Raw genomic sequence first — 72,089 nt, forward strand, 5'->3', positions numbered from 1 at the left:
CATGTATTGGTTGCACTTGCAACATGCAATATTATTTTAGCAAATAAAATGTAAAATGCAGCAAACAAGAGATTAGTATTCTTCTACAGAAGGTGCTTGGTCTTGTAGAATAGCTGAATAATGTATAGTTTCATATCTCAAAATAATGGATTTAAATTCTTAGTCATCTCTATCACATGATGTTGTAATCGTTATTAAACATGATTGAATTATAATTAGAGAGTACAATAAAAATATAAAATCTAATTCATATATCTTAAAATTATATAGTCCAAAGGATGAATTTTATGAAGAAAAAAAATAAAGTCATGTAATATTATAAGACTATTTTGTGAGAATATTTGTAGCTTTCGTAGACAAATAACACAATCAAGTAGTTTCAATAATATTTCCTCTTGTAAACAAAAAAATTATAAAGATTTTTTTAATTTTTATTAGTATTTAAAAATTTAAATATAATAGTTTGTAATTAAAAATAATATTTCGTAAATATCTTTTAAGATGTAATTAACTTGTCAGAGTGAGTGAGGTGGAGTGTAGATTTTGATTAAGAATGGGGCTGAGTGTCATTTTAACAAACCTCAAAGGAGGGGACTGTAGATTACTCCAATTAATATTTTCTCATATCTCATTAATTATATTCTTTGAACATATGAGTATTATTTTTGTATGTACAACAAAAATAATGCAATTTTATTAAAATGTGACGCTACTAACAAATTTAATATCACCCATGCAGGTCAATCATATATATGAGATAGGGGAAAAGAAGTGATTTGTAGGGTGAAGGGTCACGGTTTACTAATAATTAAACACTAATATTTACTTATAAAAAAACATAAACTCTTTTTTGAATTCAAATTATAACCAAAGCCAATCAAGGTGAGGTTTTTATTTCGTATTGATTATAAAAAAACATAAACTCTTTTTTTGTATTGATTATTCATATGTAAATACAATTCATGATTTCGTACAGCAACAAACCAAATCAGAACCACCAATGTTAGTACAGAAGCTCTTTTCACTCCCCCGACTCTTACAGGTTTGGCTACAAGCTGATTCACTCAGGCAGGGCCCAGCGCAGAACTCTTGAGGTTGAAAGCCTGTTGTTAGATCTGCAGAGAAAAAATGTTACAATTCTATGCACATGAATCCTAATTTTCCAATGTGACCTTTCAGCTTAAATATACAGTTGTGAAATTCCATATCCCAATATTTGACAAAAAAAAATGTTTCGTGAACAAATTTTTTCATTAAATATGTGTAATATATCATTTCGAAAAATCTGTAATAAGAACATTGATACAAGTCTTACTTTCATAAATGGATTGAGTAAGAAGTGATAACACAAAAACAATTTTCCAATATACATTAGTATATCATGTATTGAAAACAAAATTTAAGAGATGAAACTCACTTCGTTCTTCTTACCTGGTGATAAAACCAAAGCAATGAAAAAAATTCCGAAGAGAAATGATTGACATGTGCTAAAAGCCATCTTGAGAGAATTACTCTTTCGAAATCTTGTTTATCAAAAAAAAAAACTCTTTTGAAATCTTGATTTTCTGGGTAGAAATTAAATGGCTACATTGTCTCATTATATACTAATTTTTTTTTTGTTACAGGAATATAGAAAGTTTCATTATATAGTATATGTACTATGTACTATTTAATATTTGAATAAAAGTTTGAAAATTAGAGTTTTTAAAAAACGGAACAAATAAGTGAATACGTAAATAGAGAAATAAATTCATTAATTAGTTTCCAATTTCAATATCTATGTATCTTCTTACTTGGTATTGGTCAAAAACTAAATATATATGATATAACAGTCAATGCCATATCTTTGAATGAGTTAAAACGCTTTAACTTTTATTTTCCGATTTACCAAAAAAAAAACGCTTTAACTTTCAATAAAGGCATTGCTTTTGGTGAATGTAACATTCCTTAGCTCAAACTGATATTTTAGTACCTTTGAAAAAAAAAATGGGCTTATTAGCATTTTTGGTCCTATAGATTTTAAGGTTGTGCAAATGAGGTCCCTAACTTTAAAAATAGCATTTCGCTACCCGCATTTTAAACTCTGTGAACACTTTTGGTCCTCCACCAGTTTTCAATCTAAAAACTAACAAGTTTGAGGGTAAATATGTAATTAAGAAAAAAAAAATTAATTAAAATATTAAAAACCCAGAAAAATATCGCACTCTTTATCTAACTCATCATCTTCATCACCTTGCCCAGAAAACCTAGAAAAAAATTCTCTCAAACATCATCATCTTAAAAAATACTTAGAAAAAGGAAACATATATAAATAAACACTCCAAGAGGCAAAAAGCTCTAGGGAGATAAGAGGTGTTTTTTTTTTATTAGCCAAAAAATATATTGAAATGAAGTACATGGGGTACTTTAACCCAATACCAAAAGAAAGAAGTATAAGTAGCAATGAAAGCTATAAAAATTACAACTCAAATATACACTTAAAATCCCCATTGGAAGCTAGACTAATTAAAAAATGCCTCATTAAAACCTTACTAGAAAAAGCCATTTGGGAAAAACCTAGTGAAGGAAAAAGAGGTGTTATGTTCAAACGCCAATCGTATCATCTATCATATTTTGAATGATAACAATTTTCAAGAGTGTAAATGAACTAATTGATTATATCATGTGAATTGCATTTTCAGAAAATTACTCTTACACCCTTGAAGACATATTTACTAGAACGTCTACCAGGAGAAAGCAATCAAGATGAAGAAGGAGATCAATAGGCAAGAAGAGTCAAACCATGAAGATCATCTTCACAAGGAAGAGCTCAAGCATTCAAGATGAAGGAAATCCAAATCTACTAGAGTGTAAAAGTAACAACGGTCGCAAAGGAAAGCCATATCTACTAGAACGTCTACCAGGAGAAAGCAATCAAGATGAAGAAGAAGAGATCAAGAGGCAAGAAGAGTCAAACCATCAAGATCATCTACACAAGGAAGAGCTCAAGCATTCAAGCACATTATCTTGAAGATATAATCAAAAGTTTTAGAGCTACACAAGAAAGGTCAAGCAAAGCTTCAAGGACAAACAACACAAGAACTCTCCAAGCTATCGGATCGTCTGAAAAGACTGTGCTAAATGTCTACTATATATATCGTCTATCTCAAGATGACCAAAGGAAAGGAATGTTCAGAGAAAAGAGCGTCATTCTTGAGGAGAAAGTCAAGTGCTAGGAAATCACGTGATACTCTACAGAGCACTTTGACCAAGAAACCTAGTACAAACATCAAAGTTTCCTCTTTCTCCCTCATCAAAGGAACGATGAAATGCAGCAAAGCTTATTGTCTACGTCTACTTAAATACAGACAAACTAGACAATCCATTTGTATAGAAGAATTAAGAAGAAGTTGGTCAAAGCTGAAATCCTCAACAACTGAATGACCATCAGACGAAGGGAATGAAGCATGTGCCAAACCGATAAATCTTCTAGAGGAAGATTGGGTGAAGAAAAAGCTTCGTCTTAGACAAACAAAGTAAGTGTAACACCCCGATTTCCGGGTGCCACTTTAGTAACAAAAAATAAACTTTACGCGGAAACAGGTAATTTTTTTTCGTTTGAATCCTTTTAAATCAAGCAATAGAAAATAAAGACATAGCCCAACCACTAAACTAACCAATATACATCAAATATAAACATGTACAGCCTCAGCTGCACTTCCACGTCACGCGCACTCGTAGTGACTCCAAAGTAGTGTGCCCGTAGGCAAATATATACAGACCCAGAAGTGTGAGTGAGAAAGTTATAAGTACAATCCACTAAGAGAGAGTCGGCCTCAAAATGGCCTAAGCAAAGACCCCTATAGTCCGACTGACTCACTGTGATTCCTCGGTAAGAGAACCACACAAAAAGTCATGCGTCGGGAACCTACCCTGTCCCAAAAGCAAAACGAATCAGAGCTCTACACAAAATATGACGCCTGCCTAAACCTACCCTTCCAGTACCGAGTCCACAGCGAACTGAAGTCGACAAGTTGAAGCTCAGCTCCATGCGTCGTAGGACTCCCTTCGTCAGACCTCCACGCTCGTCAGTCCGGTCCTCCATGACCCTTCCCCGGTACGTCGCCCGATGACCCACAAGATAGATCACCCAAGCGGTGGGGGCAGCACGATCCACAAGCTCATACCTGATCCCCCCCCGAGGGAGAGACCATCGAAAACCAGTCGGCCTTCAACATCTGGCAGCAGGCCGACCGCCCAAACACAAACATGCAACCAAAGCCAAGGCGCTAGGGTCAACTCACGGAAATAAGTAGATATACACTCAACATGTGATATGGGGTATAGATATATGTTGATATATATATATATAAACAATCCTAGCATGTTATGGCTCTAACAATGCTTCAATAAATCAAACAGCACACAATTCCAGACAGAATGAATGTATGCGTGAAATGCACAATATGATCCGGATTGTGACGCGTTCCCGTTCGCCACAAGTGAAGCATTCCCGTTCTTCACTATGGATGAACCATTCCCGTTATTCATCCTTGGTGAACCATTCCCGTTATTCACCGTATGATGAACCATTCCCGTTATTCATCATTAATGCAGTGGTGAACCATTCCCGTTATTCACCATGAGATGCACAGGTGAACCATTCCCGTTATTCACCCGATTGATGCAATATGGTTAGCCAAACATCAAATCGTCCTCACCACATAAGTGTTTAGCCCAAAACCTAATATCAAAACCCAAGAGTTAGTGTCGGTCAATACAACACAACTCGGAGTTAGTGTCGGTCAATACAACCCAACTCCAATAACAAAAACCCAAAATCAAAGCCAGAGTCAGTGTCGGTCAATACAACACGACTCGGAGTTAGTGTCGGTCAATACAACACAACCCCAACACCCAAAACCCAAGAGTTAGTGTCGGTCAATACAACACAACTCGAACAACAAAACCCGAGAGTTAGTGTCGGTCAATACAACACAACTCGAATAACAAGAGTACTAGAGTACTCGGTGACTTTCAATCATCACCGTAGCTCACCTCAGTGGCTTTCCCCAATTCCAAAACCCACAACAAAAGTCGACTTTTCCCCGTCTTTCGCAATCATTTTCTCCTTTAGGTTCCCTATGGTTATTCGTTTAGTAAAAACGTTTCGAATTGAATTAGTCAAGTTATGATTTTATTTCTCAAAGTCTAAGTCTCCCAAGTCTCTAGTTTTCGAAATTCTAATCATTCTAAGTTTTCCAAAGACCCTCCAAAAGAAGTTTCCCGGGGAAAGTCTAAGTATTCAAACGAATCCCAACGTATGGCTAAGTCTCAAACCCCACATTTGAACTTGCCTAGGGTTGTTCATCCAACCCGAAATATCAAAGATCACCAGATCAATGAATCTCCACTCCGAAGTCGCGTCAAAACGCACAATCCAACAATATCACAACATCACAAGTTATGGAAAAACATCATAACATCATAAACAACATCAGATAAAGCATAAGTCGAATTTATCGACGCCTATCATGCAATCATAGATAAATAGTAAGTTGCCCTAACCTCGAGCTGCTCCAGCCTCGCAATCAAAGGTTCCTTCACTCAAATGCTTTGAAGCTCCTAAAGTTCCTTCAACTGAACCTCGGAGAAAACAAAGCAGAATCCAAACAAAATCGATTAGTTCGATCGCAATACAACACATAAACGATAGACAAAGCATTAAAGCTTCAGAATACGACAATCGGGTACGAAAAGACAAGTTTTCGAAAACGAAAACTCCCCCCCAACACTACAAGCTCACGGCCATAAGAGAAAAAGGGCTTCGGCTCTTTTTCTTCGATCAAATCTGTTTACAAGGTAGTTTTAAGGTAAAACTAAGGCAAAGAAACTGTCGGAAAATTTTTCGGACAATCATATCAAAATACGGCCGTTCAGGGGCGTTTTGGTCCAAAATAAAAGCTCAAAACCTCAAAGTTATCAGTTCGGAAAACAAATTTGACAGCGATAATCCTAACGACATCCGTGACAACAAATCCTAACGGCACGAAGTCAGATTACGACTTTTCGACAATAAAGTTTCGAAATGTGCGACAAAAGAGTTTTGATTTAGTTTTTCAGATCCTGGACAACTCGATCACAATCGGCGAATACTGACGGAGGTTTTAGGCTCTTGGGAACGTAGGGAAGATAACCCAACCAAGAAATCAGAGAAAACGGACAGTTTTACAAAAAGCTCAAAACTGTGAGCATAGAAACGACTTCCGAAACGCAGTAGAAACAGTAATCAGAGGTAAGAATCATGCTAGTTACCTCAGTACCTCGAAGTAGGGACGAACTGCACGAAGATCGGTCGAGTTTTCGCGAAAATCTTTTCTCCTCCTCTCCCCCTTGAACTCGCGGCTTTGGATGGATGAAAATGGAGAGATTTTTTATTTTCGAGCTATATATAGGCAGGCGAAATCGCGGGAAAATGAAAATTTCGCGATTCCGATTTTTGCAGCACGATCACCGATGAATTCTAAGAGAGATTCTGGCGTCAGAATTCCAGAACTCAAAACAAATCCCTGACATTTGGGAAAAACGATATCTAAAATCCCAAAAGCGGTGTAAGTTAATCTGTCCCGAAAAACTACTTTTTGCTGTGATGGTCAGACGACAAAACTTCCTTCTGAAGAAAGATTGGAAACGTCGAAACAAATCTGGCAACGCGAACGGAAACTTCGTTAGAAGTCCCGAATAGAAAAAGTCTTCATCCATCGCTCGAATCTAGGGTTTTGAAGCAAAGAAATTAGCGTCGTCGGACTTCCGAAAAGTGAATACTATCGTGCGTACTGTAAGACCTGGATTTTCAGAACAAGCTAGTTTCCGACTCACGCGTAGAATCAGTGTAAGCGTGACAGGAGTTTGACATTTGAGAAAGATTAATGAAGAAGAAAGTTCAGGTATTGCTTGGGGAATGTTGCGTAGTTGTTTTCGGAGTTAGTGCGAGTCGTCTGCACACTTGCCTTAGGGCGAGCGTGTCCAGAATAGGCTATTTCGCTCTTAAAGCAACGTTTTAAGTGAGATTTCGAACTCTCGGAAAATTTAAAGATTCTCTTTATTTTTCCATCGACCAGCGTTTCATTTCGGAACTCTGGACTGTACGCACGATAGGTTTCACTTTTCGGATGTCCGCCGACGCTAATTTCTTTGCTTCGAAACCCTATTTTCGAGCAATGGATGAATACTTTTTCTATTCGGGACTTCTAACGAAGATTCCGTCCGCGTTGCCAGACTTGTTTCGACGTTTCCAATCTTTCTTCAGTTGGAAGTTTTGTCGTTTGAGCATCACAGCAAAAAGTAGTTTTTCGGGGCAGATTAACCGACACCGCTTTTGAGTTTTTCGATATCGTTTTTCCCAAATCCTAGATATTTGTTTTGAGTTCTGGAATTCCGACGCCAGAATCTCTCTTAGAATTTCTCGGTGATCGTGCTGCAAAAATCGGAATCGCGAAATTTTCATTTTCCCGCGATTTCACCCGCCTATAAATAGCGCGAAAAAGCAAAATCCTCTCATTTTCTTTCCATTTGTGGCTGATTTCGTGGGGAGCAAGGGGGGAGGGGATTTCCGCGAAAACTTGACCAATCTTCGTGCAGTTCGTCCCTACTTCTAGGTATCGAGGTAACTATCATGAATCCTGCCTCTGATTTCTGTTTCTGCTGAGTTTCTGAAGTCGTTTCTGTGCTCTAAGTTTTGAGCTTTTTCTAAAATTGTCCGATTTCTCTGATTTCTCGCTTGGGTTATGTTCCTTATGTTCCCCTGAGTCTAAAACCTCTGTCAGTAAACTCTGATTGCGATTCAGTTGCCCAGGATCTGAAAAATTGACTCAAAACTCTTTTTGTCTCACATTTCGAAACTTTATTGTCGTAAAGCTATAATCTGACTTCGTGCCTTTAGGATTTTTTTGTCACGGATATCATGAGGATCGTTGCTGTCAAATTTGTTTTCAGAACTGATAACTTTGAAGTTTTGAGCCTTTATTTTGGACCAAAATGCCCCTGCGTAGTCGTATTTCGGCCCGATTGTCCGAAAATTGTTCTGACAGTTTCTTTGCCTTAGTTTTACCCTAAAACTACCTTGTAAACTGATTTGATCGAAGAAAAAGAGCCGAAGCCCTTTTCTCCTTTTGGCCGTGGGTTTTTCCTAAGGGGAGGGGAGTTTTTCGTTTTCGAAAACTTGTCCTTTCGTACCCGTTTGTCGTATTCTGAAGCTTTGATGCTTTGTCTATCGTTTATGTATTGTTTTGCGATCAAACTAATCGATTTTGTGTGGATTCTGCTTTGTTTTTCCTCCGAGGTTCAGTTGAAGGAACTTTGGAAGTTTCAAGGCATTCCTGTGAAGGAGATTTGATTTGCGAAGCTGGATCAGCTCGAGGTTAGGGCAACTTACTATATATTAGCTATGACTGCATGATAGGCGTCGATAAATTCGACTTATGTTTTATCTGATGTTGTTTTTGATGATGAGTTGATGTTATGATGCTTTTCCATACTTGTGATGTTGTGCTTTTGTTGGATTGAGCGTTTTGACGCAATTTCGGAGTGGAGATTCATTGATCTGGTGATCTTTGATATTTCGGGTTGGATGAACAACCCTAGGCAAGTCCAAATGTGGGGTTTGAGACTTAGCCATATGTTGGAATTCTTAGACTTTCCCCGGGAAATGTATTTTGGGTGGTTGATCTTTGAAAACTTAGAATGATAGAGCTTTGAAAAACTAAAGACTTGGGAAACTTAGACTTTGAGAAATAAACTCATAACTTGACTAATTCGAATTGAAACAATTTTTATTAACGTTTAAGCATAGGAGAACTGAAGGGGAAAATATTTACGAAAGACGGGGAAAAGTCGACTTTGTTGTGGGTTTGGAGAGTTATCGGAATTGGGGGAAGCCACTAAGGTGAGCTATGGTGATGATTGAAAGTCACCGAGTACTCTAGTACTCTTGGGGAGTGTTGTGGAGCCGTGTTGTATTGACCGACACCTAGTGCTCTTGTTGTTTGGGCTGTGTTGTATTGACCGACACTAGACCCTTGTGTATTCTGTGGGTGGAGTTGTGTTGTATTGACCGACACTTACTCCGAGTTGTGTTGTATTGACCGACACTAACTCATGGGTTTGTTGAGATTGGGTTGTGAGCTAAACACTTTCGTGGTAAGGACGATTCGTTGTTTGGCTAACCACGTTGCATTCAATCGGGTGAATAACGGGAATGGTTCACCTGTGCATATCATGGTGAATAACGGGAATGGTTCACCTTGCATTAATGATGAATAACGGGAATGGTTCATCATTCGGTGAATAACGGGAATGGTTCACCAAGGATGAATAACGGGAATGGTTCATCCAGGATGGATTTCATCCAGGATGGATAACGGGAATGGTCCATCCATAGTGAAAATGCTTCACTTGTGGCGAACGGGAACGCGTCACAAATCCGGATACATATTGTGCATTTCACGCATACATTCATGCTGACTGAGATTGTGTGTTGTTTGTTTATTGAAGCAATGTTAGAGCCATAACATGCTAGGATTGTTTATATGTATATATATCAACATATATCTATACCCCATATCACATGTTGAGTGTATATCTACTTATTGCTGTGAGTTGACCCTAGCGCCTTGGCTTTGTTTGTATGTTTGTGTTTGGGCGGTCGGCCTGCTGCCAGATGTCGATGGCCGACTGGTGTTCGATGGTCTCTCCCTCGGGGGGGATCAGATATGAGCTTGTGGATCGGGATGCCCCCACCGCTTGGGTGATCGATGTTGTGGGTCATCGAGCGACGTACCGGGGAAGGGTCATGGAGGACCGGACTGACGAGTGTGAACATCTGACGAAAGAAGTTCTACGACGCATGGAGCTGAGCTTCAACTTGCCGTCTTCAGTTCGCCGAGGACTCGGATGTGTGAGCAGTTATGGGTTGGTAGAGTTAGGCAGGCGTCATATTTGTGTAGAGCTCTGATTCGTTTTGCTTTTGGGACGGGGTAGGTTCCCGACGCATGGCTTTTGTGTGGTTCTCTTATTGAGGGATCACAGTGAGTCAGTCGGACTATAGGAGTCTTTGCTTAGGCCATTTTGAGGCCGACTTTCTCCCAGTGGATTGTAATTATAACCTTTTCACTCACACTTCTGGATCTGTAACTATTTGCCTACGGGCACACTACTTTGGAGTCACTGCGAGTGCGCGTGACATGGGAGTGCAGCTGAGGCTGTACATGTGTATATATTTGTGTGTTGGTTGGGTTTTGTCTTTATTTTCTATTGCTTGATTTAAAAGGTATCAAACAAAAAAATTACCTGTTTTCAGCGTAAAGTCTATTTTTGGTTACTAAAGTGACACCTGGAAATCGGGGTGTTACATTGTGGTATCAGAGCTTAGTCGAGTCTTTTGGGAGTCTTTGGGGATAGGTCTTCTGTGCTAGGTTGTGTGACTCTGCAAAGAGTGAAAATTGATTGTCTGCAGAGCGATTTTCGCTCTAATTGCTTGCGTTACTACTCAATCGGATTGAGTGGTTTGTCTAGTGCTACCGTATGGTTAGTACTAATCGGACGTTCGATGGGATATAGGATGGTGGATCTTAACCGGATGGCGGAGGCTACATGTGAGCATCATCAACGACTGATGGCGACAGCAATGTATCAATAAAGAGGAATGAACCGAATTGGAGCTGGGGGACCAATGAGGTCAGGTTCCCAAGGCTACAACGGAAGGAAGAGTTACCATAAGTGGGGACCATATCAGCGTTCCGAGGGAAGAAATCTTATCTCAAGAGAGTACAAACCGACGACTGCTGATACTGGGGGGGAAGCCAGTTGGTGACAAAGGAGTGACATGTACTCGTTGCAGAAAGTTTGGGCATTTTGCTAACAAATGCTCAGTGATTGGACGGAGATGCTTCAAGTGTAACCGAGAGGGGCATCTAGCTGTGAACTGCAAGACCAAAGAAAGTCTATGCTTCAATTGCAACCAACCGGGACATTTCTCCCAAGATTGCAAGGCACTCAGGGGCGAATCATCAGGGAATGTTGGGAAAGGAAAACAACTTGCTACAGAGGAAAGGATTCATATCAAGGGAGGAGCAAGAGTTGAGGAGTCGAACGAGGAAGAACGTGGGAACGATGGTAATATTTTAACTGTTCTCGTATTCTAGAATAACTTACTCTTTTATATTCAAGCGAGTGTGACGCGCCTAACTTGTATTTACTACTTAGACTATGATCCTATGATTATTATCCCTAGTAGGACCTTATTCGAAGTTGCTCGTGATTTAACTATAGAGGTTACACGAGATCTAGAATAGCACGCGGAGCTAGGGAGTTGTTTTACCGAGGCGTTGATAAGGAAGCTAGGATCTCAGGGAAATTCCTTATGGGTACGAATCGTAGGATTTTAGGGCGTTTAGTTTTGAAGCGGAGTCGTTAGAGGATCTTTCGGCAAAAGGGATTCATTCGACCGAGTGTTTCACCGTGGGGAGCGCCAGTGTTGTTAGTCAAGAAGAAGGACGGAAGGTCGAGATCGTGGGTGGATTATCGACAATTGAACAAGGCGACGATCAAGAACAGATACCCGTTGCCGAGGATAGATGATTTGATGGACCAACTACGAGGGGCTACCGTATTTTCCAAGATAGATTTGAGGTCAGGCTATCGTCGGATCAGAGTGAAGATTGAGGATATACCGAAGACTGCTTTCAGGACACGTTAAGGACACTACGAGTACCTAGTGATGCCGTTTGGAGTGACGAATGTACTTGCTGTTTTCATGGATTACATGAACAGCATCTTTCAGGAGTTCTTAGATCGGCGTGTGGTGGTGTTTATTGAGGACATATTGATCTATTCGAAGGACGCGAATAAACATGAAGGACATTTGCGCCAAGTTTTACAATTGTTGAGAGAGAAAAAGCTGTATGAGAACCCTTCCAAGTGTGAATTCTGGCTGGAGGAAGTCAATTTCTTAGGCCATGCTATCTCGAAGGAGGGCATAGCTGTGGATCCAGCGAAAGTGGAGACTGTTTTGGCTTGGGAGCAACCGAAGATGGTGACAGAGATCAGAAGTTCTGTGGATTTAGCTGGATATTATAGACGCTTCATTGAGGGATTTGCCAAGATTGTTGGACCTTTGACTCAATTGACGAGGAAGGATTAATCTTTTACATGGATTGAGGGTGTGTGGTTCCGTAGCAGAATCGTTAGGAACTTGATATCAGGATATTTGTGGTTACTGGATGTCAGGAACTCATTGTCTGTTCCAGTGGGTTTTTCTAAATTTCCACCTTCGATGTATTAGGCCTGATCAACCTAATATTGAGGGGGTGATATTCGGAATCACAGCTGATAATGGACCTTGATAGAAGGATGTGTAAGATGAATTTGAATTGATTGAGGATTAGTCGGATTTGGGAGGAAAGTTCGTGTTAAGCATTTGATTGTACAAGATTAAGATTTGAACCTTTGGAAGTTGATGATTTTCGTATAGACATTGATTGGTTAGTTCGTGTGATTACTCCAAGTAGAGGTAGACTAAGCCAATAGAATTGATGTTGGAAAATCTTTAAGTATTTTCTCGGAAGTTATGAAGTCATAGGTTATGTGATTTCTGACGTGGGATTATTAGAGATTAGATAGGTTGGATTTAATATCCGGTTATAGATGATTGTTTGATGGTAGCGAGATTGAGAAGAATTAACTCTGAACTAGATTGTTATAGTCGAGTTCGAGGAATAAGTTTTGCTAAGCGTTGGATTAATATGTGGAGACATTATAGTCTTAAGAGATGAATTTTCGCTTGAAAAGTGTTGAATTAATGATTAAGTTGGAGAAAGAAAGTTTTAGCATAAGTTGAATACTTGAGGTTGGTGATATGGATTCCAAGGAAATATGCTGAGATTACTAAGTGAGATTTACTAAGTTGGATTGAAATCTTAGGGTTAAGATTGAATCTTGAGAGCCGAGAATCACGTACGAGTAGGAGATCTTATGGTTGTAGGTGTGACAATAGGAGTTGAATCTTAGAAGATTGAAGACCTGAAGGTGAGTTTCGGGTTAAGACCATTGAGGTGTAGTATAAGAGAGATCTTGAAGTAAATGAATCTTGGGTTGTGTAGGGTCATAAGGTTGGTTATAAGTTGGTGATCGATTGATGTTGATCATGAGGTTGCAGACATAATGAGCCATGTGATAAGATTTGAATGATGTTAGCATAATAAGTTATGATTATGGATAGCAGGATCAAGTGGTGAGTGTGGAAGCATGACGACACTTATCAGGTCGTTTAGGTAAGTGAAGGAGTTATAGTTTTAAGGAACGGATATTCATTTAAGAAGTATTGAAGGATTAAATGTTATTAGAGGACCAAACTTGGTGAAGGTGTAGGTTTTAAATCTATGAATGTCTGTCTAAGGTGTAGGACTCGAAGTTTGTCAGAATTTGATTGAGAGATTAAGAAGTTGATTGACGAGATGGTGATTGAGTCACAGAAAGGAAGGTGTTAGTATTAAGATGAATACCTGAGGTTGTTATATTTTGACGAGTTTCGTAGAGTATAAGAGTCAATGGGACTTTGTTATGGATTTTGATAATGCATATTACGAGTAACAAGTGAATTTTACTAAAGTTGAATGAGAATCCTAGGGCTAAGGTTGACCTAGTGAGCTGAGATTCATGTACACATAAGAGATTTAGTGGTGTTAGCGGTTACGATAAGAGTTAAATCTCAGAATGTTGAAGGATCGGAAGATGTAATGGCTAGTTAAGTCCCTTGAGGTATAGTTATGATGTAATCTACTAGAGGATAAGTCTCGATTTATGCGAAGTGTTAGGGATTTCAGTAAGTGTAAATAGGTTTGAGTGAGGGAAGTTCTAAGGAAGAAGACGATAATAATGGATTGTTAGATATTAAGAAGAGGATTATCTTATAAGTTGTTGGTAACTTGATGTTGAAAGGGATAAGATTAGTGAAGGACAAGAAATAAGGACATAAGTCGATTTTTAATTCGAATGGTGACTAAGTAGGAGATTGATTTCATTGTGCGAGTGATGATAGTTACGAAGTTGGATGTGACGTTAATGGACTATTAGATTCCAACGCAATGTTTCGTCTAAGAGTTATCGAACGAACAAGTGATGGACTGTAGATGAAGATCACGAGGACAAGTTGAGTATCTACTTTATGATGACAGAGAGGCACTGAGTTTAAGAAGAATTCCGGACGACCGAAAGTAAAGAAGTAAGTGGCTAAGGTTGTGCGACTGCACGGAATGCCAACCGGTATCATTTCAAGCAGAGGTCCGACGCAAGTAATCGAGTCAGACGACATGAGGTTGAATGATGTTTTGTCTTTTGAGACGCCGATAGTTAGCAGTGGGGATAGAAGAGTGAAACAGTTAAGGGGAAGGCAGATTGCTTAAGTAAAGATTTTGAGGAACAATGACACAGGCACTACTACATGGGAATTGGAAGATAAGATCAAGGAACTGTATTCCGAACTTTTTGCAGAGCTCTGAGTTTCGAGGACGAAACTTTCTTTTTGGAGGGGAGTATTGTAAGACCTGGATTTTCAGAACAAGCTAGTTTCCGACTCACGCGTAGAATCAGTGTAAGCGTGACAGGAGTTTGACATTTGAGAAAGATTAATGAAGAAGAAAGTTCAGGTATTGCTTGGGGAATGTTGCGTAGTTGTTTTCGGAGTTAGTGCGAGTCGTCTGCACACTTGCCTTAGGGCGAGCGTGTCCAGAATAGGCTATTTCGCTCTTAAAGCAACGTTTTAAGTGAGATTTCGAACTCTCGGAAAATTTAAAGATTCTCTTTATTTTTCCATCGACCAGCGTTTCATTTCGGAACTCTGGACTGTACGCACGATAGGTTTCACTTTTCGGATGTCCGCCGACGCTAATTTCTTTGCTTCGAAACCCTATTTTCGAGCAATGGATGAATACTTTTTCTATTCGGGACTTCTAACGAAGATTCCGTCCGCGTTGCCAGACTTGTTTCGACGTTTCCAATCTTTCTTCAGTTGGAAGTTTTGTCGTTTGAGCATCACAGCAAAAAGTAGTTTTTCGGGGCAGATTAACCGACACCGCTTTTGAGTTTTTCGATATCGTTTTTCCCAAATCCTAGATATTTGTTTTGAGTTCTGGAATTCCGACGCCAGAATCTCTCTTAGAATTTCTCGGTGATCGTGCTGCAAAAATCGGAATCGCGAAATTTTCATTTTCCCGCGATTTCACCCGCCTATAAATAGCGCGAAAAAGCAAAATCCTCTCATTTTCTTTCCATTTGTGGCTGATTTCGTGGGGAGCAAGGGGGGAGGGGATTTCCGCGAAAACTTGACCAATCTTCGTGCAGTTCGTCCCTACTTCTAGGTATCGAGGTAACTATCATGAATCCTGCCTCTGATTTCTGTTTCTGCTGAGTTTCTGAAGTCGTTTCTGTGCTCTAAGTTTTGAGCTTTTTCTAAAATTGTCCGATTTCTCTGATTTCTCGCTTGGGTTATGTTCCTTATGTTCCCCTGAGTCTAAAACCTCTGTCAGTAAACTCTGATTGCGATTCAGTTGCCCAGGATCTGAAAAATTGACTCAAAACTCTTTTTGTCTCACATTTCGAAACTTTATTGTCGTAAAGCTATAATCTGACTTCGTGCCTTTAGGATTTTTTGTCACGGATATCATGAGGATCGTTGCTGTCAAATTTGTTTTCAGAACTGATAACTTTGAAGTTTTGAGCCTTTATTTTGGACCAAAATGCCCCTGCGTAGTCGTATTTCGGCCCGATTGTCCGAAAATTGTTCTGACAGTTTCTTTGCCTTAGTTTTACCCTAAAACTACCTTGTAAACTGATTTGATCGAAGAAAAAGAGCCGAAGCCCTTTTCTCCTTTTGGCCGTGGGTTTTTCCTAAGGGGAGGGGAGTTTTTCGTTTTCGAAAACTTGTCCTTTCGTACCCGTTTGTCGTATTCTGAAGCTTTGATGCTTTGTCTATCGTTTATGTATTGTTTTGCGATCAAACTAATCGATTTTGTGTGGATTCTGCTTTGTTTTTCCTCCGAGGTTCAGTTGAAGGAACTTTGGAAGTTTCAAGGCATTCCTGTGAAGGAGATTTGATTTGCGAAGCTGGATCAGCTCGAGGTTAGGGCAACTTACTATATATTAGCTATGACTGCATGATAGGCGTCGATAAATTCGACTTATGTTTTATCTGATGTTGTTTTTGATGATGAGTTGATGTTATGATGCTTTTCCATACTTGTGATGTTGTGCTTTTGTTGGATTGAGCGTTTTGACGCAATTTCGGAGTGGAGATTCATTGATCTGGTGATCTTTGATATTTCGGGTTGGATGAACAACCCTAGGCAAGTCCAAATGTGGGGTTTGAGACTTAGCCATATGTTGGAATTCTTAGACTTTCCCCGGGAAATGTATTTTGGGTGGTTGATCTTTGAAAACTTAGAATGATAGAGCTTTGAAAAACTAAAGACTTGGGAAACTTAGACTTTGAGAAATAAACTCATAACTTGACTAATTCGAATTGAAACAATTTTTATTAACGTTTAAGCATAGGAGAACTGAAGGGGAAAATATTTACGAAAGACGGGGAAAAGTCGACTTTGTTGTGGGTTTGGAGAGTTATCGGAATTGGGGGAAGCCACTAAGGTGAGCTATGGTGATGATTGAAAGTCACCGAGTACTCTAGTACTCTTGGGGAGTGTTGTGGAGCCGTGTTGTATTGACCGACACCTAGTGCTCTTGTTGTTTGGGCTGTGTTGTATTGACCGACACTAGACCCTTGTGTATTCTGTGGGTGGAGTTGTGTTGTATTGACCGACACTTACTCCGAGTTGTGTTGTATTGACCGACACTAACTCATGGGTTTGTTGAGATTGGGTTGTGAGCTAAACACTTTCGTGGTAAGGACGATTCGTTGTTTGGCTAACCACGTTGCATTCAATCGGGTGAATAACGGGAATGGTTCACCTGTGCATATCATGGTGAATAACGGGAATGGTTCACCTTGCATTAATGATGAATAACGGGAATGGTTCATCATTCGGTGAATAACGGGAATGGTTCACCAAGGATGAATAACGGGAATGGTTCATCCAGGATGGATTTCATCCAGGATGGATAACGGGAATGGTCCATCCATAGTGAAAATGCTTCACTTGTGGCGAACGGGAACGCGTCACAAATCCGGATACATATTGTGCATTTCACGCATACATTCATGCTGACTGAGATTGTGTGTTGTTTGTTTATTGAAGCAATGTTAGAGCCATAACATGCTAGGATTGTTTATATGTATATATATCAACATATATCTATACCCCATATCACATGTTGAGTGTATATCTACTTATTGCTGTGAGTTGACCCTAGCGCCTTGGCTTTGTTTGTATGTTTGTGTTTGGGCGGTCGGCCTGCTGCCAGATGTCGATGGCCGACTGGTGTTCGATGGTCTCTCCCTCGGGGGGGATCAGATATGAGCTTGTGGATCGGGATGCCCCCACCGCTTGGGTGATCGATGTTGTGGGTCATCGAGCGACGTACCGGGGAAGGGTCATGGAGGACCGGACTGACGAGTGTGAACATCTGACGAAAGAAGTTCTACGACGCATGGAGCTGAGCTTCAACTTGCCGTCTTCAGTTCGCCGAGGACTCGGATGTGTGAGCAGTTATGGGTTGGTAGAGTTAGGCAGGCGTCATATTTGTGTAGAGCTCTGATTCGTTTTGCTTTTGGGACGGGGTAGGTTCCCGACGCATGGCTTTTGTGTGGTTCTCTTATTGAGGGATCACAGTGAGTCAGTCGGACTATAGGAGTCTTTGCTTAGGCCATTTTGAGGCCGACTTTCTCCCAGTGGATTGTAATTATAACCTTTTCACTCACACTTCTGGATCTGTAACTATTTGCCTACGGGCACACTACTTTGGAGTCACTGCGAGTGCGCGTGACATGGGAGTGCAGCTGAGGCTGTACATGTGTATATATTTGTGTGTTGGTTGGGTTTTGTCTTTATTTTCTATTGCTTGATTTAAAAGGTATCAAACAAAAAAATTACCTGTTTTCAGCGTAAAGTCTATTTTTGGTTACTAAAGTGACACCTGGAAATCGGGGTGTTACACGTACAGTCCAGGGTTCCGAAATGAAATGATGGTCGAAGGAAAAATAAAGAGAATCTTTAAATTTTCCAAGGATTCGAAATCTCACTTAATACGTTGCTCTAAAAGCGTAATAGCCTATTCTGGACACGCTCGCTATAAGGCAGGTGTGCAGACGACTCGCACTAATTCCTACAGCGACTACGCAACATTCCTCAAGCAATTCCTAAACTTTCTTCTTCATTAATCTTTCTCAAACAGCAAACTCCTGTCACGCTTACATTGATTCTACGCGTGAGTCGGAAATTAACTTGCTCTGTAAATCCAGGTCTTACAGTAAGCAGAGCTTCAAAGGCAACCAATGTATATCATGATATGAAGACTACTATGACAAGAGAGAGGCATGAAGATATGAGCTCAATAGTGAAGGTGTGAAAAACACTAGAAAGGGGGGGTTTGAATAGGGTTTTATAAGTTTAAAGCTTTCCCTCTAAGATTTTGGTAAATCTTGTCGGTAAAACAATCACAAGGTGCTAGAGATAAGGAATAGAAAAAAGCACACAAAGATTTTATTCTGGTTCACTTGATGAATCACTCAAGCTAATCCATTCCACTCGTTAAGGTGATTTCTTCCTTCTTAGAATGAAGACAATCCACTATTCAAAGATTGTTACAACTGCACTAGCACACCTTGCTCAGTGACTAACAAATCTAAGAACTAGCAAAGACAACTTTGTCTTAGTCTTCTCAAGAATACTAACCTCATTGGTCTCTCAAGGAACAACAAACAAAGTTTGTAAAAGGTTTGGTTTACAAAGAGATGCTTCTAAAACAAGCAGAAGTAAACACTATAAGAACAATGAAGAAATATTGCTAATGTAAGACCCAAGTTTTTAAGCTTAGAATAAGTGGAAGAGATTTCCATTCACGATTAGGTTTGACGTATTGAGAAGGGAAACCTGAACAAAAGTTTATTAAAGGAAATATATTTATGAAGGAGAAAGTTCAGGAAAAGTCAAAGGATTTTATCGAAGTCGATTTAAGTTATAGCACGATCGTTATACGCTTAACCTAGGTCAGAAACCCTAGTATATAGCTAATTTTCACTTTTAGGCACGACGGAAGTTAATTCCAAAAATCTTCAGAGAAATGTTAGAACTTCTCTTTTTCCATATATCACAACCGTTTCGAGGGGAAACTCTAGGATCTACGCACGTCCGATTCCAATCATCGGAAGTTTGCCGAAACCGAAACCCTGGTATTTCAAAACCCTAGAATTTCTCGACAATGAAGACTTTTTCTATTCAGAGCTTCAAATGAATATTCCACACGCGTACACCTATTTCTCTTGATGATTTCAATCTTTCTTCCGAAGGAAGTTTTCTATTCCGACATTCGATGCAAAAAGCAACTTATCGGGTAAAATAGTTTTACACCGACTATGCATTTGTTGCCAAAAATATAAGGAGACCTCATTTTAGTTTTGGAATTCTTTCGCCAAAACATATCTTAGAATTCATGAAGAATGACGCCGGAAAAATCAGATTCGCGAAACTTTCATTTCGCCGCGAATTTCCATCTTCTACATATAGCAAGAAAGGTGAGAAAATTTACAAGAACTCCTCCATTTCTCTCCCAAACCCGCGAGCTCCATTGAAGAGGAAGGAAGAAGAGTTTTCTTCATCTCTTGCTTGATCGTTGATTAATCAGTTGCTGCTTCAAGGTTTCGAGGTATAGTCGCTAATCCTTACCTCTGATCGCTTTTTCCATAGCTTTTCTGTAGAGTTTTCTGAGCGGATAGTTTATGGGTTTTTGCAAAACTATCCTGAATCTTTCATTTCTGATTCTAAACCTCTTCTATATGTGCCCAAGATCACTTCTGCCGGATTAGATTTTCCGTTATGTCGCCGGAATTCCGCCGGAATCAATTTTAGCCTTAAATACCCATTTTTGAAGTTTTTGAGGTAAAGCTTCAACCTTTAGGCTAAAAACTATCGCCTTAGCTTAGTGCTAGTAGGATTAGTTGTCATAAACGTCGTTGGTGACGTCCCTGCAAAATTTTATTTTTGGGATTTCAGTTTTTAAATTTCTAAGTTAAAAATCATGACCAAAATACCCCTGCGACAGTTTTTGATGCGATAATTTTTCCGAGTTCAGAATACCCTTAGTTACGGCTTATGAAAGCATAGGAACCAAGTTTGATCGAAGAAAAATCGAGCCCCATAATTACCTAAAGTGGCCGAGCCCTATTAAGGGGGAGGAGGAAAATTTCCTTTTCCGAAAACTTGTCTTTCGCGCTAGATTATCGTACCTTAGAGTATAGATTACTTCGTGTAACCTTAGTAAGTATCGATAGCTTAGTTCTCGATAGATTCTGATAGTATTTCTGTGACTTTGCGTTAAAGGAACTTTTGAGGAATTTCCTGAGGAGCAACGCTTTGCTTGTGAGGAAGAGTTAGAAGATAATCCTGGAGAATCTGCAGGTGAGGGCTTCTCACTGAATCTCTAGTTAATGCTTAGGGTCGATGTTTCGACATTGTTTACTGTTTATGCACTGGAATTGTGTGTGATTGGAAAATGTGTTCTGAGGCTTCGGCTGACAATGTAGATGATTCATCTACTGAATGTTTTTGAGATTGTCTTACATGCTATGTGCTATGTGGGTAATCTAGGATGTGTGGTGCATGCTTTATATGCTAAGTGCTAAGTGTTTATGATGCGATTTATTGATATATGACATGTTGTTGATTGTGATGATTTAAATATGCTCTGTACTGGAATCTGAGATTCTGAATGGTGAGATTAGCGGGCAGGTCATGCCGATTTTATTTTGAGAGTTTTGAGAAAGTTTGATAGGACGAACGAGGTTCGGGCCTTAATCTTGTTTAGTGGATCGAGACATCCTTTGGAAGCGACTTGGGATTGGGAGATCCTGCAAATGTATAAGACTTACGATAAGACAAAATGGAATCTATTTTATAAAGAAAATTCATAAGACCTTAAATAACCTCAAAATCTTTAAGTAATGATAACAACCTCGAAGGAAGGCATTGGAAGTCAAATCATGGTTTTGGAAAAGCGAGGAGTGTCGTCGGATCCAAGTGTTGAGGAGTTTGGTAAGTTCTGAGTATGTTGGTACTTCTTCGCTCGTTGAGCAGTTTGTTAGTCATCCAAGGGATGAGCCGAGAAGCTTCACTGAGGCGTGAGACCTTGTGAAGGCGGGATACTCCACTGAGGCGTGAGACCTTGTGGAAAGCATGGAACTCCACTGAGGCGTGAGACCTTGTGAGAGCATGAAACTTCACTGAAGCGTGAGACTTCGTGAGAGTATTGATGACCCGAAGAGTCATCGTGAGCGGTAGTCACTCAGGCACGCGTGAGTCCGTATGTTCAATCAGAGGGATTGGATCGATTCAGCGATTGCCATTTTACCTCGCGTGAATCCGTATGTTCAATCCGAGGGATTGGATCGATTCAGCGACAACTTTTCGACACGCGCGAATCCGTATATTCAATCCGATGGATTGGATCGATTCGGCGGTAGTCACTCAGGCACGCGTGAATCCGTATGTTCAATCCGAGGGATTGGATCGATTCAGCGATAACCTTTCGACTCGCGCGGATCCGTATGTTCAATCCGATGGATTGGATCGATTCGGCGATAGTCATTGGACACGCGCAATGTCCGTATGTTCGACTCTTTTGAGTGAACCGACTTGGCGTTGCCATTGGTTGCGTGTGCGAGTCCGTATGTTCATCCCGATGGGTTGGATCGACTCGACATGCCTAATTGTGGGAGTCGCGTGAATCCGTATGTTCAATCCGAGGGATTGGATCGATTCAGCGATAACCTTTCGACTCGCGCGGATCCGTATGTTCAATCCGATGGATTGGATCGATTCGGCGATAGTCATTGGACACGCGCAATGTCCGTATGTTCGACTCTTTTGAGTGAACCGACTTGGCGTTGTCATTTGTTGCGTGTGCGAGTCCGTATGTTCAACCCAAGGGGTTGGATCGACTTGACATGCCTAATTGTTGGGCTATCCTGGGGATAAGTCCGGGAAACCGGGAGTTTCCGAGTATGTGATACTCTTTGCTTGTTGAGCAGTTGTGACCATCGGATTGAGATGAGTCGGATGATCCGGAGATCATCAAGAGTTACTATGTGATGTGAAGAAGTGTCTTTTGTCGCAGAATCGACTTTACCTTAGGGTAAGCTTTTAGAGACTTTAATTTACCTACAACACGTGGCGACGTGTCGAGAGAGAGTCGGAGACGTTGTTTGACTAATCATCCTGCATTCATGCATACTGATTTAGTTGTCGAGTGTGATTGTTATTTGTTAATCCTATTTGGAACATGTTAATTGTTATTATTGCTGTTAAGTTCATTATGGAATATGCAACCCTAGGATGTTATCCCTAGCTATAAGCCTAAGTGGCTATTCTCTTATCTATATCTATTGGTGCTATTATTTATGTAATTCTTTGGAGTTGACCCTCGCGTCTTCTGTGTGTGCTTTGGCGGACAAACGCCCTTTGTCAGATGTCTTTGGCGGACTGGTTCACGACGGTTCACCCTTCGGGGGAAACTAGAGTTGGGGGATGCTGGAACAGGAGCGCATCGCGATAGCGAGCGGTGGACGGATGGTGTACATAGACTAGGTCGTTCTGGATTTCGAATTCGGACGACGATCATGCCAGCACGTAGGATTGAGTGTTAGTGTGAGCTCCTCGAGATGGGATTAGTGTAGGAGTAGAGTCTTGGCTCTGAACATTATTTGTTTCATTCGGGACAGGGTAGTTTCCCACCTATAGCTTTTTGTGTGGTTTCTTTACGGGAATCACAGAGAGTTGGTTGGACTTAGGAGGTCTTGCTTCAGGCCGATGGGCCAGCTTATTCTCAGTTTTGAGGGATGGTGTTGCGGACACTTGACCTTTCTTGTGGATTGTACCTTTTGCCTTCGGGCGTTACACTTTTCTTTCCGTCACTGGAGGTTTACTCGTGACGAGGTTGCTACTACAGCGGGGGCTGTTTATATATTGTATATTAGTTCTGATTTTGTTATTGTTGGGTTTTATTTAATTCCGTCTTGTCTTAGTTATTATCAAAAAAAAATATATTCACGTTTTTCCGCATTAAGTTTACTTTCGGTTACTAAAGTGACGCCACCGAAATCGGGGTGTTACAGCTAAGGTATTCGCTTGTAGGTTTTTCACTTGTATAGCACAATAGTTTCTTAGCCAATTTCTTCTATCTTCAGCCTTTAAATACTCCAAGGTTAGGGTTTGTGTCTGTTCCTTCATGAACATTGAGATGAGGTATAGTACCTAAGATGCAAGGAACGTGATGCGAGATTTCTAGAGAGAAGTGAGAGCGTAACTGCTTAGAGAGAGAAAGTAACTGAATTTCAAGCTTGTTATTGCATAAATGAGCTAAGAGTCCTTTACAATTGGTATCCTTCCCCTATTTATAGTTGGGGAAGTTGGGCCTAGCCCCTCTAAATCATCCTAATGGGCCAGTTGGGCCTTTGGGACAAGGGCCCAAGTCCCTAATGTAATTCCCGCCTTAAGCCAGCGCCTTGGGCGAGGGACCTGGGGGTCTCGCCCAGTCCACAAGTCCATAAGACACCGAGCTCGAAGCATGAGAGCTAAGTGTGTCTTTAAACAAAAGAGGTAAGGCGATGGGCGTAAGAAGCTAGCCAAGGCCAAACATAAGGCACAGGAATAAAGAGCAGTTGCCAACATGGCTTAGTAATTTTAAAGCTTTAAAAATTTAAAATTCTGAGCGCCTCGCCACGCTTCCCCGGCGACTTGAGTCCACAAGCGAGCTTGCGGCGATGAGGCTGGATTTGCTCGCCCCACCGTAGTCGCGCACGTGCCTTGAACCGTAACTTTTTGACATGTGTCGAGCCTGTGCCACATGGTGCGCCCTGAGGCGATACAAGAGTCAGTGAATCCAAAGAATCTCAACCACTATCTCTGGGACGTCCCTTCGAATCATAGTAGAGTCTGACGATTTGAATTCAAACCAATAAGCTTTAACTGTTGTAACCCTTCGTTTAATGCATTGTCTTCTTTTCCCAAAACTCATGCCGCATTCCCTTAAGTAATAATTTTACCTTGCCTTGTCAGGGAATGATTCCCCAACCGCTACTCTCCCTGGTCTTTAAATTCTCTCCCTTTCCATTTTTCGTCTTTTCCCATCAACTGTTCCCATATTCATTCCTGACTCTCATACGCTCCGGCTCCCCTTGCTGACCTTGCGAACTTAAGGCTCCAGCCCCTCTTGCTCCTCCTTTCTCAATCCTTTTCTGGTTAGTTTCTTATTCTCTCCTACTTCTTTTGTTTTTATGATGTCTTCCGGCGGGGCCCTTTCCTCCGTAGAGGAGATCAAAGCTCATTGCTTGGCCACCTTTGCCACTCTTCCTTCCCCCATCTCGGATGCTCCCGATCAGCGAGTTCTTGACAACCCATCAAAGCTCTCTACCAGCGAATCCCTTTCGGACCTTGCCCATAGGGTTGGGAGGCTTTGCAGTTCCCCATTATTAGAGGGCCTCCTTCGTACCACCGGCTACCAAAAGCATGATCGCCCCTGGCAACACCGTGTTTTTAACAACCCCAAATATTCCCACTTCTTCTTCGTATATGAATACTTGTTTCTTGATCTTGGTGTAAAACTTCCCTTTTCTCCCTTTCTCACCTAAGTGCTATGTGACATTAACGTTTCTCCTTGTCAACTTCACCCTTGCTCTTGGGCTTATCTGAAGTGTTTCGAAATACTCTGCTGCAGCGTTGATGTGGTTCCTTCCCTTGCCCTCTTTTCTTTTTTCTTCAGAGCGGATCCCCAATCTCTAGGGACCCATGGCAGGGTCATCCTGGTACCCCGGCCGGGCCGCGAACGATTTTCCCCTTACCAAGTTGGCCCCGAATCTTGCATGGCTCGCCGGTACTTCAGGGTCATCGTCCACCCTGCCTACCCCTCATCATTTACACAAAAGGATGGGAAAGCCCTTTTCCCTCTTTATTGGACACAACGTCCCAAAACCATATTCAATTCTCTCGAGACACGTTCTTCTTCTAGAGAGAGTTTCGCCATTGGTGTCTTATCCCAACTTCCTCTTTTTAGTTGCACTGACATACTCGTTGTTTCTCCCGGATCCAAACTGTTTCCTCGATTAGGTTTTCCCTTTACCGCCTTCTTCACACCGTTATCTTAATTTCTTCATTTCTGATGACTTTACCTTTGCTTCTCAGGGAACAAGAAGTTTTCTACTTCCGAACTGCTGGAAGCATTCCTCTCCGGGAACGTCAAGGCACCCTCCCCAGCCCAAGTTGGAGTGAAAAGACAGAGCCCGCCGACAAGCGAGGGCTCTCCCAAGAAAAAGAAGCTGGGCGAGACTGGCTCTTCGACTGCTACGGGCGAGGGAACCATCGCGTCTGCCCCGGCTGCTCCAGAAAGCGCACATGATACCTTGGCGCCCGATCATCATGGTGAGGCGGACACTTCCCCTGCTGTGAACACTTCCCGCCCCTTGGACTCAACGGCGGGTCAGCAACATCCGTCCCCTAGCCGCCCGTCCAAACTGCTCAAGATTCACCTTCCCCTAACTCTCCCAGGGTTGGCGGCGAGGAAGAGAGGCTTCCCTCAGACCACCAAAGGGACCCCACTAACAGCTCTTCCACTGATCCTTTCTCCTTCTTACTCTCTCATCCCTATCTCGAGAAATTGAGGGAAGTACCCAGCCAAAACCCACAAGAGGTTGCTCAAGAAGCTGTGTCAAGTCTTCTTCGCGCCGGCTGTCTGTTCGCCTATGTGGCTTGGCAGGCTCGGCCCCTTACTGGTATTGCGGAGCTCCGTCAAGAGGTTGAAAAGCTGCATTCCATCAACCTTCAAGCCAACGAGACCTGTTCCAAGTTGTCTGCCCAGCTTGCCACTGAGGTAGACAGGACAAAGAAGATGCAGAAAAAGCTGGCGGAAGTGTAACACCCCGATTTCGGTGGCGTCACTTTAGTAACCAAAAATCAAATAAAGCGGAAAAGCAGATATATTTTTTTTTTCGTTTTGTTTAAATAGAAAGACTTGACGAAATAAAGACTCAACCCAATCGCGATTAACAGCGACTAACCTTCAATATAAGTACAGCTCTTGCTGCAACTGAAACATCGTCACGAGTGCCCTCAAGTGACGGTAAGTAACTTCAAGTAACTAAAAGTAGTGCCCGCAGGCAAATAAGTGCGACCCATAGTTAGAGTCATAAGTTTTATAAATACAGTCCTCCAAGAAAGTAAGTCAGCCCAAAACGGCCTCCAAAAGACTTCCTACGTCCGACAAACTCCCTGTGATCCTCATGGAAGGGAATCACACAAAAAGCTAATAGTCAGGGACCTACCCTGCCCCAAAATAAGAAATGACAATCAGAGCTATGTCAACGACACCCGATATACTACACCCCTAACATCGACCCTCATCTGATCCTGCATGAAATCCGGGTCCACGTCGAAGGCTCAGTAGTAGTCATTTCGCTCCGGGTCCTCCGCGAATGACGGTCCATCTCGAATCGGCTGTTGAACGTCTGGCAGCAGGCCGACCGCCCAAACACAAACATGAACATAAAGCCAAGGCGCGAGGGTCAACTCACAGAATATAATAGATAATACAAGCAACATGTGAAGAATAAGGGGGTATATATATATATATATGTTGTATATATACGTATAACTTATGTATTGCCTACCCTAAGGTCAATACATAGCATATTTATCAACATCAAATCATCAAGATATATAACGATGTTTATCGACATCAAATCACAAATAACAATTGGATCTTCAACACATCAACAAATATAGTTAGGTGCATGGCGTGCCAATGCAATGTCATACTCAAAAGATGATCCGGATAAAATGTCACCATCTCGATGGATGGGACGAGCCAAGCATCTCGCTCCGCTAAAGCATCTCGCTTTTATGAAGCATCTCGCTCCTGTGAAGCAGCACGCTCCTGTGATGCATCTCGCTTCAATGAAGCATCTCGCTCCGATGAAGTCCGATCTGAGATCGTCCTTCGGAAAGCAGCACACTTTCCAAGAAATGTATGCATGAATGCAATATGGTTAGCCAAACAACGAAACGTCCTCACCAAGGTACGCGTGCCTAGCTAGAGTACATTGTCTCTACAATACCCTAAGGTAAACAAGGAAGTGCTAGTCGCACTTGGTAACTTTCCTAGTCACTTTGGCTCACCGTCTCGATGGCCAACCAAACTGCTCCACGAGCAAAAGAATGCATCTCCCACTCAGTGACCTTTCAAGTTACCCTGGCTCACCATCTCGATGGCCAAACAACTCATCAACAATTAGAGAGAATGCTGCTCGCATTCTGTGACTTCTCGTCACAACAGCTGATCCTCTTGAAGACTGAACCAAATGCTCAAGGAGCAAGGAGTGTCATCCACACTCAGTGACTGTCCCAGTCACAACGCTAGGATCGCCGACACTTCCCGTTTTCAAACTTATTTCAGATCCTAAGTCTTTTCCAAGAAATTGTTATTACTATTTGAAGATGTTCTATCTTTGGTTAATGCATTATGAATTTCATTTATGAAGTCAAGTTTCGTTTCTCTTTTGTTCCAAAACTCTATAAGTAAAAAGATCCAAATAACCAAAATAATTCCCCGGGAAGGTCTTGATCCTAAAATGACTATGGCTTAGACCTCCGGTCAAAGCCTGTCTAACATTTCCCAAACCTCGTCATTAGCATGGCATAACATCACGTTTTCCCCACACTCCGAAATCATATAATCAAGTACTATCTCAAATTAGTACAATTCAATAGAGCATATGCAAAACAACATAAACTCAGCAGAAATAATAGCATATAACTCAGTTCAAAACCAATATCAATATAACAATAACTCAGTGCGGAAATCATAAGACGGAAACCAGTAAACGACCGAAGCCTCTCAGAAAACGGAGACACACGTCTCATATAAGTTCACTCGGCCGAAGCCCCCAGAAAACATTTTCCAGTTCAAAGCCATAAACAACATTCAATGCAATCTTCAATATCAAGTAGTATCCAAGTCGAAGTTATCGACGCCTACAATACAAATAGCGAGTAAGTAAGTTGCCCTAACCTCGAGTTGTTCTAGTCTCGCGATGCAGGTCTCGCTCACAAGCTTGCTCATTCAAGGCCAAGGTTTCCACAAACGAACCTTAGAGCAAAATCACAGAATTCAATCACAATGACATACTAGGGTTACACGAAACATTACAAACTCCGAAGTACGACAATCTAACGCGTTAGGACAAGTTTTCGAAAAACAAAATTTCCCTCCCCCTAAAGAGGAGCTCTCGGCCACTTTTCACAATTGGGTGCGCCGATTTTTCTTCGATCAAACTTGGTTCCTAGGTTATCATTAGCCGTAACTAAGACGAATCTAAGCTCAGAAAAATTTTCGGATCGAAAACTGTCGCAGGGGTATTTTGGTCATTATTTTCAGCTCAGAATTTCAAAATTGGAATTTCGAAAAAAAAAATGGATGGGGACGTTACCAACGACGTTTATGACGACTTATCCTACTAGCGCTAAGCTAAGTCGTGAGTTTTCAGCTTAAAGGACGAGTCTTTGCCTCAAAATGGGTTTTTCCTACAGAAATGAATTCCGGCAGCATTTCGGCGACAATCGACAAAATGTAATCCGCTAGAAGTACTCTTGGGTACGTAGGGAAGATGTTTAGACACTAAAATCAAGCTATTTGGACAGTTTTACAAAAAGCTCAAAACTTTGAGCACAGAAAGACATAGAGAAAGTCGACAGAATTGACGATCAGAAGTGAGATATAGTATCCATACCTCGAAGTCTTCGATTAGCAACGAACGGTGCAGCAATCGGGCAAGAAACAGCGAAAATCACTTCCTCCCTCCTTCTCCTTCAAGCTCGCGGGTTCAAGAGAGAAAATGGGTAAGTTTTTGAAAAAATTTTCATTTTCTTGCTATTTATAGGTTTTGGAAAATGCGGAAAAATGAAAATTTCGCGATTCCGATTTTTCCTGCGTATTCCTCGGAGAATTCTAAGATAGGTTCTGGCGACAGAATTCCAGAACTCAAAACAGGTTTCTTGGAATTAAATCAAACGATCCAAAGTCGGTGTAAATCGATTTTACCCGAAAAGTTACTTTTTGCAGTTGATGTCGGATGAGAAAACTTCGTTCTGAAGAAAGATTAGAAATATCAAGAGAAATAGGAGTAAGCGTGTGGAATCTTCCTTTGAAGATCCAAATAGAAAAAGTCTTCATCGTCCGTAGATTTTAGGTTTCTTGAACTATCAGGGTTTTGGTTTCGGCAAACTTCCGAGTATTGGAATTTGACGTTCGTACATTCCATGGTTTCGTATTGAAACGCTTGTTTATTGACGAATATGAGAAGTTCTAACATTTCTCTGAAGATTTTTGGAATTAGCTTCCATCGTGTCTTAAAGAGTAAATTAGCTATTTATTAGCGTTTTTTGACCTAGGTTTAAGCGAATACTAATCGTGGTATAACTTTTATCGACTTTGATACAATCCTTAGCTTTCCCCTGAACTTTTTCCTTCACATATTTATTCCATTCAATAAACACTTGTTCAGGTTTTCCTTCACGTTACATCAAATTAATCGTGAAAAAGGAAGTTTATTCGGTTTATTCCAAACTTAAAAACTTGGGTCTCACATTACTACCCTCCAAAAAGAAAGTTTCGTCCTCGAAACTTAAGGTTCAGCAAAAAGCTCCGGATATTATTCCTTGATCTTTTTCCTCTCACTCCCATATAGCATCGTCCGTGTCTTTGTTCCAAATAACTTTCACTAAAGCACTCTGCTTTCCTCTCGATTGTTTCACTTTCTAGCCCCAATGTTGACCGACGGCGTCTCAAAAGACATATCATCTTTCAGCTCTATGTTGTCCAGCTTGACCACTTGCATTTAGTCTACGTTGGAAATAATATTTGTTGGCATTCCGTGCAATCGCACAACCTTAACCACTTACTCCTTTGCTTTTGTTCGTCCAAAATTCTGATTAGAAACTCGGTACATCTCGATGTTCTGGAGTGAATGCTCAACTTGTCCTCGTGATGTTCACTCATGATCCAAAACTCAACTCGATCGCTTGGTAACTCCTAGACGAATTATTTCCTTGGAATCTACTAGTCCCTAAACGTCACTTCGAACTTCGTAACTATCCTCATTCGTACCCTGAAATCAACCTTCTACTTAATCACCATTCAAATTAAAACTTGACTTGAGTCTTAACACCTTGTTCATCGCTAGACTTATTCCCTTAACATCAATTTACAAACAACTGATAAGCTAATCATCATCTTAATATCTAACAATCCTTCATTGTCGTTTCCTTCCTTAAAACTTTCCTTACTCAAACCAATTTACACTTACTGAAATCCTTAACACTTCGCACAAATCAGGACTCATCCCCTAGAAGATCAAATCATAACTATACTTCAAGGGTCTTAACTAGTCATTTTATCATCCGATCCTTCAACTTTATGAGGTTTAACTACAATCGTAAATGCTAACACCACTAAATCTCTTATTCGTACATGATTTTCAACTCCCGAAGTCAATCTTAACCCTAGGATTCTCATTCAACTTAGCAAAATTCACTTGCTAGCTCTAGCATGCATCACCGAAATCCATAACAAAGTTCCATTCACTCTTAAACTCTAAGGAATTTGTCCACATATAACAACCTCAAGTATTCATCTTAATACTAACACTTTATTGCTGTAACTAGATCATCCTCCATTCAATCCAATACTTAGTCTCTCGATCAAAACCTGACAAGACTTCATGTCTCACGCGTTCGTGATCAAATCGATTGGCTTAAAATCTAAACCTCCTCTAAGCTTGGACCTCTAATATCCTTTAACTCTCCAACACTTCTTAAATGAATATCCATTTCTTAAAACTATAACTCCTTCGCAAGAAAACTAATACTTAGTGAGAACTTTTCCTCCCAAACTCAACTAATCTTCGATCAAATCAAGTCAATCTTACCAATCCTTCTATCAAAGTCCATTGTCAGTTGTGATCCCGTATATCACCCCCTCAATAGTAAGTTGTTCAGGCCTAATACATCGAAGGTGGAAATTTATAAAAATCCATTGGAACAGTCAATGTGTTCCTATCAACCAGTAGTCACAAATATCCTGATATTAAGTCCTTAAGGATTCCGCTACGAAACTACACGCCCTCGGCATAACCCATATATTACCCATAAGGAATCTATACAAGATTCACTCTTAGTTCTAGCTTCCACTTAAACGCATCGGTATAAAACAACTCACTAAGCTTAGCGTGTTATTCTAAACCTCGTGTAACTTCTATAGTTAAAACACGAGCAACAGTCAGATAAAGTCCTAATAGGTGTAATAACTATAAAGTCAAAGCTCGACAGTAAAGGCAAGTTAGGTGTGTTGCACACACTACGAGAGTAACAAAGTACGTCATACTAGAAATCAGAAGGATTATTTAAAAGGTTACCTTCGTTCTTGCGCTCACCCCCAGCTAACCCCTCAGCTCCTTCACCGTTCATGAGGTAAACTCTCCCCCTTGTAGCTGAACGCTTTCCTTTCACAGCATTAATAGTTGGCTCCACCTTGGGTGCTCTACAATCGACGGCCAAATGCCCTGGCTGGTTGCAATTGAAACATCGAGGCCCTTGGTTCAGACATGCATTAGCATAGTGTCCATTCTTTCCACACCTGAAACATGTCACTTCTGGGTGTGCTGATTGGCTTCCTGCCCCTGGAGTGGCAGTAGTCGAAGGCTTATAAGATCTTGGGGTAAAACTTCTCCCTTCCGGATGCTGATACGGCCTCCTCTGTTGGAATTTACCTCTTCCTTGGTAGTTCTGAGAACCTGATCTCACTGGTCCTCCCATTCCAGCACGATTCAACCTCTTATTCTTCATCAGCTCAACTTCTGTGGCCTTTTCAACAAGCGAATGAAAACGCATGATTCCCAACGGCCTCACAGAATCCTCGATATCTGGCCTTAGTCCATTGACGAAACGCTTACACATGTAGCGCTCATCGACATGGTCGGTGAAAAATTGGAAGTGTTTGGCCAGAGACTCCAATTTAGAAGCAAATTCAGGTACAGACATGCTCCCTTGTCGGAGTGTCAGAAAATGTGCCTCCCGCTCGTCCCGAGCACTAGTTGGAAAATACTTTTCCAGGAATGTAGTTCGAAAGGAGTTCCAGTTGATCTCCTCGTTATTGGCTTCCATAATTCCCCTGGTGCCTCTCCACCAGTACTCAGCATCACCAAGTAGCAAATAAGTTGCCATGCCAACCTTGGCACCTTCAGCAGTCTGCAGTACACCGAAAATCTTCTCAATCTCTTGAATCCAAAGATCCGCTTTATCAGGATCAGTTCCACCAGTGAACTTAGGAGGATCTTGTCTCCTAAAGTCATTCAATCCCTTATTCTGATCCAGAGTTACTTATCTCTGACGCTGATGCTGATCACGTGCTTCCTCAGCAGCACGCCTCATAGCATTATCATTTGCCTGTGCCGTCACAACTTGGGCCATAGTGGCCATCATCTCAGCTAGTTGGTTAGTGTTCACCATGTTCTGTTAAGTCAAACAAACAGTTAGTACTCATCATAAGATAGCATCTAACATAACTATACAATATGATTAAGCAATAACTTCAATCAATTCTAAGCGAAAAATCGCTTGCAGATAATAAATTTTCACTCTTTGCAGAGTCACACAACCTAGCACAGAAGACCTATTCCCCAAAGACTCCCGAAAGACTCGACAGGCTCTGATACCACAATGTAACACCCCGATTTCGGTGGCGTCACTTTAGTAACCAAAAATCAAATAAAGCGGAAAAGCAGATATATTTTTTTTTCGTTTTGTTTAAATAGAAAGACTTGACGAAATAAAGACTCAACCCAATCGCGATTAACAGCGACTAACCTTCAATATAAGTACAGCTCTTGCTGCAACTGAAACATCGTCACGAGTGCCCTCAAGTGACGGTAAGTAACTTCAAGTAACTAAAAGTAGTGCCCGCAGGCAAATAAGTGCGACCCATAGTTAGAGTCATAAGTTTTATAAATACAGTCCTCCAAGAAAGTAAGTCAGCCCAAAACGGCCTCCAAAAGACTTCCTACGTCCGACAAACTCCATGTGATCCTCATGGAAGGGAATCACACAAAAAGCTAATAGTCGGGGACCTACCCTGCCCCAAAATAAGAAATGACAATCAGAGCTATGTCAACGACACCCGATATACTACACCCCTAACATCGACCCTCATCTGATCCTGCATGAAATCCGGGTCCACGTCGAAGGCTCAGTAGTAGTCATTTCGCTCCGGGTCCTCCCCGAATGACGAACCATCTCGAATCGGCTGTTGAACGTCTGGCAGCAGGCCGACCGCCCAACACAAACATGAACACAAAGCCAAGGCGCGAGGGTCAACTCACAGAATATAATAGATAATACAAGCAACATGTGAAGAATAAGGGGGTATATATATATATATATGTTGTATATATACGTATAACTTATGTATTGCCTACCCTAAGGTGCATAGCATATTTATCAACATCAAATCATCAAGATACATAACGATGTTTATCGACATCAAATCACAAATAACAATTGGATCTTCAACACATCAACAAATATAGTTAGGTGCATGGCGTGCCAATGCAATGTCATGCTCAAAAGATGATCCGAATAAAATGTCACCATCTCGATGGATGGGACGAGCCAAGCATCTCGCTCCGCTAAAGCATCTCGCTTTTATGAAGCATCTCGCTCCTGTGAAGCAGCACGCTCCTGTGAAGCATCTCGCTTCAATGAAGCATCTCGCTCTGATGAAGTCCGATCTGAGATCGTCCTTCGGAAAGCAGCACACTTTCCAAGAAATGTATGCATGAATGCAATATGGTTAGCCAAACAACGAAACGTCCTCACCAAGGTATGCGTGTCTAGCTAGAGTACATTGTCTCTTCAATACCCTAAGGTAAACAAGGAAGTGCTAGTCGCACTTGGTAACTTTCCTAGTCACTTTGGCTCACCGTCTTGATGGCCAACCAAACTGCTCCACGAGCAAAAGAATGCATCTCGCACTCATTGACCTTTCAAGTTACCCTGGCTCACCATCTCGATGGCCAAACAACTCATCAACAATTAGAGAGAATGTTGCTCGCATTCTGTGACTTCTCGTCACAACAGCTGATCCCCTTGAAGACAGAAGCAAATGCTCAAGGAGCAAGGAGTGTCATCCACACTCAGTGACTGTCCCAGTCACAACGCTAGGATCGCCGACACTTCCCGTTTTCAAACTTATTTCAGATCCTAAGTATTTTCCAAGAAATTGTTATTACTATTTGAAGATGTTCTATCTTTGGTTAATGCATTATGAATTTCATTTATGAAGTCAAGTTTCGTTTCTCTTTTGTTCCAAAACCCTATACGTAAAAAGATCCTAATAAACCCAAGTAATTCCCCGGGAAGATCTCGATCCTAAAATGACTATGGCTTAGACCTCCGGTCAAAGCCTGTCTAACATTTCCCAAACCTCGTCATTAGCATGGCATAACATCACGTTTTCCCCACACTCCGAAATCATATTATCAACTACTATCTCAAATCAGTACAATTCAATAGAGCATATGCAAAACAACATAAACTCAGCAGAAATAATAGCATATAACTCAGTTCAAAACCAATATCAATATAACAATAACTCAGTGCGGAAATCATAAGACGGAAACCAGTAAACGACCGAAGCCTCTCAGAAAACGGAGAACACGTCTCATATAAGTTCACTCGGCCGAAGCCCCCAGAAAACATTTTCCAGTTCAAAGCCATAAACAACATTCAATGCAATCTTCAATATCAAGCAGTATTCAAGTCGAAGTTATCGACGCCTACAATACAAATAGCTAGTAAGTAAGTTGCCCTAACCTCGAGTTTTTCTAGTCTCGCGGTGCAGGTCTCGCTCACAAGCTTGCTCAGTCAAGCCCAAGGTTTCCACAAACGAACCTTAGAGCAAAATCACAGAATTCAATCATAATGAGTCAGAAAATCAGCAAACAATACGTACTAGGGTTACATGAAACATTACAAACTCCGAAGTACGACAATCTAACGCGTTAGGACAAGTTTTCGAAAAACATAATTTCCTTCCCCCTAATGAGGAGCTCTCGGCCACTTTTCACAATTGGGTGCGCCGATTTTTCTTCGATCAAACTTGGTTCCTAGGTTATCATTAGCCGTAACTAAGACGAATCTAAGCTCAGAAAAATTTTCGGATCGTAAACTGTCGCATGGGTATTTTGGTCATTATTTTCAGCTCAGAATTTCAAAATTGGAATTTCGAAAAAAAATTGGATGGGGACGTTACCAACGACGTTTATGACGACTAATCCTACTAGCGCTAAGCTAAGTCGTGAGTTTTCAGCTTAAAGGATGAGTCTTTGCCTCAAAATGGGTTTTTCCTACAGAAATGAATTCCGGCAGCATTTCGGCGACAATCGACAAAATGTAATCCGCTAGAAGTACTCTTGGGTACGTAGGGAAGATGTTTAGACACTAAAATCAAGCTATTTGGACAGGTTTACAAAAAGCTCAAAACTTTGAGCACAGAAAGACATAGAGAAAGTCGACAGAATTGACGATCAGAAGTGAGATATAGTATCCATACCTCGAAGTCTTCGATTAGCAACGAACGGTGAAGCAATCGGGCAAGAAACGGCAAAAATAACTTCCTCCCTCCTTCTCCTTCAAGCTCGCGGGTTCAAGAGAGAAAATGGGTAAGTTTTTGAAATTTTTTTCATTTTCTTGCTATTTATAGGTTTTGGAAAATGCGGAAAAATGAAAATTTCGCGATTCCGATTTTTCCTGCGTATTCCTCGGAGAATTCTAAGATAGGTTCTGGCGACAGAATTCCAGAACTCAAAACAGGTTTCTTGGAATTAAATCAAACGATCCAAAGTCGGTGTAAATCGATTTTACCCGAAAAGTTACTTTTTGCAGTTGATGTCGGATGAGAAAACTTCGTTCTGAAGAAAGATTAGAAATATCAAGAGAAATAGGAGTAAGCGTGTGGAATCTTCGTTTGAAGCTCCAAATAGAAAAAGTCTTCATCGTCCGTAGATTTTAGGTTTCTTGAACTATCAGGGTTTTGGTTTCGGCAAACTTCCGAGTATTGGAATTTGACGTTCGTACATTCCACAGTTTCGTATCGAAATGCTTGTTTATAGACGAATAAGAGAAGTTCTAACATTTCTCTGAAGATTTTTGGAATTAGCTTCCATCGTGTCTTAAAGAGTAAATTAGTTATTTATTAGCGTTTTTGACCTAGGTTTAAGCGAATACTAATCGTGGTATAACTTTTATCGACTTTGATACAATCCTTAGCTTTCCCCTGAACTTTTTCCTTCACAAATTTATTCCATTCAATAAATAATTGTTCAGGTTTTCCTTCACGTTACATCAAATTAATCGTGAAAAAGGAAGTTTATTCGGTTTATTCCAAACTTAAAAACTTGGGTCTCACATTACTACCCTCCAACGAACGTACCTGCGACTTCCTAATTTGCAAAGCTCAGGTCAAGCACCTCCATCCGAATGTCGACCTTGAACCCCTATGAGTTTTTAAGAAGGTCACACCCACCAGTCTGGTAGGTCGGGAAGATCCGCCGGAAGTTACTCTCGTTGACCTTGGAGACGCTGTGGAATAAGAGAGTAAAATGCAATGTTAACTTGTTTGAAGTAATTGTAACGCCTTGTACTTTTAATTTCATTTAAACTTTTTGTCTGTATTTTACTTTCAAGTTTAATCAATTCAGCTTTATTTCTTTACGTTTTATGTTTGTTTTAGCGCTTCTCCGGAGTTTTTCTTTTCTCTCACCGCCCCTCATAGTTTCCCTTTTTCTGAATTATGTCCGACAACATTGATGGTGTGCTTTGTTTAACTAGGACTTCTGCTCAATTTTTGAATTGAGGCTTTCGTCACACCAATATTCCCCGTAAGAGTAGGTGTGGCCTCGCCGGTTTTGCCTCGGCGAGGACTTATTATTGCTAAGGACCCAATGGCCATATAGGTTTACCCAGACTTATGCCTAGTTATGTTTGCGCGCCCATATTTCATGGGGATTTTGGGATAAGAAGCTCATCCGCACACATCGCCGATGAGTGACGGCGAGCTGCGTCGGCTTTTCCGGAGCGATCCCCAGACATCAAGGTCGTGGTGGGATCGCCACCTTCAGGGAATTTTTCCCACCTAGCTCTCGCCGCAATTCAGTGTGATTGAAATTGCTGGATACAATTTTTGTATTTTCAATCAGACGTGATAGTCAACAAACTCCCGAGATGGAGAACAAGAACCCGTCTTTGTTTTTACCATTCAGGCGCATTGGCCAACAGACTCTCGAAATGGAGAACAAGAATGTATCTTTATCTTTACACCTCCAATCTCTGCGAGGCGCGCTTGGCTGATCGCCCCCGTGCCGAAACCAGCTCCTTGTCAGTCCCTTAGTTGTAATAGTATTTTAGGCTCGCCGCGTTCCAGGAACGGGGCACTCTCCTTCCGTCCAAGCTTTCTAGGTGATAAGTTCCCTTCCCTAAGGCCTTCAAAATTCTGTAGGGGCCTTCCCAGATTGGACTCAGCTTATTCCCAGTGTTCCCGGTTCGCTTCTTTAGCACTAGGTCCCCCTTCTACATTGCCCTCGGTCGCACCTTCGAGTCATACTTTGTCGCATCTCGCTGTTTCATTGATGCCTCTCTGATGCGAGCCTCATCGTGTGTTTCTGACAACAAATCTAACTCTACCGCCATGTTGGCAGAGTTCTCGCCCTCAAAACGCGGCGTTGTTCGCCACGAGCTGTTGTCTATTTCTACGGGCAACATGGCGTCCAACCCATAGGCTATCCTGGATAGAGTTTCCCCAGTGGTTGAGTGCTGTGTTGTATTGTAGGACAAGATTACAACTGGGAGTTCATCCAACCAGGCTCCCTTCGCCTCCGAGAGTCCGCGTTTCAATCCCCGTAAAATTACCTTGTTCGCTGACTCCGCTTGCCTGTTAGTTTGAGGATGTTCTACTGAAGAGAATCTTCTTTGGATACCCATCTCTTCGCAGAATTCTTTCGTTTGGTTACTTGCAAACTGCGTCCCGTTATCTAAAACGATCACACTTGGTACCCCGAATCAGCATACAATTATTTTCCAGTAAAAACCCACGATCTTGGCTGCTGTAATGCTTGCGAGGGGCTCTACTTCCACCCATTTGGTGAAGTAATCCACCACTACAATGATGAACTTCATTTGTGACCTGGCGGTGGGGAAAGGCCCAACGAGGTCAACTCCCCACATGGCGAAGGGCCATGGGGAGCTAATCGTGGCTAACTGTTCCGCTGGGGCCCTGGGCTAGTCTGCAAACACTTGACATTTTTAACATTTTTTCACGAATTCTACACAGTCTTTTCTTATTGTAGGCCAATAAAAGCCTGCTCTGAGAACTTTGCTAGCCAGAGACCTTCCCCCGATGTGACTAGCACAAACCCCCCCGTGAACCTCCGCCATGACAGCCTCGTATTTCCCGGGCGGGAGACATCTCAGGAGTGGCGAACTAAATCCTCGCCGAAAGAGGATCCCATCAAGTAGAGTGTAGTGCCCTTCCTCTCTTCTTTGTTCCTTCGAGTATTTTACCACCGCGCTTGGCTCACCCGCCAAGATGTCTACGATGAGGTCCATCCAGGTTTCTTGGCGGCCAACAGAGGCTACCAACTCTCCTTCAATGCTAGGATTAGCGAGCGTCTCCTGGATCACGCTCCGGTTGTTCCCAAGCTTTCGAGTGCTGGCTAAACTTGCCAAGGCGTCCGCCCTTTGGTTCTGCGCCCTTGGCACGTACTCAACTATCACCTCCTGTAGTCGACCCATTAGCAGTCGCACGCGCTCTAGATATTTCATCAAGGCCGACTCTTTCACCTGGAATTTCCCATTCATCTAGTTTGCTACTAGCAACGAGTCCGTCCTACCAGCAGACTATCAATATGTACCTCAGTTGCTAGCTTCAGCCCGGTGATCAGAGCCTTATACTCTTCCTGGTTGTTGCTGGCTTTGAACTGGAATCTGAGGGACTGCCCCAATACCAACTCCCCAGGCCCTTGTAGTGTGACCCCTGCTCCACTTCCATTGTCATTTGATGACCCGTCGACGAACAATATCCATTGCGTGCTTACCTTCTCACCGCCTTCCGGCGTCAATTCTACCACAAAATCAGCCAAAGTCTGCGCACCGACCTTCCCCCTTTTATCGTATTGTAAACCATATTCTGACAATTCAACCGACCAAGCGACAAGTCTTTCGGACAAATCTGGCTTCTGCAACAGCTGTCTCAAAGCAAGGTCAGTTCTTATTTTTACCTGAAAGCTTTGAAAGTAGGGTCTTAGGCGTCGGGCAGTAATGAGGACGGTGAGCGCAGCCTTCTCTATCTTCTGATACCTAATTTCCGCCCCTTGGAGTGTATGGCTTACGAAGTAAATTATTTTTTGTTCTCCATTTACCTCCTGAAGAATTACAGAGCTGATTGCATGATCACTCACAGAAAAATATAAGTGCAAAGGGAGGCCTTGGGTAGGTTTTGACAGCACGGGTGGTGTAAGACCTGGATTTACAGACAAGTTTATTTCCGACTCACGCGTAGAATCAGTGTAAGCGTGACAGGAGTTTGTTGTTTGAGAAAGATCAATGAAGAAGAAAGTTTAGGAATTGCTTGAGGAATGTTGCGTAGTCGTTTTAGGAATTAGTGCGAGTCGTCTGCACACCTGCCTTATGGCGAGCGTGTCCAGAATAGGCTAATTTCGCTTTTAGAGCAACGTATTAGGTGAGATTTCGAATCCTTGGAAAATTTAAAGATTCTCTTTATTTGTCCTTCGACCAGCGTTTCATTTCGGAACCCTGGACTATACGCATGATAGTATTCACTTTTCGGAAGTCCGACGACGCTAATTTCTTTGCTTCGAAACCCTAGATTCAAGCGCGGGATGAAGTCTTTTTCTATTCGGGACTTCTAACGAAGTTTCCGTCCGTGCTGCCAGATTTTTTTCGACGTTTCCAATCGTTCTTCCGAACAAAGTTTTGTCGTCTGACCATCACAGCAAAAAGTAGTTTTTCGGGACAGATTAACTTACCCCGCTTTTGGGATTTTAGATATCATTTTTCCCAAATGTCAGAGATTTGTTTTGAGTTCTGGAGTTCTGTCGCCAGAATCTCTCTTAGAATTCATCGGTGAACGTGCTGCAAAAATCGGAATCGCGCAATTTTCATTTTCCCGCGATTTCACCTGCCTATAAATAGCTAAAAATTCAAAAATATCTCATTTTCTTTCCAAAGAGGGCCGCGAGTTAGGGAGAAGAGAGGGAGAAGAATTTTTCGCCGAAACTTGACCGATCTTCGCGCAGTTCGTTCCTACTTCAAGGTACCGAGGTAACTAGCTTGATTCTTACCTCTGATCACTGTTTCTACTGCGTTTCTTTAGCTGTTTCTGTGCTCAAAGTTTTGAGTTTTTTGTAAAACTGTCATTTTTTCCTGATTTCTCGGTTGGGTTATCTTCTCTACGTGCCCAAGAGCCTAAAACCTTCGTCGGTATTCGCCGATTGTGATCGAGTTGTCAAGGATCTGAAAAACTGATTCAAAACCCTTTTTGTCGCACATTTCGAAACTTTACTGTCGAAAAGTCGTAATCTGGCTTCGTGCCTTTAGGATTAGTTGTCACGGATGTCGTTAGGATCACTACTGTCAAATTTGTTTTCCGAAGTGATAACTTTGAGGTTTTGAGCTTTTATTTTGGACCAAAACGCCCCTGAACAGCCATATTTTGATCCGATCGTCCGAAAATTTTTCCGACAGTTTCTTTGCCCTAGTTTTACCCTAAAACTACCTTGTAAACAAATTAGATCGAAGAAAAAGAGCCGGAGCCTTTTTTCCCTTATGGCCGGGAGCTATTTCAAGGGGGGGGGAGTTTTTCGTTTTCGAAAACTTGTCTTTTCGTATCCGATTGTTGTATTCTGAAGCTTTAATGCTTTGTCTATCGTTAATTGGCTGATTGTGATCGAGCTAATCGATTTTTTTTGGATTTCTGCTTTGTTTTCTCCGAGGTTCAGTTGAAGGAACTTTGGGTTTTGTAGAGCATTCGTGTGAAGGGAGTTTTAACCACGAGACTGGAGCAGCTCGAGGTTAGGGCAACTTACTAATAGCTATGACTACATGATAGGCGTCGATGAATTCGACTTATGCTTTACTTTGCTGTTGATTATGTTGCTGAACTGATGCTATGATGTTTTACATAACTGATGATGTTGAGATGATTGTTGGATTGTGCGTTTTGATGCGACTTCGGAGTGGGGAATCATTGAACTGGTGATGTTTGATATTTCGGGTTGGATGAACAACCCTAGGCAAGTTCAAACGTGGGGTTTGAGACTTAGCCATTCGTTGGTATTCGTTGGAATACTTAGACTTTCCCCGGGAAACTTCTTTTGGAGGGTTTTTGGAAAAATTAGAATGATTAGAATTTCGAAAACTAGAGACTTTGGGAGACTTAGACTTTGAGAAATAAACTCATAACTTAACTAATCCAATTCGAAACGTTTTTACTAAACGAATAAATATAGGGAACCTAAAGGGGAAAATGATTGCGAAAGACGGGGAAAAGTCGACTTTTGTTGTGGGTTTTGGAGAATTGCTGGACACCAAGGGGGGGAAGGTGAGCCACGGTGATGATTGAAAGTCACCGAGTACTGTAGTACTCTTGTCGTGGGAGTTGTGTTGTATTGACCGACACTAACTCTGGGCTTTAACTTTGGGTTTTGTTGTTGGAGTGTGTTGTATTGACCGACACTAACTCCGAGTTATGTTGTATTGACCGACACTAACTCTTGGGTTTTTGAGATTGGGTTTTGAGCTAAACACATGTGTTGTGAGGACGATTCGATGTTTGGCTAACCATATTGCATCATGCATCATTTGGTGAAGAACGGGAATGCTTCACCGATGCATATTCGAGGAGGAACGAGAATGCTTCATCGATGGTGAGGAACGGGAATGCTTCACCAATGCATCATTCGACAAAGAACGGGAATGCTTTGTCGAGGATGAAGAATGGGAATGCTTCATCCATAGTGAAGAACGAGAATGCTTCACTAGTGGCGAACGGGAACGCGTCACAATTATCCGGATCATTTTGATTGCATTTCACGCATACATTCACTCTGACTGGAATTGTGTGCTGTTTGATTTATTGAAGCATCGTTAGAGCCAATAACATGCTAGGATTTTTTATATATATATCAATATATATATCTATACCCCATATCACATGTTGAGTGTATATCTACTTATTTCCGTGAGTTGACCCTGGCGCCTTGGCTTTGATTTCATGTTTGTGTTTGGGCGGTCGGCCTGCTGCCAGATGTCGATGGCGGACTGGTTTCCGATGGTCTCTCCCTCGGGGGGGATCAGGTATGAGTTGGTGGACTGTCATGCCCCCACCGCTTGGGTGATCGATGTTGCGGGTCACCGAGCGACGTACCGGGGAAGGGTCATGGAGGACCGGACGGATGAGCGAGGACGCTTGACGAGAGGAGTGCTACGACGTATGGAGCTGAGCTTTGACTTGCCGCCCTCAGTTCGTTGTGGACCAGGTACTGGTCAGGGACCACCTGCACCACCTCCTGCTTCATCTTCTGATGACGAGGACCCAGCGGAGATTGAGCCTGTTGTTGCTGCACCTGTTGCGCCACCTCCTGCTACTGCCATTGATCCTACCGACGTGGCGTCGTCCTCTAGGCTTGTGCGGCCGAAGACGGAGTCTGTTGTCCCATCTGCCTCACGTCTCTTTTCTTTCTCTTCACCGCACGGCTACCGTGTGGACCCCTTGGTTAGGGTGGTGGAGGAGGATGTTCTTACAGGAGAGGTGGATGTTGAGACCGGCTCGACTAGGACGGTGCGCATGACAGTTAGGAGGGAGGTCGTGGACTTGGACACTGAGATGATTACGGTGGATTCCGACTCTGACTCCGAGAGCAGTGGGGACAGCTACTCACCGAGCAGCGACGAGGATGAGGAGGAGCTATGAGCTGGGAGGGTAGGTTAGGCTAGCGCCTTTTTTTGTGTAGAGCTCTGATTCGTCTTATTTTGGGACAGGGTAGGTTCCCGATGTGTGGCTTTTTGTGTGGTTCTTTTGATGAGGAATCACAGAGAGTCTGTCGGAGTATAGGGCTCTTTTGTTCAGGCCATTTTTGGGTGCCGACTTTCTCTTGGATGACTGTACTTTTGATACTTTAACTTACAGTTCTGGTTCTGTATATATTTGCCTGCGGGCACACTACTTTGGAGTCACTGCGAGTGCGCGTGACGGGAGAGTGCAGCTGAGGCTGTACATGTGTATATATATTTGTATATTGGTTAGTTAGTGTTGGGTTATGTCATTATTTTTCTATCGCTTTATTAAAAGGAATCAAACGAAAAAAAATTACCTGTTTTTCCGCGTAAAGTTTATTTTTGGTTACTAAAGTGACACCCGGAAATCGGGGCGTTACAGGTGGCGCGGACAACATTTCTTTTAGGCGCTTAAAGGCTTCTTCGCATTCTGAATTCCACTCAAACGCCGCATTCTTCTTTAGGCACTTGAAGAATGGGGCTGACTTGTCGCCCGAATGAGGGAGAAACCTGGATAGGGTTTCGATTCGTCCTGTCTGGCGCTGCACTTCTTTTACACTACTGGGGATTTTCATTTCTTGGATTGCTTTACACTTATCTGGATTTTTCTCAATCCCTCTGGACGTAATCATGAAGCCTAAAAACTTCCCGCCCTGTATACCGAAAGAACACTTCTCCGGATTGAGCCTCATATTATGCTTTCGGAGCATACCAAAATCTTCCGTCAAATCCTCATGATGGCTTGATCCTAAAACTGATTTCATGATCATATCATCGACATATACTTCCACGTTCCTCCCCACTTGGCCTTCAAATACCCCGTCCATCAACCGTTGATACGTCGCCCTCGCATTCTTCCGCCCAAAGGGCATAGTTTGATAACAGTAGTTTACCCTAGCGGTGATGAAGGCCGTTTTGTCTTCATCCGACGGGTGCATCTTGATTTGGTGATATCCTGAATAGGCATCCATCAGACTCAACAACTCATTTCCTGAAGCTCCATCCACTAGCTTGTCTATGCTCGGTAATGGGTAAGAATCTTTCGGACACGCCTTATTCAGGTCTGTGTAGTCGACACACATCCGCCATTTTCCGTTCGCCTTCTTTACCATTACTACATTCGCTAGCCAAGTAGGATACTTAATTTCTCGGATGAAATCTGCCGCCAGTAATTTGTTCACCTCTTGTTGGATTGCCTTATCCTTTTCATCGCCCATTCGCCGGCGTGTCTGAGTCACTAGTTTAATTCCAGGATTTAGTGCCAGCCTGTGGCAAATGAAGTTCGGGTCTATTCGTGGCATGTCTTTGTGACTCCAAGCAAAGAGATCCAAGTTCTCGCCCAATAGCTTTGAAAATCTTTGCTCCTGAGCCTTAGTCATTCGGGTCCCTATCTTGAGTGTCTTCTCGCCAAATTTCGGTTCCTTGGTCTCCTCGATCGGTGTAGGCCTGACTCGCCCCTCGCCCCTCGCCCCTTGGGTCTAGGTTCTCTTCTGGCGCATTGACCTCGTTACATCGGTGTCCCACCGAGGCGTTCCTTTTCCCGTACTGATCTACCGCGTTGCAGTAGCACTCCCTCGCTGTTTTTTGGTCCACAACCACTCTCCCAATTTGTCCATTCGGCAAAGGATATTTAACCGCCAAGTGTGCCGTCGAAATCACAGCGCACAGGCGGTTCAAGGTGTTCCTGCCTATTATCACTCGCCCGCCGAATGTGGTGTCAAGGTCAAGGATGCCTCTCACCCACACTTGCTCGCCCGCAAACCCCAGCAGAGTTCCTGCATAAGGAGTGAGATCTGCCTCATTCAAACCGAGCCGATCAAATACCCCACCGTAAATGATGTCCGCCGAACTCCCTTGATTGAAAAGCACTCGTTGTACATTAAGTTGGTTGACGCGAAGGAGGATTACAATCCGATCGTCCATATGTGGCTTTATTCCAATGAAGTAACTAGACGAGAAGGTAATGTCTGGATGTGAAAAACCAAAAGGAACTTCTGTTACCGTGTTCACCGCCCTAGCATACCGCTTTCTAGTGGAGCTCTACCGCCCTGCACTCTAGTAGGCCTTCCTGCCGCTATCAGTTTCCTGACCTCACGCTGTAACGTGCGGCACTCCTCTGTGACATGGCCCATGGCCTGGTGATAAACGCACCACTCACCCCTCGACTCGCCGCTTATTCGCGTTGTTAACGGCTCTCGGAGGATTTTTGACGTAGATAGTTTGTCAAAGCATGTCAGCTTTCCCTTTAGAGATGAGTTTGTCCACTCCTTCGGGGATTTCCAATAGCTTTCCCTTTGCAACATCCGAAGCTTCGCCACTGTATTCGCTTCGTGAGCCTCCGCGTCCTGCTGCTCCAGACCACGACTTATGTCGCGAATCAGCCACCTCCAATCTCCGAGAGTGTCCAACGACCAAGGTGATGGCGATTTTCCTTCTGAGGATTTCAGCAAGGAGACTGAAAATTCCGCCTCCTCCTCACGTCGCCCTCTATATGCTTGATGCGGATTGCGCGTGTGTCTCATCCTTCGTTCTCCTTGTCGACGTTGCGCTTCCATCAAGTGTCACCAGCAAATCAAGAATTTGACTCAGAAATCGAAAACCGAAGAGAATCGCACGAAAAAACGAACTTCACTCGGTTAAACTATGCTCCACGTAGTCCGGGAATCGAAATCTACCGTTCCCCACAGACGACGTCAAATGTTCCTTCATGAACATTGAGATGAGGTATAGTACCTAAGATGCAAGGAACGTGATGCGAGATTTCTAGAGATAAGTGAGAGCGTAACTGCTTAGAGAGAGAAAGTAACTGAATTTCAAGCTTGTTATTGCATAAATGAGCTAAGAGTCCTTTATAATTGGTATCCCTCCCCTATTTATAGTTGGGGGAGTTGGGCCTAGCGCCTCTAAATCATCAAAATGGGCCAGTTGGGCCTTCGGGACAAGGGCCTAAGTCCCTAATGTAATTCCTGCCTTAAGCCAGCGCCCCTAGGTGAGGGACCCAGGGGTCTCGCCCAGTCCAGTGTCCGTTGAAAGAATCAATCCGTTGGAGGGCAATTTTGGATTTTCCAGGACATGCTATGGCTGAAAGTCGTAGGTAAGGTGGTGAGAATAGTACACTTGCTTTTGTAAGAATGACAATGACATTGCGTTAGCCTAGTTGACTCTTGATGTTTGGCGACGCTTCATGTTGGAACTTGAGTGTAAGACCCAAATTTCAGACTTGGATTTAAATAATTATTTTTAATTATTTTTCCAATCCAAGAGTAGAACCGGTTTAACTATAAAAGGACCTCGTGAAAGAGAATGTTGTTTTGGATGACTTGATGAAGAATAACGTTCAGAAAATAGCTTGAGGATAGTACTGTAGTCAGTATAAGAGTTAGCACGAGTCATTTCCACACCCGACTAAGGTTGAGAGGGTCCGAAAAGGGCTATCTCCGCTCTTAAAGCACTATTTTAGCGAAATTCAAAACTCTTAGAAAAATAAGAATCTTTCTTTATTTTTCCCATGACCTTTCATTTTGGAACTCTGGACTGTACGCACGATAGGTTTCACTTCTCGGAAGTCCGACGACGCTAAATTCTATTCTCTCAGAAGTTAAAATTTAAGCCCTGAATGAAGACTTTTTCTATTCGGAGCTTCTAACGAAGTTTCCATTCGCATTGTCAGATTTCTTTCGACGTTTGCAACCTTTCTTCAGAAGGAAGTTTCTCCATGCGAAATTAATTGCAAAAAGTAGTTCTGCGGCATATTTTGAAGCAGACTGCGTTCAAGCCATTTTCTCATTTAAAATGAATCCGAAACAAGTATCGTCCTTTTATGGAAGGATACTTAGCTTAATTGCATAATATGACAACGTCATATTTGTTCTAATTGTCTAACAATGATTCTTTGGCTTAATTCTTACTCACTTCTTTGTCTATGAATCATTTTTTCATTTGCTCAAAGTGATCCTAAATTATATTTTATCATTTCAAAAAGCTCATCATAATTTTTGGTATAATAATATATCATCTCTACATTTTTCTCTTAACTCTATGGGATAAATCTTCCGGTGTCTAAATTAATTCGTACCAATTTTAAAAATATCTTTTCAAAATATCTTTACAAAATATCCAATTTATTCTTATCCTCCTCCTCTAACACTCGACATCTCTCTCATTCTCTCCATTTCATTTGTTTCCTTCTCCAGACCCATTTTCTTTCCTTCTTCACTTACATCCCTTTCTCTTACTCTGCTGCACACCCACGCTAACCATCATCACCATTTTCCTTCTTCCTTTATCCTTCTCACCACCATTTTCCTCCTTGCTGCCCACGCACACATGTTTCTTCTTTCTTTCTTTCCTACTTTCACGTTGCTTCCTTTCCATTGTAGCAAGCCACCACCGTCCCTTCTCCATGAAGAAACCAGCCCATGTCTTCTTCTTCCATGGCCGCACCACACCCACGCACCCACACCACCAAGTTTCCTTCCTTTCTCTTATGCAAGCGTGACAACACAGCCACCTGTAACACCCTAAGGTACACAAAGAAGTGCTAATCGCATTTGGTAACTTTCCTAGTCACTTGGGCTCACCGCCTCGATGGCCAACCAAACTGCTCAACGAGCAAAAGAATGCAGCTCGCACTCAGTGACCTTTCAACTTACCATGGCTCACCATCTCGATGGCCAAACAAACAGCTCAACGAGCAAAAGAGTATCAACATACTCAGAACTGACTAGTTCCCCGGCTTATCCCTTGGATTGGCCAACCAATAAAACTTGCTCATCGAGCAAAGTGCCAACGCACAATAGTTTCCCCAGAAACCTGGATCCGACGACACTTCTCATTTTCAAAACTTAATGTTCAAGCCCTAAACTTTCGTCTGAGTCTTTTATCATTACATTAAGGGTTTTGAGGTTGTTTAATACATTATGGAGGTTCATTATGAAATTGTTTAAGTTTCGTCTCTAATCCTATTAGTTTCAAAGATCCCATAATTCCAATGATTCCCTGGAGAAGGTCTCAAAACAAAAGGTCCATCATCACCCAAGTAATGGCCCGAGAAGTTCCCAGGTAAGCTGGCCGGGCACAATGACTCATTAAAAGCCCTTCTTGCCTTAGACAGAACAACCCAAGTTCTTACGTGAATTCAAATGGGGTTTTTCCAATATCATTTTCAAACTCAATTTTCCTTTGAGAAGGTCTCGATCCATAAAACAATAATAGGGTACGAACCTCGGTCCGTCCCATCAAACTTTATCCAAAAACTCGTCAGGAGTCTGGCATAACTACCCGTTATCCACTATCTTGACGTTCCTCACTCATTCGCACAATTGCACGGTATATTCAATATAGTCAGCAATTCAAGTGCGTAATAGAAAGACACAATATAATCAATATAATCCAAATATCATGTGAACAAGTAATCCCATAGCCTATAGTTAACCATTTAACAATTAAGCATGCGAGTCAATTATCAACATATCAATGCGATAAATCCTGATCTCCCATGTCGGCCGAAGCCCAGAAAATGGAGACACACGTCTCAATCAGTTCACTCGGCCGAAGCCTTCAGAAAACATTTTCAATCCAGACAATTCATATGCATAAACAATAATTCAATTCGAATTTATCGACGCCTACAAAGCATTAGCTAGCAAGTAAGTTGCCCTAACCTCGAACTCGTCCAGTGTGTTCAAGCAAGGCTCCTTCACAATCCTCTTTTCCTGCTCCAAGTGTTCCTCCAAACGAATCTTTGAGCAAACGAAGCGAAAGTCAATCAAAACAAGTCAATTCGGTCAATACAATACTAACTAGCGTTTAGACAAAGCTTAAGAAGCTTCAGAGTACAATTTTTAAGCATGAATAGACGACAGAACCTCGTTCGCTAAAACGAGCATAACTCGAGCTACAGAACTCGGAATGACACGAAACCAGCGCCAAAATTTCGACAATCGAAAGAGCTACGCAATGGCTCAGGTCATAGAGACCCAAAAATTATTTTTGGACACGGTACCCTAAGCAATAGGTTTCGGCCACTATGTAAAATAGGGTTTCCGAGCTTTTTCTTCGATCTAAATCGATTCCTCGGTATTCTTAGGCGATATCTAGGCCAAGGAAACTCTCAGAAAAATTATCGAATCGAAATCTGTCGCAGGGGTATTTTGGTCAATATTTTTAGCTTAGAAACTCAAAATCAGAATTTCGAAAAACAAATTAGATGGGGTTGATACCAACGACGATTATAACGACTAATCTTACTAACGCTAAGCTCAGTCGAGGGTTTTAAGCCCAAAGGTTGGAACTTTAGCCAAAAATGGGTATTATGAGCAGAATTGAAACTCGGCGGCATTTCGGCGAGAATCGGCGAAATGTAATCCGCTAAACATGCTCATGGGCACGCAGGGAATAAGTTTGGATAGAAAGATGAAGTTATTTGGATAGTTTTGCCAAAAAAACTCAAAACTTAGAGCATAGAAGAACATAGAAAAAAGCTACGGAAACGACGATCAGAGGTAAGGATTAGCGACTATACCTCGATACCTTCAAGTAGCAACTGTTGAATCAACGATCAAGCAAGAAATGGCAAAAATCTCTTATCCTCCTCCTCTTGGTGAAGCTCGCGGGTTTGGGAAAGAAAATGGTGAATTTTTTTGTTTTTTATTTTTCAAGCTACAACAACATATATATAGTGAATGAAATGGAAGATATTTTGTAAAGGTTAGATAAGGATAGAAAGATATTTGTAAAGATCGGATAAGGATGAATAGATATTTATCAAAGATCGGATAAGGATGAATAGATATTTTGTAAACCGGTACATATTAGTTTAGATATCGGAGGATTTAACTCATAGAGTTAAGATAAAAAATATAAGAGCGATTCCGATTTTTCCTACTGATTCCAACGTATTTTAGACACGATATTCTTCCCGCTGAATCTTCTAATTCTTCAAAGAGATATCAGTACGATTTTTGGTTTTCGAGGCTTGTTTTTAATGTTTGCCGGCTTAAAATGCACTTTATGGTTTTGACCTCGGATGTAGAAACTTCCATCTAAAGAAAGATTTGGAACGTCAATTAGAGTGGGCGTACGCGGATGAAATCTTTATTTGAAGCTCCGAACAGAAAAAGTCTTCATCAACCGTTCATCTTAGGTTTCTTGGACTATCAGGGTTTTAGTTTCGGCAAACCTCCGAGGATTGGAATCGGACATTCGTACATTCTAGGGTTTCGCCTCGAAACGCTTGTTATATATGGATTAAGAGAAGTTCTAACATTTCTCTGAAGATTTTTGGAATTAGTTTCCGTCGTGTCTTTAAGTGTAAACTAGCTATTTACTGGTGTTTTTGCCCTAGGTTTAAGCGTATATCGATCGTGCTATAACTTTTATCGATTTTGATGAAATCCTTAGACTTTTCCTGAAGTTTCTCCTTCATAAATTTATTCCTTTCGATAAACTCTTGTTCAGGTTTTTCCTTCACGATACATCAAACCTAATCGTGAATAGGATTTTATTCACTTACTCTAAACTCAGAAACTTGGGTCTTACATTACTACCCTCCAAAAAGAAAGTTTCTTCCTCGAAACTTAGAGTTCACCGAAAAGTTCTGAATACCGTTCCTTAATCTTTTCCTCTAACTCCTACTCATACACTATTCAAATTAATTTTCGTCTTGCGTCTTAATACTTTGTCCTGCACTAAACTCATTTCCTAAAACCACTCTCTTGGTTTAGTATGTCATTCTAAACTTCGTATAACTTTCGTAGTTTAAAGCACGAGCGACCGTTGCAAGGCCCAAGTTTTCAAACTTATGCTAAGTGAATAAACTTCTTATTCACGATTAGGGTTGATGTAATGTGAAGGGAAACCTGAACAAAAGTTCATTAAATGAAATATATTTATGAAGGAGAAAGTTCAGGAAAAGTCTGAGGATTGTATCAAAGTCGATTTAAGTTATAGCACGACTAATATTCGCTTTAAAAACCTAGGACAAGAATCTTAGGAAATAACACTATGTTCCACCCTTGGAACACTGTAGGATTTTAGTCCAAAAATCTTCAGAGAAATGTTAGAACTTCTCTTTTTCCATATATCAACATCGTTTCGAGACGAAACTCTAGGATCTACGAACGCCCGATTCCAATCATCGGAAGTTTGCCGAAACCGAATCCCTAGTATTTCAAAACCCTAGAATCAACCGACAATGAAGACTTTTTCTATTCAGAGCTTCAAATGAAGATTCTACACGCGTACACCCATTTCTCTTGATGATTTCAATCTTTCTTCAGAAGGAAGTTTTCCATTCCGACATTCGATGCAAAAAGCAACTTATCGGGTAAAATAGTTTTACACCGACTATGCATTAGTTGCCAAAAATACAAGGAGACATCTATTTAGTTTTGGAATTCTTTTGCCAAAACATATCTTAGAATTCACGGAGAATGACGCCGGAAAAATCAGATTCGCGAAACTTTCATTTTCCCGTGAATTTCCATCTTCTATATATAGCAAGCAAGTGAGAAAAAAACACAAAACTCCTCCATTTTTCTCTACAAGGCCGCGAGCTTCAACAAGGAAGAAGGAAGAAGAGTTTTCTTCATTACTTGCTTGATCGTTGATCCGTTAGTTGCTGCTTCAAGGTTTCGAGGTATAGTCGCTAATCCTTACCTCTGATCGCTTTTTCCATAGCTTTTCTGTAGACTTTTCTGAGCTGATAGTTTATGGGTTTTTGCAAAACTATCCTGAAAATTTCATTTCTGATTCTAAACCTCTTCCTTATGTGCCCAAGATCACTTCTGCCGGGTTAGATTTTCCGTTATGTCGCCGGAATTCCGCCGGAATCAATTTTAGCCTTAAATACCCATTTTTGGAGTTTTTGGAGTAAAGCTTCAACCTTTAGGCTAAAAACTATCGCCTTAGCTTAGTGCTAGTAGGATTAGTTGTCATAAACGTCGTTGGTGACGTCCCTGTCAAATTTGGTTTTTGGGATTTCAGTTTTGAAAATCCTAAGTTAAAAATCATGACCAAAATACCCCTACGACAGTTTTTGATCCGATAATTTTTCCGAGTTCAGAATACCCTTAGTTACGGCTAATGATAGCATAGGAACCAAGTTTGATCGAAGAAAAATCGAGTCTCCTAATTGTGAAAAGTGGCCGAACCTATTAAGGGGGAGGAGGAAAATTTCCTTTTCCGAAAACTTGTCTTTCACGCTAGATTATCGTACCTTAGAGTATAGATTACTTCGAGTAACCTTAGTAAGTATCGATAGCTTAGTTTTCGATAGATTCTGATAGTATTTCTGTGATTTTGTTTTAAAGGAACTTTTGAGGAATTTCCTGAGGAACAACACTTTGATTGTGAGGAAGAGTTGGAAATTCATTCTGGAGAACCTACAGGTGAGGGCTTCTCACTGAATCTCTAGTTAATACTTAGGGTCGATGCTTTCGACATTGTTTACTGTTTATGCACTGGATTGTGTGTGATTGGAAAATGTTTTCTGAGGCTTCGGCTGACAATGTAGATGATGCATCTACTGAATGTTTTTGATGAGTGAATTACATGCTAAGTGCTAATTGGGTAATTTAGGATGTGTGGTGCATGCCTTATATGCTAAGTGCTATGTGGTTATTGCTTAATATATTGATATATGACATGTTGATTGGTTGTGCTGAGTTATTTATACTTATGCAATGAGATCTGAGATTCTGAATGGTGAGAATAGCGGGCAGGTCATGCCGATTTTATTCTGAGAGTTTTAAGAAAGTTTGATAGGACGAATGAGATTCGGACCTTGTTATGATGTGTATGGATCGAGACATTCTCTGGAGTCATTTGGGGATTTGGAGATCCCGAGAACTTATAGGATTTGCGATAAGACTAAAAGGATAGTATTTTGTAAAGAAAACTCATAAGACATTAAACAACCTCTAAATCTTTAATTAATGATAATAAACTCGAAAGGAAGGCGTGGAAGTCAAATCTTAGTTTTGGAAAACGAGAAGTGTCGTCGGATCCCAGTATTGAGAAAGTTGAGAGGCTTCGAGTATGTAGATGTTGTGGTGCTGTTGGAGCAGCGTTTGTTGTTGTGCTGTTGGAGCAGCTATGTTGTTGGGCTATCCTGGGGATAAGTCCGGGAAACCGTTAGTTTCCGAGAGTGTGATACTCTGTGCTCGTTGAGCAGTTGTGACCATCGGATTGAGATGAGTCGGATGATTTGGAGATCATCGTGAGTTATGTGTTGTTGTGAAGAAGTGTCTTTTGTCGCAGAATCGACTTTACCTTAGGGTAAGCTTTTAGAGACTTTAATTTACCTAGAACACGTGGCGACGTGTCGAGTGAGATTCAGAGACGTTGTTTGTCTAATCATCCTGCATTCATGCAACATTAATGAGGTATTAACACAGGACGTACTCTGGACCTCGTCGGATTCCAAAATGGTCATAAGACCCGGATTTCCGTGTAAGAGCGTATGTAGACGTCTCTTGTAGCAGACCGAAATGGCAGACCTACGGGTTACGGCTGATCTGACTACCGCTGTCGTTGGAGTAAGAGGCACGCGGGCCGAAATGGTCCCACCGTGGCTGGTGCTAGGGCTGATCCGTTGATGTCCATCCGTTCCGGATTGCATATTGGTTGACTGGGTTAACCTGCATACATATCACGCAACATGCATACTAATTTAGTTGTTGAGTGTGATTGCTTCTTGTTAATCCTATTTGGAACATGCTATCTGTTATTATTGCGTTTATGTTATTGTGGAACATGCAACCCTAAGATGTTATCTCTAGCTATAAGCCTAAGTGGCTATCTATTATTTGTACCTATTGGGTTTATTATCTACATAGTTCTTTAGAGTTGACCCTCGCGTCTTCTGTGTGTGTTTTGGCGGACAACGCCTTTTGTCAGATGTCCATTGCGGACTGGTTCACAATGGTCCACCCTTCGGGGGGGGATTAGGTACGAGATGATCGATCAGGACGACCCCGAGTCGTGGGTGGTTGACCCCGCGAGCCATCGAGCGACGTATTCGGGGCGTATCATGGAGGACCACGTAGATAGTGGAGGACTCCTGAGGTCAGGAGTGTTGAGGAGGTGCTCTGTCAGCTTCAACTTGCCACCGGGCGTTCACTGTGGACCAGGACTTGGAGGACCACCACCACCACCGTTGTCTTCAGACGAGGAGGATCCCTCAGAGGAGGAGCTAGTGGGAGTGCCTTCGGCAGAGTCTAGTGCACCCAGCTTAGCGGTCATTGATGATCAGGGTTCGGGCCCTAAGCCCGTGAGTCCAGCATCGGAGCGCACTGCGGTTGCGAGGGGAGGACGGATAGGGTTGGTAGACTTGGTCGTTCTGGATTCTGATTCGGACGACGATCATGCTAGCACGTAGGTTTAGTGCTGGTGTGAGCTCCTTGAGTTAGGATTAGTGTAGGAGTAGAGTTTAGCTCTGACAGTCTTTGTTTCATTTGTTTCTTTGGGGGACAGGGTAGTTCCGCCTATAGCTTTTTGTGTGGTTTCCTTACGGGAATCACAGAGAGTTGGTTGGACTTAGGAGGTCTTATTTTCAGGCCATTGGGTCAGCTTATTCTCAGTTTTGAGGGATAGTGTTGCGGACACTTACCTTTATATTCGGTTTGTACATATTGCCTACGGGCGCTACTCTTCTATTACCGTCACTGGAGGTTTACTCGTGACGAGGTTGTTACTTACAGCGGGGGCTGTTATATATATATTGTACATTAGTTCTGATTATTGTTATCGTTGGGTTTATTTATTTCAGTCTCGTCTTAGTTATTATCGAAAAAAAAAAAATATTTACGTTTTTCCGCATTAAGTTTACTTTTGGTTACTAAAGTGACGCCACCGAAATCGGGGTGTTACATTGTGGTATCAGAGCACGGTCGAGTCTTTCGGGAGTTGTTGGGGAATAGGTCTTCTGTGCTAGGTTGTGTGACTCTGCAAAGAGTGAAAATTGATTGTCTGCAAGCGATTTTTCGCTTAGAATTGATTGAAGTTATTGCTTACTCATATTGTATAGTGATGCTAGATGCTATCTTATGATGAGTACTGACTGTTTGCTTCCTTTAACAGAACATGGTGAATACAAATCAGTTAGCTGAGATGATGGCCACTATGGCCCAAGCCGTTACCGCACAGGCAAATGATAATGCCATGAGGCGTGCTGCTGAAGAAGCACGTGAACAACATCAACGTCAAAGAGAGGTAACTCTCGACCAGAACAAGGGCCTCAATGACTTCAAGAGGCAAAACCCACCAAATTTCTCTGGTGGTACTGACCCAGACAAAGCGGATCTCTGGATCCAGGAGGTTGAAAAGATATTCGGCGTCCTACAGACTGTTGAGGGTGCCAAGGTGGGCATGGCGACATATCTGTTGCTCGGTGATGCTGAGTACTGGTGGAAGGGCAACAAGGGGATCATGGAAGCCAACCACGAGGAGATCAACTGGAACTCCTTCCGAACTGCATTTTTGGAGAAATACTTTCCAACAAGTGCTCGGGATGAGCGGGAGTCACAGTTTATGACACTCCGTCAGGGAGGTATGTCTGTACCGGAATTTGCTTCGAAGCTGGAGTCTTTGGCTAAGCATTTCCAATTCTTTCATGATCACGTGAACGAGCGCTACATGTGCAAGCGTTTCGTTAATGGACTTAGGCCGGATATTGAGGACTCAGTGAGGCCACTGGGAATCATGCGATTCCAATCATTGGTGGTGAAAGCCACGGAAGTGGAGCTGATGAAGAACCGGAGGCTAAACCGGGCTGGAACTGGAGGGCCGATGAGGTCGAGCTCTCAGAATTTTCAGAACAGGGGAAGGTTTCAAAATAGGAGGCCGTATCAGCGTCCTGTTGGTAGAGGAGCGGCTTCGGGATCTTACAGGCCCATGGTGGGTGCTGCTGGTGGTTCAGGAGGTCAGACTCAGAACCGGGAACTGACTTGCTTCAAGTGTGGGAAGCCAGGGCATTATGCTCGTGATTGTCCCGACACGAGACCTCAATGCTACCACTGTAACAAACTGGGGCATACTGCGGCACAGTGCAAGGTACCAAAGGCGGAACCAACCGTCAACACTGCGCGAGGGAAGCGTCCTGCTGCAAAGGCGAGAGTCTACACCATGAATGGTGAAGATGCTGAGGGGGTCGATGGACTGATTAGAGGCGACCGCGAGATTGACGGTAACCTCCTATCCGTACTTTTTGATTCCGGTGCAACGCATTCATTTATCTCTAGGGAATGCGCGATCAGATTAAAACTTCCTATTACTGCTTTGAGCTTCGATCTGATAGTTACTACTCCTGCCAAGACTCTACTTGCTAATTCAGCATGCATGTATTGTTCGATAACATATAACAATAGGATCTACCAAGCTAACCTAGTATGCCTAACTCTTAAGAACCTAGATATTATCCTAGGAATGGATTGGTTGTCCCGCTATCATTGTCTTTTGGACTGCAACCGAAAGAGAGTGGTATTTCCTGATTCGGATCTTTCCGAGTATCTATCTGCCAATCACATTGGCGTCTCTTTGAACGAGGGATCTCAAGAGTATTCCGTTCTGCTGAGCTTGGAGAGTAAAGGGAATCCGGGAGTTGATAGTATTCCAGTGGTGAAAGAATTCACAGATGTTTTTCCTGGCGATGTACCTGGATTGCCGCCTGTACGCAACATTGAGTTTGCTATAGACATCATACCGGGAACAGGTGTAAGGCCCGAGTTTTTAAGTTCATGCTAAGTGAATAAACTTCTTATTCACGACTAGGGTTGATGTAATGTGAAGGGAAACCTGAACGAAAGTTTATTAAATGAAATATATTTATGAAGGAGAAAGTTCAGGAAAAGTTCAAGGATTTCATTATGATCGATAAAAGTTATAGCACGAACGTTTTACGCTTAAACCTAGGTCAGAAACCCTAGTATATAGCTAATTTTCACTTTTAGGCACGATGGCAGTTAATTCCAAAAATCTTCAGAGAAATGTTAGAACTTCTCTTTTTCCATATATCAAAATCGTTTCGAGGCGAAACTCTAGGATCTACGAACGTCCGATTCCAATCATCGGAAGTTTGCCGAAACCGAATCCCTGGTATTTCAAAACCCTAGAATCACCCGACTATGGGGACTTTATCTATTCAGAGCTTCAAATGAATATTCTACACGCGTACACCCATTTCTCTTGATGATTTCAATCTTTCTTCCGAAGGAAGTTTTCTACTCCGACATTCGATGCAAAAAGCAACTTATCGGGTAAAATAGTTTTATACCGACTATGCATTAGTTGCCAAAAATACAAGGAGACCTCTTTATAGTTTTGGAATTCTTTTGCCAAAACATATCTAATAATTCACGGAGAATGACGCCGGAAAAATCAGATTCGCGAAACTTTCATTTTCCCGCGAATTTCCAACCTTTATATATAGCAAAGAAAGGAAGAAAAATCAAAACAAACTACCCAAAACCCACCCAAAGGCCGCGAGTTTGCTAAGGAGAGGAGGAGAAGAGATTTTGTTCAATCCTTGCTTGATCGTTAATTAATCAGTTGCTGCTTCAAGGTTTCGAGGTATAGTCGCTAATCCTTACCTCTGATCGCTTTTTCCATAGCTTTTCTGTAGAGTTTTCTGAGTGGATAGTTTATGGGTTTTTGTAAAACTATCCTGAATCTTTCATTTCTGATTCTAAACCTCTTCTATATGTGCCCAAGATCACTTCTGCCGGATTAGATTTTCCGTTATGTCGCCGGAATTCCGCCGGAATCAATTCTAGCCTAAAATACCCATTTATGTAGTTTTTGAGTAAAGTTCCAACCTTTAGGCTGTAAACTATCGCCTTAGCTTAGTGCTAGTAGGATTAGTTGTCATAAACGTCGTTGGTGACGTCCCTGCAAAATTTTATTTTTGGGATTTCAGTTTTGAAAATCCTAAGTTAAAAATCATGACCAAAATACCCTTGCGACAGTTTTTGATCCGATAATTTTTCCGAGTTCAGAATACCCTTAGTTACGGCTTATGAAAGAATAGGAACCAAGTTTGATCGAAGAAAAATCGAGCCCCTTAATTGTGAAAAGTGGCCGAGCCTATTAGAGGGGGAGGAAGAAATTTCCTTTTCCGAAAACTTGTCCTTTCGCGCTAGATTATCGTACCTTAGAGTATAGATTACTTCGAGTAACCTTAGTAAGTATCGATAGCTTAGTTTTCGATAGATTCTTATAGTATTCTGTGATTTTGTTGTAAAGGTGCTTTTGAGGATTTCCCCGAGGACCAACACTTTGAGTGCGAGGAAGCACTAGTTGATAATTCTGGAGAACTTTCAGGTGAGGGCTTCTCACTGAATCTCTAGTTAATGTTTAGGGTCGATGTTTCGACATTGTTTACTGTTTATGCACTGAGATTGTGTGTGATTGAAAATGTTTTCTGAGGCTTCGGCTGACAATGTAGATGATTCATCTACTGAATGTTTTCGAAGATTGACTTACATGCTATGTGCTATGTGGGTAATCTAGGATGTGTGGTGCATGCTTTATATGCTAAGTGCTAAGTGTTAATGTTGAGATTTCTTGATATATGACATGTTGATTGTGATGATCTAAATATGCTTTACACTGGAAATCTGAGATTCTGAATGGTGAGAATAGCGGGCAGGTCATGCCGATTTTATTTTGAGAGTTTTGAGAAAGTTTGATAGGACGAACGAGGTTCGGGCCTTGATTTTGTTTAGTGGATCGAGACATCCTCTGGAAGCGACTTGGGATTGGTAGATCCTGTAAATGTATAAGACTTGCGATAAGAAAAAATGGAATCTATTTTATAAAGAAAACTCATAAGACCTTAAATAACCTCTAAATCTTTAAGTAATGATAATAACCTCGAAGGAAGGCATTGGAAGTCAAATCTTAGTTTTGGAAAAACGAGGAGTGTCATCGGATCCAAGTGTTGAGTATGTCGTTGTTGTGCTGTTGGAGCAGCGTTGGTTGTTGTGCTGTTGGAGCAGCGTTGGTTGCTGTGCTGTTGGAGCAGCTATGTAGTGGGACTATCCTGGGGATAAGTCCGGGGAACCGTTAGTTCCCGAGTATGTGATACTCTTGTGCTGTTGGAGCAGCTATGCGTGTTGTGAAGTGTGTCTTTTGTCGCAGAATCGACTTTACCTTAGGGTAAGCTTTTAGAGACATTAATTTAGCTAGAACACGTGGCGACGTGTCGAGTGAGGTCGGAGACGTTGTTTGGCTAATCACTGCATTGCATGCACTCATTAAGTGGTTTAAACACGGCGAGATACCGGACCACGGCGGATTCCAAAATTGGTTATAAGACCAGGATTTCCGCGTAAGAGCGCTGCTAGGTGACTCTTAGTAGCAGACCGAAATGGCAGGCCTTCGGGTTTTATGCGGATCTGGCTACATGATGATGTTGGAGTAAGAGGCATCACGGGCCGAAATGGCACCACCGTGGCTGGTGAAGGGCTGATCCGATGATGTCCATCCATTCCGGAATGCATATTGGTTGACTGGGTTAACCTGCATTGCATATCATGCAACATACATACTAATTTAGTTGTTGAGTGTGATTGTTATTTGTCAATCCTATTTGGAACATGCTATTTGTTATTGTCGTCATTTACATTCGATATGGAACATGCAACCCTAGGAATGATATCTCTAGTTATAAGCCTAAGTGGCTATCTATTATTTGTACCTATTGGGTTTATTATCTACATAGTTCTTTAGAGTTGACCCTCGTGTCTTCTGTGTGTGTTTTGGCGGACAACGCCTTTTGTCAGATGAGTATTGCGGACTGGTTCACCATGGTCCACCCTTCGGGGGAAACTAGGTTGGGATGCTGGAACAGGAGCGCGTCGCGGTAGCGAGAGGATGACGGATGGTGTACATAGACTAGGTCGTTCTGGATTTCGAATTCGGACGACGATCATGCTAGCATGTGTAAGGCCCGAGTTTTAGGCTTATGTTATGTGAATAAACTTTTTATTCACGATTAGGGTTGATGTAATGTGAAGGGAAACCTGAACGAAAGTTTATTAAATGAAATATATTTATGAAGGAGAAAGTTCAGGAAAAGTTCAAGGATTTCATTATGATCGATAAAAGTTATAGCACGAACGTTTTACGCTTAAACCTAGGTCAGAAACCCTAGTATATAGCTAATTTTTCACTTTTAGGCACGCTGGCAGTTAATTCCAAAAATCTTCAGAGAAATGTTAGAATTTCTCTTCTTCCATATATAACAATCGTTTCGAGGCGAAACTCTAGGATCTACGAACGTCCGATTCCAATCATCGGAAGTTTGCCGAAACCGAATCCCTGGTATTTCAAAACCCTAGAATTTCCCGACTTTGAGGACTTTATCTATTCAGAGCTTCAAATGAATATTCCACACGCGTACACCCATTTCTCTTGATGATTTCAATCTTTCTTCAGAAGGAAGTTTTCCATTCCGACATTCGAGGCAAAAAGCAACTTATCGGGTAAAATAGTTTTACACCGACTTTGCACCGACTTTGCATTAGTTGCCAAAAATACAAGGAGACATCTTCTTAGCTTGGGAATTCCTTTGCCAAAACCTATCTTAGAATTCATGGTGAATGACGCCGGAAAAATCGGATTCGCGGAACTTTCATTTTCCCGCGAATTTCCACCTTCTATATATAGCAAACAAAGGAAGAAAAAACACAATTTTCCTCCATTTTCTCTCCTCTAAACCGTGGCCAAGAACAAGGAAGAAGGAAGAAGAGTTTTTCTTCATCGTTTGCTTGATCGTCGATCAATCAGTTGCTACTTCAAGGTTTCGAGGTATAGTCGCTAATCCTTACCTCCGATCGCTTTTTCCATAGCTTTTCTGTAGAGTTTTCTGAGTGGATAGTTTATGGGTTTTTGCAAAACTATCCTGAATCTTTCATTTCTGGATTCTGATTCAGACGACGATCATGCTAGCACATAGTTTTGAGTGTTGGTATGAGCTCCTCGAGTTAGGATTAGTGTAGGAGTAGAGTTTTAGCTCTGACAGTCTTGCTTCATTTGTTACTTAGGGGACAGGGTAGATCCGCCTATAGCTTTTTGTGTGGTTTCCTTACGGGAATCACAGAGAGTTGGTTGGACTTAGGAGGTCTTATTTTCAGGCCATTGGGTCAGCTAAATCTCAGTTTTGAGGGATGGTGTTGCGGGCACTTCACCCTTTTCATTTGGTTTGTATATATTGCCTACGGGCATTGCACTTTTCTTTCCGTCACTGGAGGTTACTCGTGACGAGGTTGTTACTTACAGCGGGGGCTGTTTATATATTGTATATTAGTTTTATTACTTTTCGCATTTGGGTTTTATTTAATTCAGTCTTGTCTTAGTTATTATCAAAAAAAAAATATTCACGTTTTTCCGCATTAAGTTTACTTTTGGTTACTAAAGTGACGCCACCGAAATCGGGGTGTTACATTGTGGTATCAGAGCACGGTCGAGTCTTTCGGGAGTTGTTGGGGAATAGGTCTTCTGTGCTAGGTTGTGTGACTCTGCAAAGAGTGAAAATTGATTGTCTGCAAGCGATTTTTCGCTTAAAAATTGATTGAAGTTATTGCTTACTCATATTGTATAGTGATGCTAGATGCTATCTTATGATAAGTACTGACTGTTTGCTTCCTTTAACAGAATATGGTGAATAATAACCAGCTAGCTGAGATGATGGCCACTATGGCCCAAGCGGTAACAGCGCAGGCCCAAGCAGTAACAGCACAGGCAAATGATAATGCCATGAGGCGTGCTACTGAAGAAGCACGTGAACAACATCAGCGCCAGAGGGAAATAACTCTGGACCAGAACAAAGGCCTCAATGACTTCAGGAGGCAAAACCCACCCAAGTTCTCTGGTGGTACTGATCCAGACAAAGCAGATCTCTGGATTCAGGAGGTTGAAAAGATATTCGGCGTCCTACAGACTGTTGAGGGTGCCAAGGTGGGCATGGCGACTTATCTGTTGCTCGGTGATGCCGAGTACTGGTGGAAGGGCCACAAGGGGATCATGGAAGCCAACCATGAAGAGGTTAACTGGAACTCTTTCCGGGACGCATTCTTGGAGAAATACTTTCCAACTAGTGCTCGGGATGAGCGGGAGTCACAGTTTCTAACCCTCCGTCAGGGAGGTATGTCTGTACCGGAATTTGCTTCGAAGCTGGAGTCTCTGGCCAAGCATTTCCAATTCTTTCACGACCATGTGAACGAGCGCTACATGTGCAAGCGTTTCGTGAATGGGTTGAGGCCAGATATTGAGGACTCAGTGAGGCCGCTGGGAATCATGCGATTCCAATCTTTGGTTGAGAAGGCCACGGAGGTGGAACTGATGAAGAACCGGAGGCTAAACCGGGCAGGAGCTGGAGGGCCGATGAGGTCGGGTCCTCAGAATGTTCAGAATCGAGGGAGGTTTCAAAACAGGAGGCCATATCAGCGTCCTGCTGGAAGGGGATTTGCCTCGGGATCTTACAGGCCCATGGTGGGTGCTGCTGGTGGTTCAGGAGGTCAGACTCAGAACCGGGAACTGACTTGCTTCAAGTGTAGAAAGCAAGGGCATTATGCTCGTGATTGTCCCGACACGAGACCTCAATGTTACAACTGTAACAAACTGGGGCATACTGCGGCACAGTGCAAGGTACCAAAGGCGGAATCAGCCGTCAACACTGCCCGAGGGAAGCGTCCTGCTGCGAAGGCGAGAGTCTACACCATGGATGGTGAGGATGCTGAGGGGGTCGATGGACTGATTAGAGGCGACGGCGAGATTGACGGTAACCTTCTATCCGTACTTTTTGATTCCGGTGCAACGCATTCTTTTATCTCTAGAGAGTGTGCAATCAGATTAAGACTTCCCATTACTGCTTTGAGCTTCGATCTGATAGTTGCTACTCCTGCCAAGACTCTACTTGCTAATTCAGCATGCATGTATTGTCCGATAACATACAACAATAGGATCTACCATGCTAACCTAGTATGCCAAACTCTTAAGAACCTAGATGTTATCCTAGGAATGGATTGGTTGTCCCGCTATCATTGTCTTTTGGACTGCAACCGAAAGAGAGTGGTATTTCCTGATTCGGATCTTTCCGAGTATCTATCTGCCAATCACATCAGCGTCGCTTTGAACGAGGGATCTCAGGAGAATTCTGTTTTGCTAAGCTTGGAGAGCAAAGGGAACCCAGAAGTTGGCAGTATTCCAGTGGTGAAGGAATTCACAGACGTTTTTCCTGGCGATGTACCTGGATTGCCGCCTGTACGCGACATTGAGTTTGCGATAGACATCGTACCGGGAACAGGGCCGATATCGATTGCACCATATCGTATGGCACCTGCGGAGCTAGTGGAACTGAAGTCCCAACTCAAAGATCTTCTGTCGAAGGGATTCATACGACCAAGCGTTTCACCTTGGGGAGCTCCAGTCTTATTGGTGAAGAAGAAGGACGGGAAATCGAGATTATTTGTCGACTACCGGCAACAGAACAAAGTAACCGTCAAGAATAGGTATCCGTTACCTAGGATTGATGATTTGATGGATCAACTGCGAGGAGCTACGGTATTCTCGAAGATCGACCTGAAGTCGGGTTATCATCAAATCAGGGTCAAGACCGAGGATATCCAGAAGACGGCATTCAGAACCCGTTATGGACACTATGAGTACTTAGTGATGCCATTTGGGGTAACGAACGCACCTGCAATATTCATGGCTTACATGAATATGACTTTTCATACGTTCCTGGATCGATTCGTCGTGGTGTTTATCGACGATATCTTAATCTACTCGAAGAATGCCGAAGACCACGAGGAGCACTTGCGACAAGTTTTACAAGTGCTGAGGGAGAAGGAGTTGTATGCCAATCCTTCCAAGTGCGAATTTTGGCTCGAAGAGGTAAAATTCTTAGGTCATGTGATCTCTAAGGAGGGAATAGCTGTGGACCCAGCAAAGGTGGAGACCGTATTGTCATGGGAACGGCCGAAGACAGTGACGGAGATCAGAAGTTTTGTCGGTTTGGCGGGATACTATCGCCGTTTTATCGAGAATTTCGCGAAGATAGTTGGACCTTTGACTCAACTGACGAGGAAGGACCAACCTTTTGCATGGACTGAAGCGTGCGAGACTAGCTTTCAGACGATGAAGGAACGGTTGACGACGTCACCTGTACTCGTCTTACCGCAACCGGAGGAACCTTATGAGGTATACTGTGATGCTTCGCATCAAGGTTTGGGTTGTGTGCTGATGCAACATCGGAAGGTGGTTGCTTATGCTTCAAGACAACTGAAGGTGCATGAGAAGAATTATCCGACTCATGACTTGGAACTAGCAGCAATCGTATTTGCGCTGAAGATTTGGAGACATCACTTATATGGATGCAATTTCACCATATTCAGTGATCATAAGAGCTTGAAGTACTTGTTTGAGCAGAAGGAGCTGAACATGAGACAGCGTCGGTGGATGGAATTTCTTAAAGATTACGAGTTCACTCTACAATATCATCCTGGAAAGGCGAACGTTGTTGTTGATGCCTTGAGCAGGAAGATGCACATCTCGTCGATGATGGTGAAGGAGCTGCAGCTGTTAGAGCAATTTCGAGATTTGAGCTTGGATGTGAGATTGTCCGAGGGAGAACTGAAGTTCGGGATGATCAGAATTACCAATGGATTGATGGAAGAAATCTGAGATCAACAGTTACAAGATGAGTTTCTGCTCGGGAAAAGGAATTTGGTAAGTCAAGGTAAAGACCCAGAATTCAAGGTAGGAAGTGACAACATCCTACGGTGCAAGGATAGGGTTGTGTGCCTAACAACCCTGAATTGAGAAGATTGATTATGGATGAAGGTCACAAGAGCAAGTTAAGCATTCATCCTGGAATGAAGAAGATGTACCAAGACTTGAAGATGAATTTTTGGTGGCCAGGAATGAAAAGACAAGTGGCTGAGTATGTAGCCGCATGTTTGACATGTCAGAAGGCGAAGGTGGAACATCAGAAGTCTTCAGGTATGCTACAAAGCTTGGATGTGCCAGAATGGAAATGGGATAGCATATCGATGGATTTCGTTGTGGCTTTGCCAAGAACTCAGAAGGGATACGATTCTATTTGGGTAATCGTGGATCGACTGACTAAGTCGGCTCATTTCGTACCGGTGAGGACTACGTACAACGTGGAGAAACTATCAGAGTTATATATAGCGGAGATTGTACGACTTCACGGAGTACCGACAAGTATTGTATCCGATCGAGACCCGAAGTTTACATCACATTTTTGGGGAGCTCTTCAAGAGGCTTTGGGAACAAGGCTGAGACTAAGTTCTGCTTATCATCCGCAGACTGATGGACAGACTGAGAGAACTATTCAGTCGTTGGAGGATTTGCTACGCGCTTGCGTTCTGGACAACAAGGGGAGTTGGGATACCTTATTGCCATTGATTGAGTTCACATACAACAACAGTTTTCATACGAGCATTGGTATGGCACCGTATGAGGCTTTGTATGGCCGCAAGTGTAGAACACCTTTGTGTTGGTACCAAAACGGAGAAAATCTGTTGGTAGGACCGGAACTTCTGCAACAGACCACTGAGAAGATCAAGCAGATCAGAGAGAAGATGAGGACTTCTCAGAGTAGACAGAAGAGTTATGCAGATCAGAGGCGCAGAACTCTGGAGTTCGAAGAAGGAGATCATGTATTTCTGAGAGTTACTCAGACGACGGGTGTTGGTCGAGCAATCAAGTCAAAGAAGCTTACGCCCAAGTTCATTGAACCGTATCAGATCACTCGTCGAATTGGACCAGTCGCATATCAGATTGCACTACCTCCATTTCTATCAAACATTCATGACGTATTCCACGTGTCACAACTGAGGAAATATATTGCGGATCCGACACATGTTATCGAGCTGGATGACATTGAGTTGAAGGATGATCTGTCTTTCGAGACACCGCCAATTAGCATTGGTGACACCAGGATAAAACAGTTGAGAGGGAAAGAGATCGAGCTAGTGAAGGTCATTTGGAACAAAGACACTGGTGATGCGACATGGGAGCTGAAGGAGAAGATTCAAGAACAATATCCAGAACTATTTACTAACCCTTAAGTTTCGAGGTCGAAACTTTCTTTTTGGAGGGTAGTAATGTAAGGCCCGAGTTTTAGGCTTATGTTAAGTGAATAAACTTTTTATTCACGATTAGGGTTGATGTAATGTGAAGGGAAACCTGAACGAAAGTTTATTAAATGAAATATATTTATGAAGGAGAAAGTTCAGGAAAAGTTCAAGGATTTCATTATGATCGATAAAAGTTATAGCACGAACGTTTTACGCTTAAACCTAGGTCAGAAACCCTAGTATATAGCTAATTTTTCACTTTTAGGCACGCTGGCAGTTAATTCCAAAAATCTTCAGAGAAATGTTAGAATTTCTCTTCTTCCATATATAACAATCGTTTCGAGGCGAAACTCTAGGATCTACGAACGTCCGATTCCAATCATCGGAAGTTTGCCGAAACCGAATCCCTGGTATTTCAAAACCCTAGAATTTCCCGACTTTGAGGACTTTATCTATTCAGAGCTTCAAATGAATATTCCACACGTGTACACCCATTTGTCTTGATGATTTCAATCTTTCTTCAGAAGGAAGTTTTCCATTCCGACATTCGAGGCAAAAAGCAACTTATCGGGTAAAATAGTTTTACACCGACTTTGCACCGACTTTGCATTAGTTGCCAAAAATACAAGGAGACATCTTCTTAGCTTGGGAATTCCTTTGCCAAAACCTATCTTAGAATTCATGGTGAATGACGCCGGAAAAATCGGATTCGCGGAACTTTCATTTTCCCGCGAATTTCCACCTTCTATATATAGCAAACAAAGGAAGAAAAAACACAATTTTCCTCCATTTTCTCTCCTCTAAACCGCGGCCAAGAACAAGGAAGAAGGAAGAAGGAAGAAGAGTTTTTCTTCATCGTTTGCTTGATCGTCGATCAATCAGTTGCTACTTCAAGGTTTCGAGGTATAGTCGCTAATCCTTACCTCCGATCGCTTTTTCCATAGCTTTTCTGTAGAGTTTTCTGAGTGGATAGTTTATGGGTTTTTGCAAAACTATCCTGAATCTTTCATTTCTGGATTCTGATTCAGACGACGATCATGCTAGCACATAGTTTTGAGTGTTGGTATGAGCTCCTCGAGTTAGGATTAGTGTAGGAGTAGAGTTTTAGCTCTGACAGTCTTGCTTCATTTGTTACTTAGGGGACAGGGTAGATCCGCCTATAGCTTTTTGTGTGGTTTCCTTACGGGAATCACAGAGAGTTGGTTGGACTTAGGAGGTCTTATTTTCAGGCCATTGGGTCAGCTGATTCTCAGTTTTGAGGGATGGTGTTGCGGGCACTTCACCCTTTTCATTTGGTTTGTATATATTGCCTACGGGCATTGCACTTTTCTTTCCGTCACTGGAGGTTACTCGTGACGAGGTTGTTACTTACAGCGGGGGCTGTTTATATATTGTATATTAGTTTTATTACTTTTCGCATTTGGGTTTTATTTAATTCAGTCTTGTCTTAGTTATTATCAAAAAAAAAATATTCACGTTTTTCCGCATTAAGTTTACTTTTGGTTACTAAAGTGACGCCACCGAAATCGGGGTGTTACAGCATGTAGGTTTTAGTGCTGGTGTGAGCTCCTCGAGATGGGATTAGTGTAGGAGTAGAGTCTTAGCTCTGAACATCATTTGTTTTCTTTCGGGACAGGGTAGTTTCCCACCTATAGCTTTTTGTGTGGTTTCTTTACGGGAATCACAGAGAGTTGGTTGGACTTAGGAGGTCTTATTTTCAGGCCATTGGGTCAGCTGATTCTCAGTTTTGAGGGATGGTGTTGCGGGCACTTCACCCTTTTCTTTTGGTTTGTATATATTGCCTACGGACGTTACAGTTTTCTTTCCGTCACTGGAGGTTACTCGTGACGAGGTTGTTACTACTACAGCGGGGGTTGTTTACATATTGTATATTAGTTTTATTACTTTTCGCATTCGGGTTTTATTCAATTCAGTTTTGTCTTAGTTATTATAAAAAAAAATATTCACGTTTTTCCGCATTAAGTTTATTTTGGTTACTAAAGTGACGCCACCGAAATCGGGGTGTTACATTGTGGTATCAGAGCACGGTCGAGTCTTTCGGGAGTTGTTGGGGAATAGGTCTTCTGTGCTAGGTTGTGTGACTCTGCAAAGAGTGAAAATTGATTGTCTGCAAGCGATTTTTCGCTTAAAAATTGATTGAAGTTATTGCTTACTCATATTGTATAGTGATGCTAGATGCTATCTTATGATGAGTACTGACTGTTTGCTTCCTTTAACAGAACATGGTGAACACTAATCAATTAGCGGAGATGATGGCCACTATGGCCCAAGCGGTAACAGCGCAGGCCCAAGCGGTAACAGCACAGGCAAATGATAATGCCATGAGGCGTGCTACTGAAGAAGCACGTGAACAGCATCAACGTCAGAGAGAGATAACTCTGGACCAGAACAAAGGCCTCAATGACTTCAGGAGGCAAAACCCACTAAAGTTCTCTGGTGGTACTGACCCAGACGCAGCGGATCTCTGGATCCAGGAAATCGAGAAGATTTTCGGCGTTCTGCAGACTGTAGAGGGTGCCAAGGTGGGCATGGCGACTTATCTTGTGCTGGGAGATGCTGAATACTGGTGGAAGGGCACCAGGGGGATCATGGAAGCTAACCATGAAGAGATCAACTGGAACTCTTTCCGGGACGCATTCTTGGAGAAATACTTTCCAACAAGTGCTCGGGACGAGCGGGAGTCACAGTTTCTGACCCTCCGTCAGGGAGGTATGTCGGTGCCGGAATTTGCTTCGAAGCTGGAATCCTTGGCGAAGCATTTCCAATTCTTTCATGACCACGTGAACGAGCGCTACATGTGCAAGCGTTTCGTTAATGGACTGAGGCCGGATATTGAGGACTCAGTGAGGCCACTGGGAATCATGCGATTCCAATCATTGGTGGAGAAAGCCACTGAAGTGGAGCTGATGAAGAACCGGAGGGTGAACTGGGCTGGAACTGGAGGGCCGATGAGGTCGGGCTCCCAGAATAATCAGAACAGGGGGAGGTTTCAGAACAGGAGGCCGTATCAGCGTCCTGCTGGTAGAGGGTTTGCCTCGGGATCTTACAGGCCCATGATGGGTGCTGCTGGTGGTTCTGGAGGTCAGACTCAGAACAGGGAGCTGACTTGCTACAAGTGTGGGAGGCCGGGGCACTATGCTCGCGATTGTCCCGACACGAGACCCCAATGCTTCAATTGTCAAAAACCGGGGCACACTGCTGCACAGTGCAGGCTACCAAAGGCGGAACCAACCGTCAACACTGCTAGAGGAAAGCGTCCTGCTGCGAAGGCGAGAGTCTACACCATGGATGGTGAAGATGCTGAGGGAGTCGATGGACTGATTAGAGGCGACTGCGGGATAGACGGTAACCTTCTATCCGTACTTTTTGATTCCGGAGCAACGCATTCATTTATCTCTAGAGATTGTGCAATCAGATTAAGACTTCCTATTACTGCTTTGAGCTTCGATCTGATAGTTGCTACTCCTGCCAAGACTCTACTTGCTAATTCAGCATGCATGTATTGTCCGATAACATACAACAATAGGATCTACCATGCTAACCTAGTATGCCTAACTCTTAAGAACCTAGATGTTATCCTAGGAATGGATTGGTTGTCCCGCTATCACTGTCTTTTGGACTGCAACCGAAAGAGAGTGGTATTCCCTGATTCGGATCTTTCCGAGTATCTATCTGCCAATCACATCAGCGTCGCTTTGAACGAGGGATCTCAGGAGTATTCTGTTTTGCTAAGCTTGGAGAGCAAAGGGAACCCAGAAGTTGGCAGTATTCCAGTGGTGAAAGAATTCACGGATGTTTTTCCTGGCGATGTACCTGGATTACCGCCTGTGCGCGACATTGAGTTTGCTATAGACATCGTACCGGGAACAGGGCCGATTTCGATTGCACCATATCGTATGGCACCTGCGGAGCTAGTGGAATTGAAGTCCCAACTCGAAGATCTTCTGTCGAAGGGATTCATACGACCAAGCGTTTCACCTTGGGGAGCGCCAGTCTTATTGGTGAAGAAGAAGGACGGGAAGTCGAGATTATGTGTCGACTACCGACAATTGAACAAGGTAACCGTCAAGAATAGGTATCCGTTACCTAGGATTGATGATTTGATGGATCAACTACGAGGAGCTACAATATTCTCGAAGATCGACCTGAAGTCGGGTTATCATCAAATCAGGGTCAAGACCGAGGATATCCAGAAGACGGCATTCAGAACCCGTTATGGACACTACGAGTACTTAGTGATGCCATTTGGGGTGACAAATGCGCCGGCAATATTCATGGCTTACATGAATATGACCTTCCATACATTCCTGGATCGATTCGTCGTGGTGTTTATCGACGACATTCTGATCTATTCAAAGAATGCTGAGGAACATGAGGAGCACTTGCGACAGGTTTTACAAGTGCTGAGGGAGAAGGAGTTGTATGCCAATCCTGCCAAGTGCGAATTTTGGCTCGAAGAGGTAAAATTCTTAGGCCATGTGATCTCTAAGGAGGATATAGCTGTGGACCCAGCAAAGGTAGAGACCGTATTGTCGTGGGAACGGCCGAAGACAGTGACGGAGATCAGAAGTTTTGTCGGTTTGGCGGGATACTATCGTCGTTTCATCGAGAACTTCGCGAAGATAGTTGGACCTTTGACTCAACTGACGAGGAAGGACCAACCTTTTGCATGGACTGAAGCGTGCGAGACTAGCTTTCAGACGATGAAGGAACGGTTGACGACGTCACCTGTACTCGTCTTACCGCAACCGGAGGAACCTTATGAGGTATACTGTGATGCTTCGCATCAAGGTTTGGGATGTGTGCTGATGCAACATCGGAAGGTGGTTGCTTATGCTTCAAGACAACTGAAGGTGCATGAGAAGAACTACCCAACTCATGACTTGGAACTAGCTGCAATCGTATTTGCGATGAAGATTTGGAGACATCACTTATATGGATGCAATTTCACCATATTCAGTGATCATAAGAGCTTGAAGTACTTGTTTGAGCAGAAGGAGCTGAACATGAGACAGCGTCGGTGGATGGAATTTCTCAAAGATTACGAGTTCACTCTGCAATATCATCCTGGAAAGGCGAATGTCGTTGCTGATGCCTTGAGCAGGAAGATGCACATCTCGTCGATGATGGTGAAGGAGCTGCAACTGCTGGAACAATTTCGAGATATGAGCTTGGATGTGAAATTATCCGAGGGAGAACTGAAGTTTGGGATGATCAGAATTACCAATGGATTGATGGAAGAAATCCGAGATCAACAGTTACAAGATGAGTTTCTGCTCGGAAAAAGGAATTTGGTAAGTCAAGGTAAAGACCCAGAATTCAAGGTAGGAAGTGACAATATCCTACGGTGCAAGGATAGGGTTTGTGTACCTAACAACCCTGACTTGAGAAGATTGATTATGGATGAAGGTCACAAGAGCAAGTTAAGCATTCATCCTGGAATGAAGAAGATGTATCAGGACTTGAAGGTGAATTTTTGGTGGCCAGGAATGAAAAGACAAGTGGCTGAGTATGTAGCTGCATGTCTGACATGTCAGAAGGCGAAGGTGGAGCATCAGAAGTCTTCAGGTATGCTACAAAGCTTGGATGTGCC

The 72,089-nt window shown here is 42.4% G+C and overlaps 1 protein-coding gene across 1 annotated transcript; it reads right to left on the minus strand.

Moving 5' to 3' along the window:
- Positions 1–31,628: 31,628 nt before the first annotated feature.
- Positions 31,629–44,749, minus strand: LOC130736305 (uncharacterized). Its single transcript, XM_057588146.1, has 6 exons — positions 43,881–44,749; positions 39,209–39,734; positions 38,938–39,137; positions 32,437–32,586; positions 32,154–32,334; positions 31,629–31,811 (listed from the first exon to the last, which is right to left on the minus strand). The coding sequence occupies exons 1-6, from the start codon at positions 44,747–44,749 to the stop codon at positions 31,629–31,631; spliced, it is 2,109 nt and encodes a 702-aa protein (XP_057444129.1).
- Positions 44,750–72,089: the final 27,340 nt, after the last annotated feature.

Source organism: Lotus japonicus, chromosome 2 (assembly GCF_012489685.1).
Source record: "Lotus japonicus ecotype B-129 chromosome 2, LjGifu_v1.2".
Classification (NCBI taxonomy): domain Eukaryota; kingdom Viridiplantae; phylum Streptophyta; class Magnoliopsida; order Fabales; family Fabaceae; genus Lotus; species Lotus japonicus.

Excerpts from the sequence above, each read along its gene's own strand:
- LOC130736305 (XM_057588146.1), bottom strand. The coding sequence starts at position 44,749 with ATGACTAAGGCTCAGGAGCAAAGATTTTCAAAGCTATTGGGCGAGAAC. Across the intron at positions 39,735-43,880 it reads CGAATCGAAACCCTATCCAG|CTCTGTAATTCTTCAGGAGG; the intron begins GTTTCTCCCTCA and ends TCATGCAATCAG. Across the intron at positions 31,812-32,153 it reads GGCCAGATATCGAGGATTCT|CCAGGGCATTTGGCCGTCGA; the intron begins GTGAGGCCGTTG and ends AATTGCAACCAG.